The 70,118-nt window shown below is 35.8% G+C and overlaps 4 protein-coding genes and 1 long non-coding RNA gene across 8 annotated transcripts; 1 reads left to right on the top strand and 4 right to left on the bottom strand.

The window, feature by feature from the left end:
• The first annotated feature begins 721 nt into the window (after positions 1–721).
• LOC129003652 (uncharacterized) lies at positions 722–2,635 on the top strand. Its single transcript, XM_054431952.1, has one exon. The coding sequence runs from the start codon at positions 722–724 to the stop codon at positions 2,633–2,635; it is 1,914 nt and encodes a 637-aa protein (XP_054287927.1).
• Positions 2,636–9,919: 7,284 nt separating this feature from the next.
• On the bottom strand, positions 9,920–13,416 carry LOC128993198 (uncharacterized). The gene is made up of 4 exons (XR_008490738.1): positions 13,322–13,416; positions 11,899–12,097; positions 11,192–11,383; positions 9,920–10,087 (listed from the first exon to the last, which is right to left on the bottom strand). It is a non-coding gene; the product is annotated as an uncharacterized LOC128993198 (long non-coding RNA).
• A 7,708-nt stretch (positions 13,417–21,124) lies between these two features.
• LOC128993153 (3'-5' ssDNA/RNA exonuclease TatD-like) lies at positions 21,125–33,380 on the bottom strand. Of its 3 annotated transcripts, XM_054416920.1 has the most exons (8): positions 33,219–33,380; positions 28,906–29,037; positions 26,281–26,434; positions 24,180–24,278; positions 23,214–23,374; positions 22,711–22,894; positions 22,015–22,177; positions 21,125–21,384 (listed from the first exon to the last, which is right to left on the bottom strand). In XM_054416920.1, the coding sequence occupies exons 3-8, from the start codon at positions 26,417–26,419 to the stop codon at positions 21,225–21,227; spliced, it is 906 nt and encodes a 301-aa protein (XP_054272895.1). In that variant the 5' UTR covers positions 26,420–26,434; positions 28,906–29,037; positions 33,219–33,380; the 3' UTR covers positions 21,125–21,224. The 3 variants fall into 3 exon arrangements, with proteins under 3 accessions (XP_054272895.1, XP_054272889.1, XP_054272902.1); XM_054416914.1 differs by lacking the exon at positions 28,906–29,037 and having other exon boundaries at positions 33,219–33,379; XM_054416927.1 differs by lacking the exons at positions 28,906–29,037; positions 33,219–33,380 and adding an exon at positions 32,954–32,969.
• Positions 33,381–34,938: 1,558 nt separating this feature from the next.
• LOC128993179 (uncharacterized) lies at positions 34,939–47,593 on the bottom strand. Its single transcript, XM_054416943.1, has 5 exons — positions 47,510–47,593; positions 38,995–39,060; positions 36,356–36,535; positions 35,833–35,947; positions 34,939–35,458 (listed from the first exon to the last, which is right to left on the bottom strand). Exons 2-5 carry the CDS (start codon positions 39,056–39,058, stop codon positions 35,332–35,334), a joined length of 486 nt encoding a protein of 161 aa, XP_054272918.1. The 5' UTR covers positions 39,059–39,060; positions 47,510–47,593; the 3' UTR covers positions 34,939–35,331.
• A 3,108-nt stretch (positions 47,594–50,701) lies between these two features.
• On the bottom strand, positions 50,702–62,424 carry LOC128993137 (3'-5' exoribonuclease 1-like). Of its 2 annotated transcripts, XM_054416897.1 has the most exons (8): positions 62,276–62,424; positions 60,949–61,250; positions 59,854–59,992; positions 58,393–58,542; positions 57,760–57,843; positions 56,998–57,033; positions 51,540–51,746; positions 50,702–50,953 (listed from the first exon to the last, which is right to left on the bottom strand). In XM_054416897.1, exons 1-8 carry the CDS (start codon positions 62,285–62,287, stop codon positions 50,834–50,836), a joined length of 1,050 nt encoding a protein of 349 aa, XP_054272872.1. In that variant the 5' UTR covers positions 62,288–62,424; the 3' UTR covers positions 50,702–50,833. The 2 variants fall into 2 exon arrangements, with proteins under 2 accessions (XP_054272872.1, XP_054272880.1); XM_054416905.1 differs by lacking the exon at positions 56,998–57,033.
• Between the last annotated feature and the right edge of the window lie 7,694 nt (positions 62,425–70,118).

The raw sequence follows: 70,118 nt of genomic DNA, 5'->3' as shown, positions 1-70,118 counted from the left end.
AACAATGAATCAACTTGTAATCGACCATGGGAATCAATATCCTTTAGGGGCATCTGTTCTTTCAAAAGGAAGATATGTTGATGACATATTTGGGGGTGCTGACACTATTGACGAATGTCAAGAGGTCATAACACAAGTCGATAAACTTTGCATGGAAGGATGTTTTCCATTACAAAAGTGGATAAGCAACAACCTTTCAACACTAACTTCAATATCTCCCGAACGGTATGTAAAAGAAGCTTCAATTTCAATTAAAGAATCAACAGCTGTAAGAACCCTAGGATTAACTTGGAAACCAGTAAGTGACGATTTTCAGTTCCAGATTGATTTCCAAACTCCAGTTCCGATAACTAAGCGAAGTGTTCTATCTCATATTGCAAAACTATTTGATCCCTTAGGATTTATCGCTCCTGTAATAATTCAAGCTAAAATATTTTTGCAGCAACTATGGTTGATTAAGTTAAACTGGGATGATTTTCTTCCTCCCTACCTGTTGGCACACTGGAAAAATCTTGAAGCTCAACTAAAAGACTTGTCTATTATATCAATTCCAAGATTTTTAGGTCTCACCAAATCATCTTCCTGCTGTGTGGAACTTCACGGGTTTTCAGATGCATCCCAGTCTGCAATGGCTGCTGTTGTGTATATTAAAGTAAGGTCTGAGTCAGGTATTTTTGTAAACATTGTTTGTGCTAAAACCAGAGTTGCATCTCTTAAGAAAATGAGTATCCCCAGACTAGAGCTTACAGCAGCATTAATGTTGGTGCGTCTTGCAAAATATGTCAGAGAAATTCTAGATATCAAATCTGCTCCATTGTGGTTGTGGACAGATTCTCGTGTAACTCTTACTTGGATTCAGAACCACCCATCCAAGTGGAAAGACTTTGTTTGTAATCGAGTTAGCATTATACAGGAAACAGAGCCATTAGCTCGTTGGAGGTATGTTCCTGGCAAAGAGAATCCAGCCGATTGCGCTTCCCGTGGGTTATCTCCTAAAGCTCTCGTGGACCACAAGTTGTGGTCGTCAGGCCCCTCGTGGCTCGCGGAAGATTCTGTAAATTGGCCCATGAGTTCCGACGAACTTGCAGAGGAAGCTGTGTCTGAGCAGCGCAGTCAGAAATCAACGTATTTATCCCAATCTAAATCAGAACCTGACTTACTTTCTCGCTACTCTGATCTCAATAAGCTACTTCGGATCACAGCATGGTGTCAAAGATTTATCAATCGTCTCAAGAAAATCGACAGTATAGAACACACTCCCTATCTGACACCCAAAGAATTAAATGATTCTTTACTACTTTGGACAGGTATTGTTCAGCTAGAAGCCTTCAATGAAGATCTAAAACAACTCACTAATCAGAAACCAATCAATAAGTTGAGTAAACTCCGCAATTTCACTCCGTTTCTTGATCAAAATAAGCTTATCAGAGTTGGAGGTAGACTCAACCAATCCACTCTTGAGTATGACTCAAAACACCCACTTCTCCTCCCAAAAGATTCTAATCTTTCAAAATTAATAATATCTGATTCCCACCTTCGTACACTACATGGTAGTACAAGCATTACATTATCAACCATTAGACAACGTTTTTGGATTCTCGGTGGTCGCCCAGCTATTAAGAAAGAACTACTACGGTGTGTCACTTGTGCTCGATACAGAGCTGAACGAGCTCAGCAACTTATGGGACAGCTTCCTACATCTCGAGTCACCCCTTCACGACCATTTCTCCACTCTGGTGTGGACTACGCAGGTCCATTCGTTATCAAGACTTGGCGAGGTAAAGCAGCAAAAACATACAAGGGATATATTGTAGTATTCATCTGCTCGTCAACATCTGCACTCCACCTCGAATTAGTCACCGATTACTCTGCAGAAGCATTCATTGCAGCATATAAGAGATTCACAGCTCGCCGTGGAATTTCTTCCACTCTGTCCAGTGATTGTGGTACTACATTTATCGGTGCTGATGCAGAACTAAAACGTCTATTCACGGCTTCAACAACGACAAGTACCAAACTAAGAGATCTTCTAACTAAAGATGGAGCATTGTGGAAATTTAACCCTCCATCTGCTCCTCACTTCGGTGGTCACTGGGAAGCAGGAGTTAAGTCAGTGAAATATCACCTAAAACGAATTGTTGGTAATACTCAACTAACATACGAAGAATTCACTACCATTCTCACACAAATCGAAGCGGTTTTGAATTCGAGACCTCTCTGCAAATTGACTGATGATCCTGATGACCTATCTACATTGACTCCTGCACATTTTCTTGTTGGTTCATCACTATCTACAATACCAGAACCAGACCTCAAGGAAGTACCAACAAATAGACTTTCAAGATGGCAGTTGTTGCAGCAAATGTTACAAAGTTTCTGGAAAAGATGGTCAAGGGAATATCTTCAGCAACTGCAGACAATTTATAAATGGAGATTTCCAAACACACAACTTAAAGTAGGATCAGTAGTCCTTATTATTGACGAACAATATCCTCCATCAAAATGGCCTTTAGCAAAGGTCATAGAAGTTCATCCTGGGCTTGACAATCTCATTCGCGTGGTAACACTGAAGACAGCTACTGGAATACTCAAAAGACCAATAGCAAAATTGTGCTCTCTTCCTGTCACAGAATAAAATTGCCCAGTTCCCTGTTGCAATTTGGGGGGGAGTATGTTAGAAGTACCTACTCTATGTATACTATCAACTGCCTGCCATTTGAGGATAAAATCATATGTTATTAATTGTTATGATCTATTTACTTTTTTGTTTACTTTTATCAGTTTTGTTCTCAACCATGTTAATAAACCATCAATTGTTTTTCATCTCTTTTATTTTGTAAAAACTAATCACTCATACTATCTATCATTAACACTATTCTTTCTCTTTGGTTTTGTTTTTATATTCTTTCTTAGGTTTCTCTTTATCCAAAAATTGTACAATTTCACCATAGTTATTTATCGCCCAATCACAGCTTACTAAACATTACGTCGTCATCAGTCCTCAGTGAATGAAATCAGTTCTCGTTCTCAGTTGCAACATAGCGCGCGCAGCGACAGCAGACGGAGATGTGTAAAACGGAGCAGACGAATGTTAGCGCAAGCGATGACGTCACCTTTCCATTTCATTTGATAAAGAAACAGATTTTTCAAAAACAATAATGGGGTGGGGGATTTGTTATATCGAGGGAAAGACGTAGACAATTCGTTATGCAGAGGTTAAATTCGCAATGTAGAGGTTCTGATAATGATAAATTCGCTATATTGAGGTGTCTTATTTTAGCCGAAATCACGAAAAATTCGTTAAATCAAGGTCGTTGTTATGGTTTGTTCGTTATGTAGAGGTAAAATATACATTGTGTCTTATGGAGAGTTCTAGGGGATTTAAAAAAATTCGTTATATCAAGGAATTCGTTGTATCGAGGTTCGTTATATCAAGGTTAGACTGTATTATATTTAAACTAAAGCCACAACACAAATCTTATACTTTTATTAAGAAACAGCTTTGGTACGTTAACGAATATTTGGCTCAAAGAAAACGGGTTTTTAAGATGTTAAATTGTTACAGGAAATCAAACTGCCAAATAATCAAATTACAGTACTCTCATGAGCAAAAAGCGTTTAGATCCCTTTGTAGAGAAAAGAAACAGTTGTAGGCTACCAAAATAATTAAGTTATCAATTTAAGTCAAACATCAGATTCAAGGAGTTTTTGGCAAGCAGTCAGTGTAATAAAAAAAAAAGGAAGGGAAGAAGATTGGGAAAATTGCAACGTCAGAGTGGGTTAAACATTTTCACACCATACTCAACCTACCTTTACTAGTAGAGAAGATAAGTTACAGTGACGGTTCTAGGACCTTGTCAAGGGGGGGGGCTACCGGGGGGCTTGGGGGGTGTGGAGCACCCACCAATAAAACAGGGGAGTCTAGGGGTTCTCCCCCGGGAAAATTTGGAATTTTCTAAGCCATTTGGTGACTTTCTAAAGCCATTTTTAACACCTGAAACCGTGCCCAATTGTCCATAAACTCCCATTTCACCTGTTGTTTGTCATGAGCAAATAGACATTTAAAAAATTAAACTATGACGATTCGACGATTGCATTCATGAATTTTAAAACACACTGTAGACTACGGCCATATCCTCCTAAAAGCCGTTGGGTGACTTTCTAAAGCCATTTTTAACGTCTAGAACTGTGTGCAAAACCTCAAATTTACGAATTTATTTGTCATGAATAATCAGACATTTTTTAAACTAACTATGATGATTGCATTCATAAATCTCAAAACATATTGTAGGCAACGGCCATATCCTCCTAAAAGCTGTTTACTGACTTTCTAAAGCCATTATTAATGTCTATATCTGTGTCCAACTGTCCAAAAACCTCCCATTTCACCTGTTATTTGTCAATGTTATGAGTAAGTAAACATTTTAAAAAATCAAACCATGTTGAACTTGCATTCATGAATTTCAAAACATAGGCCTACTGTAGAATACGAAGCCCTCCTAAAAGCCGTTTGGTGACTTTACAAAGCCATTTCTAACGTCTAGAACTGTGCCCAATTGTCGTAAAACCTTCAATTTCACCTGTTATAGCCTATGTCATGCAAGCAAGTAGACAAGTTTTTTAACCTTACGTTTTTCTCCATTTCATAGATCTGTCATAATATGTATAGTATCGAATTCAGAAATAGTATCGACTATATAAACTTAACACTAGTGTTTATATAGTCAATGGTAATAGGCTACTGGTGCTACCGCTGATTGCTGATTGATGCCTGTGTAAAGTTAGCGGCTAGAAGACAATTTGAAAACTAACTATGGAACATCAGGAAATCAGCTGTTTCACCATCCTCGCCTTTAGCCCCTGTAGCCCCCCCCCCCCCTCCTGGAACCGCCACTGATAAGTTACGCAGAACCTTTTATCGTAAATGCATACCTTGATAGTGATTTCACTCTCGCTGAGTTAACAACCGTCTTGTCCAGTGCTAAACAAAACAAAGCACTGGGTCGCGATAGAATTCCGTATGAATTTTACAAAAATGCGCCTCAGGTTTTACTAATTAAACTACTTAAAATCTACAACAATTGTTATAAAACGGGAATAATACCAGAATCCTTTAAAAGTTCACTTGTGTTTCCATTGCATAAGAAGGGGGATATTAACTGCGTCTGCGTAGCAAATTACCAAGGTTTATTTTTTATTGATTGAATAGCAAAACTTTTTATTGGTTTAGTAAACAATAGACTCACTAATTGGGTCCATGAAAAAATATATTAACAGAGTTTTAGGCTAGGTTTAGGAGGTGGTATTAAACAATAGATAATATTTTTAACCTAACCTGTATGGGACACTTAAGATTAGAGGAAAACAAAGTAAAACTATTTAGTTTTTTTATTGATTTTTCATCAGCTTTTGATACAATAGACAGAGATGCTCTTATGTTCAAATTATCGTGTTTATTAACAAAATTACTAACTATATTGAAGAACTATTACTCGGAAACCACGGCGTCAATATGGGTTCCTGGAGGAATAACCAACAGCTTTAATACCTCCATGGGTTTAAGACAGGGATATCTAATCAGCCCTATTAATTTCACATTATTCATTAATGATCTGCCAGTGTTAGAAGGTGGGTGCAACTTTGGTGGTCAGAGGGTCAATATGCTGATGTATGCAGACGATATAGTGATTATATCTTGTCAGCTACAGGTCTGCAGCACATGATAAATAGGCTAGAAAACTACTGTGAAATATGGAACCTCAACCTCAATTTAAATAAATCAAAAGTCATGGTATTTAGGAAAGGAGGGAGGCTTGGAACAACTTGTCAATGGTGGTACAAAGGCAAAACAATAGAGTTAGTAAACAGTTATAAATATCTAGGGGTCGATTTTACTCCATCTTTGTCGTGGAACTTATATTTCCATCAAAAGAATATTATGACAAAACTAGCAATTAATTCAATATGGGCTGGTTTCAGAAGAGGCAGTAAGATTCCCCTAAGCTCTAACCTAGTTTGTAGGGATGGACGAGATTGGATTTTTAGTTCGAGACGAGACGAGACGAGATTTTTTATTTCTCATAAAATTTCGAGACAAGATCGAGACGGGATTTCCCTTCTCATACACAACGGGAAATACACGTTCAAAATTTTTACCTGATTTTGTAACATTGTTAGATGACTGTTTAAATACAAAAATAATGATAATAGGCAAGAATATTTACAATATTTTATTAAAAAACATCAGCATAACATTTTTTTATTAATCACGCCTAACTTATTAAAAATGCCTACGATTAGAAAACATAGTGATATCAGTTAGGATAGAGTTCAACTTATCCTAAAATGAAATAAATAATAAAATAAAAGCAATATTATTTTTTATAAAATAGTTACTTGTTTTGACTTTTTATAGTAATAAAACATTCATCACACTGCTTACACTTAACAAAACTTCTCAAATGTTATTAAAGTAATATTATTTAAATAATTAAAAAGTCATATTTACATTTAAAGAATTAATTAAATAAGAACGCCTTCGAAAAAGGAAACGCAACTACACCACGCTCCTGTATTGCGCGTATTGCATTGACTTTCTGCAGGCGTTTTTAAATTAAAATTTTTTTTTTTTTATTCTCGTCTCGATAAAAATCCCGGCCAAAAAGAAATCTCGTCTCGTGTAACGAGATTTAAAATTTCCCGAAAATTTCCCGAAATTTCGAGACTTGACCATCCCTACTAGTTTGTTATAACCCAGTTTTAAGATCGATTTTATGTTATGTGGTACAAGTGTGGGGCTTTTTGGAATCAAAAACAATAGAGAAGGCACAAAACTTTTTTCTTAAAAAATTATTTCGTCTACCTAGAAACACTCCCAATTATGTGTTATATTAAAACAGGTTTCGATAAATTGCATATTTATACATTAGCGCTACATATCAAGACAATATTAAAAGTTTTATTACTCCCAGAAAATAGACTCCCACATATTCTTGCCAAACAAATTATTTCAAAAAATATTTTCTGGTGCAAGCAATGAAAATTTATTGGGTGCAAAAGAGGAATGATGATAGATTTCAATATTGATGATTTAGACTCACTCAAGACACAGCCGTTTGGTCTGGTAGAGGTAGAGCGGCGCGCATGGAAGGGGGAGTGCGAGGGGAGAGCGATAACGTCTTTGTACCGCCAACAATATCTCTCTCTTGACCTTGAGCTCGGCGACAGACCCTTGCTCACTGATAACTTGGACATTTCCCTTATATCCTGGATTATTAAGGCCAGAGCAGGTCTACTGCCATTAAATTATCAACCTTAGATAGAGAATAAAAATTACATTTGCTCTCTATGCAATAATAGGCAAATTGAATTGGTGTTTCATTACGTAGCAGTATGCCCGATTCTAAAGAATATCAGATATTTTTGGCTAAAAGCACATTCTTTGAGTGAAGACGAATTCTTTGATTATTTAAATGGAAGGGATTGGCAGGCTTTGGGTGGTTTTTTAAGAGATGCTTGGAGTGTAAGATGGGATCTAATACAGGAGTTTAACTTTTAGACAACTGAAAAAAGCAAGTAGGCTAATCTCAAAAAGTATTGTTTTTCCTTGTTTGTGACTTTTGTTATCAATTATTTTTATAGATGGATCTTTTAATATAAAAAAATGTATTTTATGTTAAACATTATTTTATTTTCAGTCTTTTTGTCAGGGAGTTACTTTCTGTTATTATTTATTTAAAACATAAATTAATGTGTCAACCAAACAGACGGTTTATTAACCATTGTTTTTTGTGTGCACATAAGTATGTATCATTGTGTAATGTTTCCAAATTGTACAATAAAGCACATTTCATTTCAAGTTAAAGAATGACCAAAAATATTTAGAGAGATGATAATTTTACTAGCTTGAAAAATGAAATAGGCTAACAGTCCTAAACGCAAGACATTACACACAAAATTGTGTCGAAAAAAACAAATAAAAATTGTGAATTCAAGTTTAATTGAGTGATTAGGATGGTGGTTTGGGAAAGTCCAAGTTCTACAGCCTAACACCTGAAGGGGAGGAAGATTATTAGAGAGCAAACAGCAGTTTATGATGCAAAACAAACAAGAACACTTAACAATGTGTAAATAAAAAATTAGTAATGATTTACAACTACCGTTACTGTAATAGCTTCATCCATTTGGATACATTTATCTAATAGGTGATAACTTACAGTATTTAATTTTAAGTTCGCCACTTTTATAAACAGGAGAAAAGAATAATATACTGTATGTTTCCTGTTAGAAATATAGATAAATAAATTCTTGCTAAGACGGGATATAGTGTAGGCCTGTTATAAAATTAAAACTGTCCTAACCTAGCTTAGAACCTGACCCAAAAAAACTGAACTATTACTTTCAAAATCCCATTTGATAACAGAAAATGGCAGCAAGGAGGATAGGTCATGTCTTTACAGCTGTATCACTGCATTAAATCCTTTGAAGTTACCTAGGTTGAATAAGGGAAGGCAAAGTTTAGGTTGTAATTTGTAATGAACCTAGGCCTACAATATCTCATTTCCAATTATTGGTTCGAGCCGACCAGAATATCGCCTACAGGCTTGAATGCTTAGTCAGAAAATCAAGCTCGAGCCAAGCTTTTGACTATGGCAACGTAATCAAGATTACAGGACTTGTCTGCAAAGATGCCATTGTAAAAAAATTCATGTTTTCACCGCTATTGCAAATCGTTCAGGTTCATGCAAAAAGTCCTATGTAAAACAACCGTACTTTTCAAGAAGCAAAAAAAAACTAAAATCGCCTAAAAAGGCTAAGCTTTGTTTTGTTGACGTTCTAAAAAAGCAAAAGTCTTACTGTGACGCATAGCGACACGCTATATTTTACATAGTGTGTGCATTTCGCGAAGCCGGGCTGCATGTTCAAGTCGTTGCCTGCCGATTGCATCAGCGTTTCTCCCCACTTCCCCACCTACGTCGACTCCTCTCCTCCTTCTTGCTCTACCAATCGTCAGATGAAAAGAAAGCTGAAATTTGCCGACCCGGACTCTCATATTATGGATAAGTCTTTTACCATAGCTATTTAGGACTAAAAATACAAGTAATGTCTGGCTAAGTTCAGGAAACAAGCGGGGAGCCCTTCTGGCTCGCCCCGCTGGTGAAATGTAGGAAATAAAATCTTAGCCGGGTTTGCTTCCCCTTAAGGCAGCAAACCTTCTCAAACCTGTTAATTCAATCACGTCTCCAGAATGTAGCTTAGCAAATATCAATCAAATTCATACATATTAGGCCTAGCCATTCAGTATTCAATTTAGGCTACATATTATTTCCCTCACTCATCAATATTGGTAAGAAATTATCCAAGTTCAGTTCATAGTTGGAAGGATAGGTCAATATTTAAATAGTTAGTTCAATTAGTGCAAATCAAAGCTGGTTAGGCAGGTGTTCTGATCTGGGTAAAAGGTCTCCGTCCCTCTGGTCCCCAGCAATCTTCCCAATTTTATTGGTAGCAGATTCAGCACGCTTAAATTAAGTTTGGTCCAGACACACCTATTCCTAACCTATTAAAATTACCCTGTTTATTCCCTCCTGATTACCCGAATTCCCTCCTCCATACAATACCATTAAACCCCCTCATCACCCCCCAACCAACGGCCTTTTTAATAGGTAAGGTCAGGTATTATAATATGTTATTTTGAACTGCCACTAAACACCCGTTTTGCTTTTTTAGAACGCCAAAACAAAGCCTAGCCTGTAGGCGATTTTAGTTTTTGTTTTGTCTCCTAAAAAGTACAGTTTTTTACAAAAAAGTTTCAGTATCCTCTTCTTAATGAGCATAAAGTATATACATCGTCTAGTTACTTGTTTAAGACCATATGGCCAAATATCTAGATCAAATATTAACTCACCCAATACGGGCTGCTTGTTCTCTAACAGCTTGTAGTAGCTGCGCGCGAGTAGACTAGCAGGTTCAGTCGTGCTGAAACGCCCCGTGGACACAAGACGATCACATGTCCTCATCAGGAAACTAGAGAACTCTCCGGGGTCGATAATGTATCTCCTCCAACCACCAACACCAATTGTCACATCTGAAACATGCCACAAGTTAGTGTAGGCCTACTTTTTAAGAGGAAAAAACTAAAATTGTTTTCAAGCTAAGCTTTGTTTTTAAGTTCTAAAAATAGCCTACAAAAGTCCTACAGTAACTTTTGTTAGTGGTTGTAATTTTTCCAGGCCTCTCCACTGCACTGCAGTCAGTGCAGCGCTTAAAACAGTTCACGGGTTCGAATCCCGCCATGATTCTCCTAGGGAGTTGGTGTCAGTGAACAGGCATATGATATCGGCATCATCGGGATAGGCTATGGGCACTTAACACGTTCGCTGTGAGAATCCCTTTGGCAGTATACCGGTATGGTCGGAAATGCGACGCAGTCGCTGCGCGCCGTTGAATCAGCAAACGCAATAGCATTAAAATAATTCAGTCTTGACAGCAGCAAAACAGCGGTGGTTGGTGCTGTGTTACCCCGAGAGTGGACGTAAGTTCACTGAAAAACTTACAGATAGCAGCACTGCCTGGATACGTAGCCAATGTTTTTGTAATGGCTCGAAGAGAGAAAATCCCTGAAAACAAGACAAAAAGCGTTGCCAGACGGGATTTTACGGGAAATGTTAATACCAACTTAAACCCAAATTAAAGTAGGTATAGGACCAGCACAACATGCTGAAATAGTTTAGTTGATCCCCGATAAATGCGGAGGTCACAATAGATCAACTTGTTACACACTGCATTGTTACTCCGGCTGTGCCAGTACGGCATGACTCTGATCGGAGTCGTCAGCAGCTAATGTGTTAAGCTGCAAGAAAACCTTAAAAGGCTTAGGTGTGGCGATACTATGCCTTTATAATAGGGAAGATCTGATATGATATATTATTGTGAACTGCCACTAAACACTGGTTTATCTTTTTAGAATATCAAAACAAAGCTTAGCCTTTAGGTGATTTTAGTTATTTTTTTTCCTCCTGAAAAGTACAGTATGACTTTTTGCATGAACGTCATTACGTCAACATATCTATGTACGTTCTTCTCCTTTATGAATCTTCTTCATTCTTTATCGTCAAATGACTAATTTCAGATATAGTATGACCCAACCAAACAAGATCAATATTATTATTTAATCAATGCTGAAACTCACCAAATATGGGCAGCTTGTTCTCTAACAGCTCATAGTAGAATACACAAGAGTAGACTAGCAGGTTCTGTGGTGCTGAAACGCCCCGTGGACACAAGACGATCCACAAGTCCAGGAAACTAAAGAAAAAGTATCAGGAAACTAGAGAACTCTCCAGGGTGGATGCCGTATCTCCTCCAACCACCAACACCACACCTGAAACAGACTCCAAGTTGGTGTACTTTTCAGGAGCCGAAAAAAAGCTAAAATCGCCTATAGACTAAGCAGATTGCAGCAGCAAAGCGCAACACAGTTCACGGGTTCGAATCCCGCCTGAGGTCCTAGGGAGTTGGTGTTGGTGATCAGTCATCCTCGGAATAGGCTCTATGGGCACTTAAGCTGCCAAGAAACCCAAGAAAGGCTTAGGTGAGGCGACCCTATGCCTTTTTAATAGGTAAGGTCAGGTATTATAATATGTTGTATTGAACTGCCACTAAACACCCGTTTTGCTTTTTTAGAACGTCAAAACAAAGCCTAGCCTGTAGGCGATTTTAGTTTTTGTTTTGTCTCCTAAAAAGAACAGATTTTTTAGTACAACTTTTTGCATGAACGTCAACAAAACGACAACAAAGTTTCCAGTGTAGTATTCTTAATGAGCATAAAGTATATCCATTGTCTAATTACTAGTTTCAGAAAAAATAGCCAAATATCTAGATCAAATATTCACTCACCCAATATCGGGGCTGCTTGTTCTCTAAAGGCTCGTAGTAGGATACACAAGAGTAGACAAGCAGGTTCTGTGGTGCTGAAACAAAGCAGGTTCTGTGGTGCTGAAACGCTCTGTGGACTCTAGACAATCACGCGTCCTCATCAAGAAACTAGAGAACTTTCCAGGGTCGATGTCATATCTCCTCCAACCATCCACCACACCTGAAACATGACACAAAGTTGGTTAGTATCATCTTTGACTATTGATAGTACTAGACACAAATGTTAGGAAATGTTGTTAGTTTTTAAAAATAAAAATGATTGTTGTTTGGAACCAACGACAGTGTGTCAATAACTGATTTCTATGGTACCATTGGTACCTATACATTCACTATCCTCTTAACAGCCAATCTAATAAGATATCTTACAAAAATTTAGAGGAACTTTTATATCGCATTAATGATTAAAACATTAAAGGGAAATATCGTTTTGCCACTTGTGCACTGTGTAAAAGACTCATTCAACTAAGCTAAATTGTCATCCAATAAAATAACACTGTTAACTAACACAAGAGTTGTCTATTTATTTCATTTCAGTATTTAAAGCCAATTGTATCATGTAACATGTAAACGGTGATTTGATACATGTTACAGTATGTTAGTACCGTATGAACAGTCTAACCTATTTTAAATTAAGTTAAATACCGTACTCACTCAAATGCAAGAAGGGTAGCAACGTAAATTTTGGCTTTTGTCACTAGGCCTACAAAAAATACTTAGTTATTAGGCTACCGAAGAGGGTCAGCCATTTGTATAATCATCTGAACCATGACAGATAAAATAGAACTGTACAAAAATGAAGTTTGATCAATTTTCTAGGTTAATAGGGAACTTTAACTGGTTTTGTTTCCAGTACCTAGATACTAGGTATTATTATCGGATAAAAAAATTACAATAGGACATTTCTTCAAGCCCTCCTTATAAAAATAGGTACCCATCATAAGCACTGTTATTCTAGTTTTAGATAGGCCTAAATAAGTTAAGGAATGACCAAAAATATTTAGAGATGATAATTAAATATTTAAAACAGAGCCATACACCTACCAATATAAAATACAGGCCTATAGCCTAAACTTGAGAATAGGCTTATATAACCACAACAAAAACAAATTCAGTCCATCACAGTCTCTTTAATCTAATCAAATTGTCTATAGGATTTGGATACATACTAGGAAGGACAAAAAGGGGAAATAACTCCAGAGAAACTGAAAGTACTATGATTAATGTAACTTATTCAAATCAAATCATTTTATTGAGCTGAAATTGACAATACATATTGCATTAATTAAGTCATAGTACAAACGTACGGTGTGAAAATTGTAGTATTAAGTTAGTAATAACCTATAGTAATTAAGTAATTTGTATATCACCAGACACTAGATTTTACCTTAAAATAATGGTGCAAATGTTTCTCTTCAGAGAAAAATTCTAGATGATTGTCTGCTTATCTATCTACGTCGTCAGTCACCATCACCATCAAAATTCAAAACAATGATAATACAGAATTGAATGAATGGATGGTGTAGGAGAAGAAGAAGAAACCAGACAAACTCTTAATATGCAAAGACTACAAAGCGATAAAAGGATTTTCTCAACAGTCAACATAGCGTTGATTATTGTAAACTAATAAGCTATTTTTTAGCCATGCCAGGAAGTTTGGTCGGGTGTTATCACGGCCACCTGACACATACAGGTAACACATATTAGTCCAGCATCTATAGGGGGTTGAGTATGCACTCAAAGTGTAACTCTTTTTGACTTTTGATTGTTGTTTTAGACATCTTGGAGATGACAAAAACCGATGTTGTCGCCCTCCCAGCAGGTGCACAACTTGGGCGGGGGGGGGGAAGGTGCTCTGAGACGTGTTCTAGAAAATCGCTTATATCTCGTGAACTAGACACGATAGAAACAAGCTCTAAACGGCATTGTATTACCAACTTCATCTGCTTTAAAAAAGTACTCAGGAAAAGTCCAGTATCAATTATATTAGTTGAGTTATTGAACAATTTATTTAAAAACTTGAATAAAAACTCCTAAAAAACGTTAAATTATCCATTAAAACCCCTTTAAAAACAAAAAGTGCAGTTTTTCATCGTGCATAATATGTTTTACAAGCTAAAGTGACTTTATATGGTAATTATATCAAAATATTACAAGGTTATGCGAGGTTTTAATTAAAAGAATGTTGAAATGGACTTGGAAATGTTCTCTTATGTGCAGTTTGTATGGTAGTTAAGTTTTAAAATGAAGTACAGCATTTCCAAGTCTATTTTAATATTATTTTAATAAAAACCGTATATATTTCAAACTGAAGCATTTTCTTTGGTAGTTGTACCTAGATTTTGTTTAAATTTTATATTTAAAATCGCCTAGTGTTAAAAACAGTTTATAAATATTTTCTCGCTAACTCGAGAACTCCGTACTTATTATTTTAAGGAAAGTACAGTCCACTCAACTTTTTGTAATTCGTGTGTTGAACATAGAATGCACTCCATACACAGTACTATTCATTGTTTTATGAGAGTTATATAGGTAGATAAACAGTATTTTGACTTTAAATTTGTAATTTCAAATAAAATGTTAAATAACTCAATTATTATCATTGATATGGGATTTTTCATTGTACAATATTTAAAGCAGATGCGGTTTGTAATACAATGTCGTTTTTAACAGGTTTCTATCGTTTCTAGTTCACGAGATATGAGCGATGTTCTAGAACGCGCCTCAACGCTACTTCCCCCCCTCCCACCAAGTTGTGCACCTGCTGGAATGGCGACAACATAGGTTTTTGTCATCTCCAAGCTGCCCCCAACAACAATCAAAAGTCAAAATGCGTTACACTTTTGGTACATACCCAATTTTTACAAGTCAGTACTACACGTTGATTTCTGCCGCGCAGCGGCATCACCCGCGTCACCGTGCCGCTTTATCGGAAACCTCGCATAACTTTGCAATATTTTGATAAAATTTCCATATAAAGTCACTTTAGAGTGTAAAACATATTATGCACGATGAAAAACTGTACTTTTTGTTGTTCTAAAGGGGTTATGATGGATAATTTAACGTTTTTTAGGGGTTTTTATTGAAAATTTTAAATATGTTGTTAAATAACTCAACTAATATTATAGACTGGACTTTTCCTGGATACTTTTTTTAAAGCAGATGAAGTTGGTAATACAATGCCGTTTGGAGCCTGTTTCTTTCGTGTCTAGTTCACGAGATATAAGCGATTTTCTTGAACACGTCTCAGAGCACCTTCCCCCCCTCCCCCCCAAGTTGTGCACCTGCTGGGAGGGCGACAACATCGGTTTTTGTCATCTCCAAGATGCCCCCAACAACAATCAAAAGTAAATAAGAGTTACACTTTCAGTGCATACTCAACCCCCTATAGATGCTGGACTATATACAGGCCGCGGCCTGGTAGAATTGGCAACGTCGCAAGTGGTGTTGTTTAGTGACAGACATTCCATAAGATAACATGGCAGACAGGTGACATCAGCTCATTCATTCGCACTTTATTGATTTAAATTTAAATTTATGAACATAAATTTATTGAAATATTGAAAATAAAACATACAGAATTGAAAACCGAAACAATTTTAATTAAAAATCTATATCTGATCCGTACATTTTAAGCGGAGTCAATACAGTATTGTGATAGTCCAGTTACGAGGCGTAAAATAGGATCGATTGGAAAAATAAGAAATGTTGAGGAGAGAAGAGCTTTAGAAACATTTGTGGAATCATTGTCTGTATTGCCCTCTCATTATTGTCAGAAAAACAGCAGCAAATTATACCTAGAACCTGGATTTGGTAAAAATTGGGTTAATGTGTACAACGAGTACGAAAAATTTTGTTTTGGAGATGAAACTAATCCAGTTAAGCCTCTGTCACAAAGTGTTTTTGACAATTTTGTAAAAGAAAAAAATCTTGCTTTTCAGCAGCCTAAGAAAGACCGATGTGACAAGTGCATCATGCACGAGACTGAAAACTTAGACGAGGGGAGGAAAACTATCGAGATCATATTGAAAAGAAAGAGTAAGCAAGGATAGAAAAAGAAAATTACATAAAAGAAGCAAAGAAGGGTTCATCCACCGTTCTTACCATGGATGTACTGTCAGTAAAAGTATCACCAAGTTTAAATGCAAGTGCCTTGTATTACAAAACCCAATTGATCTGCCACAATTTTACCATTTATGATGTAGTTACTCATGACACTAAATGCTATTGGTATAATGAGAGCCAAGCAGATCTGTGTGCTAGTACATTCGCTATCTGTGTTATTGAGTATTTAGAGGAAATGTGTGACTGTTCCAAGCCAACCGAAACTTGACAATGTCCAATGCTTTGCTTTGTTTTAGTAAAGAGAAAAATGTTGAAATTAAACAAAAGTTCTTGACCAAAGGCCACACACAAATGGAAGTGGATTCAATTCACTCATTAATTGAAAGGAAAGTTAAAGATCAAAAAATACACTTACCATCTGACTACATCAGGCACACAGAAATGGCCAGAAAGACTCCCATAATCCGGACAAAAGAAGTAGGGTTTGACTTCCCTAAAGATTATGGTAAGAAGTCATTACTGGTGTACGACAGCATACGGCCTGGACGGAAACCAGGGGACCCTAAAGTAACCAACATCAAGGCCATCAAGTACTCTAAAGGAGAAATTGAGGTTAAGTCGAAATTTGATTATTTTGCCCTTCCCCAAAGGGTAAAGAGATCTTGCCCAAGTTTGTCGAGTTTTCCTTTAGTAAGAAATGCGCCGATACCAATAACAAAGAGAAAATGGCAACATTTACAGCAACTTAAGGAAGTTATTCCACGTAATTGTCACGCATTCTACGACCAGCTACCTTACGAGGGACAAGAATCATTCATAGTATCAACAACCGGGAACTAGGGACACTAACCACTATTGAGGCTGATTTTATAAGTAATTTTTTATACCTTTGTAGTTTTTTATATATTTTATACTTTTTTATAACTGCAAACGGCATCATATAATCTCAATGTTGATTTCTTAAGTATGTACAACTTTGTAATAATGTTTATACTTTAGTATTTTAGGGAAGTTAGAAATCTTAAAACTCATTGTAATGATTTTTCACTAAAAAGTCTTGAGGCAGATTTTATAAGTAATTTTTTATATCTTTGTAATTTTTTATAAATTTAATACTTTTTTATCACTGCAAACGGCATCCCAGTGTTGATTTCATAAGTAAATGATTTTTATACTTTAGTATTTTAGGGACTTTGAAATCTTAAGACTCGTAATTATTTTTTTAAGTTTGTATTAATAGTGTTGTATTTGAAATACCTATATTTTGTAACTTAAAAACCTTGCATGTCCTTTAGCCTAAGAAGTGATACCTCGTATGACCTTGTATGTACCAGACTGTAAGAAGTGATACCTTGTATGTAAACGATTTTTGTTATTGGAATAGGAAACACTCATTTAAGTATTTATTATAATGTAAAATATGAACATAATAGTTTGTCAACATTAAAAAGGCATCTAGAATTAATCTTGTACAAAAAAAACAGTTTTTTCTACCTCCTGAAAAGTAGTGATTTTGGACATACAAGTTGTCACAAAGCTAACGATATCTTATTTTACTATGCTAAAATTCTGCAATCAAAAATCTGAATCAATGATTTTTAAGAGATGTGTTTATTTTTGTCTTGGATTTCAGCTATAATTATGTTTTACTCCTTATAAATGCATTACTAACATTTCTACCATGTATTGTAAACTCGCCCTCATTTGAATAATTGTGTTAGGGATTTGTTAACAACTTAATCTGAAATATTTAAACTGAAGGAAGTATTAAGGCAAGTGTTAATGATTTTGTTGTATTTGAACTAAACAGAAGCCTTTATCGTCTATGATAAGTAGCTTTGATAACTATATTATAGTAGACGGTTTTACACTCTTAACCAGAAAATGGCTAGTGAGAATTAGTGGAAATGTTAATTTAATTTTAGAAATATAATATACAAAACATTTTCAATCAATGTTAGTTCTAGCATCTAGATCTTGTAGAATGTTTTATAAAGTTGTTGATTTACAAATAACTGAATAGGTTGGGATGAAAAACATTACATTTTTATTTTTGACTATGTGAAATTTCACACGCACAGATGCCTTTTAATCTGCGTTTTGGTCTGAAAATTGCATTTAATTGTAGGTATATTAGATTATGGATTCACAATGTAAATGTTCTTCAGAGTAGTTTTTTAGCGAATTTCCCTATAGGGAAGTAGCTATTACCATAGGTGGCACGGTAAGACCTAGACCCGGGACCGATTTACTTTTTCATTTTGATGTCCCCAGAGGCCAAAAACACCATTCGTTCAAATTTTTATATATATATATATAGACTTATATATATATATATATATATACGTCCGTGAACGCGATAACTTGAGTAATTTTTGTCCGATTTTGATGAAATTTGGTTTAAAGGTGTAAAGCGGGATAAACTTGAATGAGTTCGCGAACCAGCATGATCGGACCATGGGAACGGGGCTTTACGGGGGGTTTTATGGGGTAAAAATTGGTTTTTCTTCCTTTTGACCCTCAAAACACAAAATTTCCCGATTTCTCTTTAGACCTTTTTAAAGAGCTTAAAAAAACAAATATAATTTAGTATATAAAAGTATTTTTGTTCGATTATTAGTAACGGAGAAAATTAAAAAAATTGTAAATTTAAAATTCCCATGTTATTCTTATGGAGAATATTGTCAAATGTTGTAGTTTGCTTGTTTATGGATATATTTTGATCAAACTTGGCAAATTTATTTATTTTGTACTAAGCTATCAATATTTTACTCAAAAACACACTTTATTAGTTTCCTTGTAGCAGCAAACCTAGGTACTCGATAAACCTAATGTTATTAAAATATATTTAACTGAAAATCAATTCAGACAAATGGAAATTCGCTTAGTCGGCAGGTTTGCTGCGGCGGGGGTATTTGTTATAGCTAACTGTTTTAATGAGCAATAATTGACACCATTGGTTTTAACACGTTTGCTGCGTTGCTCATAATAGTTCAGTGGTGGATCTAGAACAGCTACAAGGGGGGCAACCAGGGGGTCTAGGGGTACCCCCCCGAAAAATTGGCGTAAACTAAGTCTCCAAAATGGCTGGCAGTTTTATACCATTTCTTTGTCCAAATTTAGTGTGACAAATTAAATTATTTTACACAATTTGTATGCACTACTGTATTTATTACATGCAGTAAAAAATATATCTATATGTATGCCCGGGAGGGCGGTCGCCCCCTTCGCCCCCCTCCCTCTGGATCCGCTACTGTAAAGTTGGTAATGATTATTATTTCCGACAAATCTTCAACTCTTTTTTAAGGAAACCGTGCATTATTATTCATAATTTATACTGCCTTAAGTTAATTTCTCATTGTTCGTATTTGAAGATCTCAAGTAGACTAAGATTCGTATTTTGTATTTTCAATCGCTTGTAAGATAGATATTACTTAGTGCTTAGAATGGTTGTATGGATAGACAATATTTATTTAGTTTTAACTCAATTGTGTAAATATCATACTATACTGTGATCTTGATCCCGTCCATTTACATTTTCTTACAAAAATTTTTATTTTGAAATAAAACTTTTTATGTGACTCATTTGAGAGCAATATTTTCTCAATCCTTTTTAGAAAATCTGTAGTGACGTAATAGAGATCTCAACCAGGAATATTTTTTGGGTAGGCTTGACAAGAACCGAGAAAGAGTTTGATTGGAGGACAGGAGGTTTGAAGGGCTTTCCCCGCAAAAATGGGGGAACTTACTTCGATAAAATTAAATTTCTTTATTTATTCATAATTTTGTTATATCTACCAACATTTTGGGTAAGCCTGGGGCCCCTGAGTCTCAAGATTGTTTTTAATTTGTTTCAGGCTTATCCAAAATATTTTTAGTTTTAAAATAGATCTATCTACACAAAAAAACACTTCTTTGGGTATTGTGGGTTCTTTTTTGGTAACTCTACATTTTGAACCTTTATTTTGAGTCTTTGATGTTTAACTTTTAACTACAGCAGAACAAGGCCACACTAAAAAACAGGTTGTAATGCTCGTTAAGCATAACGTCACAATAGAAGACGGCAATGACGTAATGTTTGCCGTTTGTGATCAGCTGCTTGTGTTAATCTTTCCTTGGAAAATAAATAAAACCTACACCATTGCCATCTTCTATCATGACGTCATGCTTGACGAGCATTACAGCCTGTTTTTTTTAGTGTGGCCTTGAGTAGAACTCCAATTATCCGAATCAATTGGGACCGGACTATACATGAGAAATAACATTACTTTACTATGTTTTATCTACGACAATAGTCAGGAACGTTTTGGCTTTTCTATAGAAACTAGCAAAATACTAGCAACTAGTAATAGTAGTAATCAAACTAAACATAAAAAAGCTGAAAATTTATGAACATAAAGAGATATAGAGAATTATTTACATCCTTCAAGATTGAAATGATATCAAATTACAAATAAAGCTGACTACAATGTGAATATGCTCATCTCCATTCATACTTGGCTTAAAATACCTACTTTGTATGGTCGCCATTTCATAAGAAAATATTAAGTATGTGTCTTTGGATTTCTACAGGGCACGTCAGTTTTGGTATTCTTCCACAATACTTTTCAATGAATACTTTAATACTTTCAATGAAATAGCGACCATACAAAGTAGGTATTTTAAGCCAAGCATGAATGGAGATGAGTGTAGGATGAGTGGCGCGATCTTATAGTCTTGTTAGTGACTAAGGCCGACATTCCTTAGACACAGCTTTAATTAGTAGCCTATGAAGCTAATGGCAACTAAGGACCTACAGTTTATAGTGGAATCCGAACAACATTTTTGCCTTGGTATTAACGAATTTGTCTAATATCAGGATGAGGATAGTACTACTGATAGTTCTAGTACTAACTAGTGCGGACGTTAATCCACACCAGGGAGTATCGTATCCACAGTACATGCCTATAAACAATTCATGACCTCTTAGTAGGTGGATTACAGAACGTCGCCACCGTCCCACTCAAATGGATTCCCACAAGAATAGATGTTGCCAAAGCTATTGATAAAGTGTTTTCTTATTTTCCTCAGGACTGAGCCCCTTGACTTTGAAATAATTGTCAGGTTTTTTTTAAGAAATTATCAATTTTAATACACAAATATATATTTCAATCGTAGCTATAACAATAACAATAAATCATATTGTCGATGAGTAAAGAGCACATATGAGGTATGACATAGGCACATTAGGATAGACCGAAGACTTTGAGAGCGTTGAAGGCAGTCTGTAGAGCGACATCTTCTGGTGACTTGTGTAGGAACGCAGCGATCATCTCGACTATCGCTGGAAGACAACACGGCTCATTCCGTTGGAATGTGCAATACCGTTGCAAAAACGAGAGAGACCTGATGAAACAGTTGTATTAGAGAAAAATTGTTGAAAGGTTGCTTACACAAATTCAAGATAGAAACACTACTTTTGAATGTGCCTCTCAACTAGTGGTTTAAAATTTTTTTTTAAGGTCATGGGTTGAACTTTGGTCTTTTAATATCTAGCGTCAACTTTTATGTCCAAAAGCATCATTAATTGGCAGCCCAATGAAAACTTGCACATGACTCAAGAAGAGTAATAAATTCTTTGAGATACACACTTGGGTAGGGGCCTACATATTTTAAGCAGAATACGAATGCAAGGTGAATAGATAATGGAAAGAGATTATCGTAGCTTTTGTTACTGACTAAGATTTACAGGTACTTTAATCAGAGTTTATTAGTTAAAAACCCAATAATCAAGGATAGCTAGGCCCAGTTTCAAACCATCAAAAAGCAATTAACTTTCCTCAGGATCGAACCAGCAAGCTTGAGATAGAGCTAAAAATGTTCAGATATGAATGCAAGTATTGAAAGCGTCTAAGTAAATAAAACACGAACATATCAATCGAAAGGTGAGCTGAATAAATTAGGCTGATTAAGTTTGGCTCCATACAAGTTTAGAAACTTATTTAATGCATATACAAAAAAAACATTTGGACGTACCTTTCAGTTAGGGCCTCTTTAATAGTCGCAGGCAGTTTGGATCCTCGTGCATTCGGGTACATGAACGGAGAATCACTTTCCACCAAGATATTTTCTAAAGGAAGGTGTCCAGCTACTAGCAACGACTGTACTCCGTCTTCAGAGTTATCTTTGCAGAGATAACCTATAAAAATAATTTCTGTTAAATTTGTAGGCTTTCGAGGCTCCCATGTATTCACAAGTCAAGAGAGAAAAGTTTGTTAAGGTTTCTCGAACACCAAAAACTCCTAAAAAACCTCATCTTTCAACCATGGTTTTCACCTAAAACCATTAAATGAGGGGCTAATTTTTTTGAAAATTTAATTCTGAGAAACAATCAGGTCTAAAGCTGTATCTCATCAACATGAAATTATATTTCTTAGACGACTATCCTAACCTGACCTGTGGGTATAATTGTTTGACAAAATTTGTTCATAATACCATAAATAATGAGAATTACAAAACTGAAAATAAATTTCATTCTTTTTTCGACATAGGGTAATCAAATAATTTATGGCTTAATCAAGATTTATTCAAGACAAACATAATACATGGTTTGTACAACGATTCAAGGTTTTTTTCATGGTCACTCTACCAATGAGTATTGATCTTTTTTACACCAATAACTGTATAATGGTAGTGAAAAGTAAAAACTCGGTAATGCAAATAGATTCTTACCTGTTATTCCTATATAAATGCCCATCTTGACGTAGGTTTGGACTTGAGCAAGAGTCCCAGTGAAAGAATGGATCACCACCATTGGAAGACTATCGATATGTTTGTTCAGAATTTTTATCAGATCGTCATGTGCATTTCGTTCATGCAGAAATAGTGGCTTTTTTAATTCGCAGGCCAGTTTTACCTGAAAATATTCAGTCAGATTATAGAATTGCTTGAAGTGCATAAAAAGATATGGTACATATAATTGTTTAATAGCAGATGGATTAAATTTTGAATAAGTGGTTAGAACAAATAGACCTATGCCATACAGAAACTGGTTTTAGGATCTATCTTTCTTGTAATCGTACCAGCGTCCAGCAGTCCTTAAAAATTTGCACTCAGCTATTACAAGAAGTAATTGTGACCTTATTTTTACATGTATGGGGGAATTTCCTAGAGAAATGGTTAATTTAAAACAGAAAAATAGGAGAAGAAGAAATTCACATTTCTACGATGAGCACCTGTTTCTCAAACACTTGCTGCTGCACATCAGGAGGTGAGAAGTCTTTGTTGTAGTCGAGTCCACACTCTCCAACGGCCACACACTCTGTACACGATGCCACCTCTCGTAACTCTGCCAGTGTCTCGTCAGTCCAGGACTTGGCATCGTGCGGATGTACACCTACGCACAAAATTATCAAATTGTTGGGGGTCAGCGTCTTGCTCAGATCGTGACAATGTCAACCACGCTGGCCTGTTTGTGTTTGTAATTTTTAATCGTAACGTAAATATTTATATGTATGATATGGGTTTTAACTTTCACAAAGCTTATTCAGCCGAGAGCTAGATATCTGATGATGGCATTGTGATGCCAAAACAGCCTAACAGTTGCAACTTTTCAGCTGGTTGATGAAGGTAAAGCCTACTTTTTTATTACTGAGGTATCCTTCCAATTTAAATAACGATCCTTATGATCCTTTAATCCATATGACCAAGCTTCCAAAGAGTAGGAGAGGTTTTGAGATACTCCTGAAGGTAACAACAAAACATCCGTACGGCATGGTTAATTGTAAAGGCAACAACATAATCAACTTCATATCAAAACTCCTAAATTCAGTGCATGTTATTGAGTTGGATGTGTTGCTAGCCTAGTGATTAGCGTCTCGGACCTCTGTGCGGGAGTCTGGCTGGGTTCAATCAATGCATAGCACATCCACAAAACTTTGATTAGTTTGGACTGCTTTCCCTTAAAAGTGTTTAATCTCTTGTTGACTTTAATCAAAATACCACTGGTATAGGAAAATAAAATCATAAAGACAGGAACAAGGGAACCCCAAACATTTAAGCCTGAAGTTGATCATTAAATGACAGAGAAAAATTTTACATAAAACTATGCTCTATGCAATTGAACTTCTCTAAGTAGCATATGTTTGTTTGGGCCCTAAGTAAATTAAAATTGGAGTGGAACCTTGAATAAAAGTACTTACCGGCGGTTGCATACAATGTTCCTGGATAGATGTGAGCCAATCGAAGGGCTTCTCGACTAGATTTCATAGAACTTCCACTAACTATCATTTTCTGGACTCCTGAAACATGTTATAAATTATTTTAGGTCCACCCAATTTCTTCTCAAGATCAACTTAAAACTGTTAGGCCTCAACAACTACTTTTTGAAGAGGTTCTGGAACATTGTTTCACCTTGATTTTTCCCTTAAAGGATGGTTGTAACACTACTAATTATAACTTTTCTTTTCACAAACTTTCCTTCATCTAAAGTTTTTTTTTTTTTATCTGAACAAAATTATATACTTTACCTACCTAATTCTTACTTAGTCCATCTCCAAGGGGATATCCGTGGCCAAGGGAATAGGATAGGCAAAATTATTGAAACTATACGACATAATTTAATTTGAGTACCAATGAGTAGGCTATAAAATTATAAATTTTACCAAAAAAAAACCCCCGTGGCAGCATGGAGTAAACATAATTGACCTCACTCCTTAACAGTCAATTATGTTTACGCCATGCTCCCACGGGAGGGGCCATGGCAACTCGAGTGCCTCGCGAGAGGAGTAGATGGGCCCCGGAAGTGAATTTAAAAAATCATATGCGTGGCCTATCCTATTCCCCGTGTCAAGGAAGTAAGTTCTCAAAAAACGGTAAAACATCTTTAAGGGCAAGATCAAAATGAAGTGATATTTATTTCTATGTTTACTGTTAAATTGTTCAAACATGAGTTTTTGGTTAAACAATAATGGCGATAACTTAAATCAGGCCAAGACTAAAATTTTATAATTTAACGCTTCTTTAAATTGATCTAAAGAATTCAGTTCCTGACACCTTCATTGCCCTTCCTGTCTAAAACTGTAGATTTTTCGGGACTTAAAACCCTTGCAGGACTATGGACGGATATATCCGTCAATCTTTGTTTACTTTCTAGGCTGAAAACAGATATAAGGCCTATCTGTTCCGAGAAATTTCTTTTCTGGGCTAAAGTCATATATATCCGTCCAAAAAACGAATTGATATACCAACTTTATAATACGGTAAACAACATTACATTGGATTTTAAATGGGTTGTTATGTTTTTGTGGTTAGCAATAATAATTGCCGCAGCTGTTTCAGCTATTTTGCATCATAGAGTGTGTACGTAAATATTGCTGTCACTTCACATGGTTGTTAGTGAGTGATGTTTACATTTTGTGTTTTGTACTTTATTTTTATGCTATTGAGCTAAAGTTACTAATGCAAACGATCTGAAATTTGAAGATGTTATTGAGATGCTTACTAAAAGAAGCTAAAAGTATGTCTGAGGGGGTTTTCAACTTGACAGTGAGAATAATAGTATGGTATGTGATGGATATGATGAACCTGAAGAACAGTCTTTACATAGTGAAGTCTTGGTGGGGAATGGGATAAAGAACATGGAAGAGGAACTGAGTGGTTTAGATTTACTTCAGAATTATAGATACATTTTTATGGATAAAAAACAAAATAAGAGGAGGAATAGCCTGAGGTTGACGGATATATCCTTTACAAAAGGAGTCTAAACTTTGAAATAATAACTGGGCCGAGGTGCTAATTTAGCGGTTTTGAGTCAAAACCAAGAACTAAGGTTAAGTAGTTTAGAATAGTTTTATTTCATAATCCAATATATAGGCTATTATTTTTGCCCAAACAAGATTGGTTCTTAATCCTATTCTCTAATACGGTCTATAACTCAATAACTCGGTTATTGAACTAAGTATTACTTAGACATATTTGCTATGTCTGTTTTTATGTCTGTCTGTAATTTAAATGCGTTTGAAGATATTAAAATAGATGGACTATGGATCGTAAAGGAAAACAAAAATATTGATACATCGAAAAGAAATCATCGATAATAATGAATGTTCCCCTTAACAGGAAAGTACCTCTACTCTGACCTGCTTAGACATTAGATGTCTATATCTACCAGTAGACTAAGGGCTGAAACGAATGTCGAAATCTGCTCTTGATTGGGACGCTTTAATTGGTAGCTATATTTAATATGCGTAAATTTAGCTAATCTTACGACGGTTGTTTAAAGCTGGGTTGTTTAAAACCTACCTGCATCAGTAGCTCTTTTGATGACAGACTCTAGATCTCTTCCAAATTTTTTATTTGTTAGATTCGTTCCAGTATCGATCAAAATATAGTTCTCGTAACACTCTTTCATAGAACTCGAATTATTTCCAGCTGCTGCCATCCTGGTTGTCACTTCCTAGAAAAAGTTAAAATAATTTAGTTTAATTAAAGTCAAGAATACAAATCCATTAAAACAACACTTTTAACATATCAAACAAAATGGGCCTGACTTAGGTTTTAATCCTACTAATATTATAAATGAGAAAGTTTGGATGTATGGGATGTATGTTTGTGACAAGTGAACGCGAAAAATACTGGTCGGATTGGGCTGAAATTTGGCATGATGATAGCTCACATTCCCGATTAACATATAGGCATATTCTTATTTCAAAAATCCTTTCGGGCTCCGCCCCAGTGGCTCTGGAGTTTCCCATGTTAACCTTATGAGAAATGGAATTATTGAATCTTAACAGCTGTTTCAATTAAACAAGTTGGTTCTGTTCTATGATGTTCAATAGCATTAAAGTTACAAGTATTACCAACAGGGTGCAGCACTATTATTTATTTTACATTTATGACAACAGCTAATTAGCAACCAAAAGGTGAGTGAGCGTAGCGAACGAACTTCAACCTGGAGGCGAGTTAGCGTAGCGAACGAGCTAACCTGAAGGCAAGTGAGCGCAGCGAACGAGCTCCAACCTAAAGGTGAGTGAGCGTAGCGAACGAGCTCCAACCTAAAGGTGAGTGAGCGTAGCGAACAAACTTCAACCAAGACGTGATTGAGCCATGCGAACAAGACAATCTTGAAAATTAAGAAGTTAAACGGGGCAAAGCCCGCGGGTTACAGCTAGTGTTAGATTATGTTTAAAAAATAGACTGGCTAACTTACGATGCACTTATGAATGAGTAGCAAAGGTTTTCTAGAATGCTGATGTTTCACTCCTACCACACCAGAGGAGCAAATTGTTGCAATTTCCATTAAATAAGCTTCGTCCTGACACAACATGCCTTGGCCAGACATCTACGCGCAGTTTACAAAATTCAAGCGGTCGTAGGGGAAGCAATCCCATCCCCCCAACTTACTCTCAGGGGCGGCTCCAGGGGGGGGGCCATGGGGCCATGGCCCCCCCCCGAGAGCCAAGGAAAAATTAAAAAAAAAACATAGGCTATATGAATAAATATGCATCACCGAAGTAGCCCATTGCAGTCATTCAACCCACAATCAGTTTGCGAAGAATTCACTTTTATTACATCTATAACCTCTTGCTTATTGAATTTAATATTCAAATAGAAATTTAACATTGTCATGTTGGCATTAGTGTGGTTCTTGGACAAGCTGCGCGCGCACCCGGACCGGGCTGTGTTGTTGTTGTAATGTTGGTAGGTGTCAAAGTGTCATGGAGATAGACTGTGAGAGAATTATGCCTAAAGTTACTTTTCTACTTCTTAGCTTATTATTGTACTTGTTTTGTTCCTTCGTACGTTCGTAGCATCACCATGAAAAAGGTAAGCCATCGTAAAATGTTTAATACAAACATTTATCTCTTTACTCAGAACAGACATGATCAGCAAGTGTATCTTAAATTCCTAACCTATTTTTAGATCATAATACCCGATACAATTTTGATTTTTAAAATACATAATAACTATCATTGTCCACGAATTTATACCAAGCATGCATATAATATACTAATACTGCTTATATAAAACAAACATGTTGAGTGCGGGGGCTACATCTATTGACTAGTTAGTTCAGTATGTGCTCAGGCATTGCCGGAGAACGAATCGTCGCCAGCCTGTAGTTTAGAATGCGAGCTTTATTTTGGTGAAGGTTGGTACTAAAATTTCCCATAAAATCCCGCCTGCCAATGCTTTTGTCCCGGTTTCGACCACTTTCTACGAGTGAAAAAATTACAAAGATACTGCCTACGGATCCAGGCAGTGCTGCTACCTGTGGGTGTTTCAGTGAACTACGTCCACTCAAGGGGTAACGCAGCACCATCACCACCGCTCGAAGCCAATTGCGTTCGCTGATTCACTGGCGCGCCGGGGCTCGCTGCCATTGGTTTTCAGCACTCAAAGTGATATTATGGACATTTTATAATGACCGAATGTATCGTATAAAATACTTAAAACGAAACGGTAATTTAAGTTTGATTTCGGTAGCACAACCCCTTCAAGGTCGTAACAAATCAGATTTTCGAAAATATTTGGTTTTGATTAAAATAAGTAAGGTATTGATATGGTCCTTATAATCCAAACAAAATAGGCTAGTCCAGCAGTGCAATCCCCCCCATTACTGTTTAAGTTGCGGTTCAAAAATTATTGCACCTTTTGTGATTTTTCTTGCAAAATATTTAAAATATTACCCCTACCGCTTACCCATGATAATGGTTGATGACAAGCTAGTGGGAGAAAGTATGTGCCAGATTGCTGATACCGTTTATTTTCCGACTTCCGTTTATTAGGCTTACAGATATTAAAAACTACATTGTTATCAAATCTAAACTTAACTTAAATATTTTTTTTATTCTTGCTGAAAAAATAGCAGGAATATTTTTATTACTTTCCAAATTCATTGAACACTCTGATGTTTTCAGAGTATACCTGGGAAATCCACAAAAAGAAAATTATCCAACCCAATTGAATCTTATTTTGGGAAATTGCCAAGAAAGAATCTTGAGATCAACTTATCAGAGCCACAGCCTGGCACGTCTTCAAGTCCTTCTGGTACACCACCTGAAAATAAAAAAAATCCAATACCACCAAGAAAGAATCTCGAGATCGACTTATCAGAACCACAGCCTAGTACGTCTTCAGGTCCTAATATACCCATACTCTCTGAAAATTCGGAAATACCATTACAACCCGCAAACAATGACTCGTCAAATTACTCTGAAGCTCCTGAAGTGGCTGACATGCTTCCAGAACTACCTTTGCCTTCTTCAGACGGTTCAGAGATTTCAACTATTGCCGCTTCGAATGAACCAATAAAAACATTTGATATTGGAAACTATATTGGGAAGCCAATAGATAAATTTACAAAGTTTGGCCTGTTACAGAATCATTGGCAACCACCAGAAGATTATGTATTTCCATTTTCGCTCCACCATAAAGCTGGGAAGGAAGTAAAGCGGTACTTAGGAAAGCAACATCTACAAAGTAAACACTGGTTAGTTTTATCAGATGCACAAAAAGGACTTTATTGCAAATATTGCGTCCTATTCTCTCAAGAATACAGTGGCCATAACAAAGGTGTCCACCTCCAATCCTTTGTGTCAAAACCTGTGACCAGCTTTGCAAAACTCTTGGGAAAAGACGGGTTTTTAGAAACTCATGAAAAAAATGTTTACCACCAACATAGCGTTGATGCTGGTAAAATTTTTTTTAAAGCGTATCTGTCACCTAAACATACAGTTATTAATAAAGTCAATACACAACGCCTGCAACAAGTGACGGAAAACCGAGAGAGACTGCGTCCAATTGTCGAAACTATTCTGTTTTTAGGTCGGCAAAACATACCGTTGCGTGGTCATCGCGACGACGGTCAACTGTTAGATGACAACAAATCCATAGTCGCAAACGAAGGTAACTTTAGAGAGCTCCTGAGATTCAAGGTGGCGTCAGGAGATTGCGTTTTGAAGAAGCATTTGGACAATGCAAGCTCCAGGGCAACGTATATAGGGAAAAACACCCAAAACCAACTTATTGAATGTTGTGGAGAGGAAATAAAGAATGTGTTGATAAACCGAGTAAAAGAAGCTAGATTCTACAGTATTATATTCGATGAAACCACCGATTTATCACACACATCGCAACTGTCCCTAACAATGAGATACCTTTTCAATGGACAAGTCAGAGAAGATTTTTTCTGTTTTATTGATGCACACGAAAAACTGATTGAACTCACGGAGGACAAAAGTGCTGAGCCCAAGCTTAGTGGTGAAATGTTAGGGAAGATAGTTGTAAGACTTGTAAAAGACCTAGACTTAGATATAAAGAATTGTGTTGGGGTTGGCACTGACAGTTGCAGCGTCATGTCTTCCGATGTAAAAGGCGCAGTCTCGGAAATTTTAAAGGAAGCAGTTTATGCGGTTAGATGTCCGTGTTTGAATCACGCTTTGAATAACTCCTTATCGAGATCTAATAATGTGCAATGCATACGAAATCTTATAGGCACAATAAAAACTGTTGTTGAGTTTTTTTCAGCTTCTGCAAAAAGAAGTACAGTTCTCCAGAGTGTACTTGAGGAAAGGAATGAGGAGTTAGGAGAAAACAAAGGGACTAAATTATCTAGTCTCTGTGAAACCCGATGGGTGGAAAGACATGATAGTGTGATAAAGTTCTGTGAAGCTCTACCATATACAGTTAAAGCTCTAGAATCTATTTCTGAGTGGACAGACATAAACAGTTCGTCAAAAGCTAATGCCCTAATGAAATCTCTATGTGATGTTCAGTTTATAACATCTTTACTTTCTCTGATAGACGTATTGAAACAAACGCTCCCCTTAAGTAGAATGCTTCAAGCACCATCATTAGATTTGAAAAAAGCATCTGATGTAATCCATGATACTATTTCAGTTTTGGAAACGAAGAGAAGAGAGTGTGACATTGTGTTCCCAAAGATTTTTAGTGGGGTAAAAGGGTTGTGCTCAGTTTTGGACATCGAGCTAAAATTGCCAAGAATAGCTGGCATTCAAAGAAATCGAACCAATTATATGACTACTGAGCCTGAGGACTATTTTAAGAAATCAATATTCATCCCTCTACTAGATAACATCATCATTGATCTTAAATCAAGATTTTCCAAAGACACTCTAGAATGTTTTGGTCTTAGTATACTCATTCCGTCAAAGATTGTAAAATACATTGAACTTGAGCCACAAACTAACTCTCCACCAACACAAGATAAGGCAAATTTACTCATACTAACTGAAAAACTATCACCAAGACTTGGGCAAAAACAAAAAAGTAATCTTATCGAAGGGGAGTTTGATTTATGGCACGCGAAATGGCTTAGAGAAAAAGCATCAGGAGTTGATCTACCGAAAACTGCTCTAGACGCTCTAGAAGCTTGCGACACAGACATTTTCCCTACCATTTATGATTTGCTAAAAATACTTTGTACTTTGCCGGTAAGTGTTGCGTCTGCAGAAAGATCATTTTCTACATTGCGACGGTTAAAGACATGGTTAAGATCAACGATGGGAGAAGAAAGATTAAGTGGCCTATGTTTGCTTCACACCCACAGGGATATTAAAGTGGATGTTAACAAAGTAATAGACAGATTTGCAAACTCAGGCATTCGAAGGTTGGATTTTGTTTTATAAGGTTACATGTTTGTATTTTGTTATGGAGTCTTCATCGCCCTCTGTTACAAAAAGGCGTTTCCTTGGTCGATTTCTATGTTACGTACGATACTGAATTTGAAGAAGCACCTAGGCGTCCTAGGCCGACTTGTATCATCATGTGTGATGTGAGAATGAAGTTCATTGTGTTGTCGTGTCGCGTATAATAACTTATGTTTGTTGTTAACCAGTTTATTAATTATGAATCTAATTTTATTGTATCTTTAAAACTCATACTCAAAAGTACTTAGGTTAGGCTTGGTTTGTTTTAGTGGTTAGCTGTAATTTATTTTCAATAACCACAGTTTATAGTAAACCATTTTATAACTTGTTAATTTAATTTTCTTGTGTCTTTAAAACTAAAATTTACTTAGGTTAGGGTTATTTTGTTTTAGTGGTTAACTGGTTTGAAGTTTCGTTTATATTATTACAGTTTGTTGTTTACCAGTTTATTATAATTTAATTTTCTTGTGTCATTAAAACTTAAATGTAAATAGGCTAAGGTTAGTTTTTTTGTGGTTAGTAACTGTACCTACAGTAGTCTCTTTTGAATGACAACAGTTTGTTGTACACCATTTCATATATTATGAATAAAATTTGCTTGTGTCTTAGAGATAGGCCTATCTATCTACCCATAAGCTTAGTACAATAATTAATAAGGGGTTTCTTTGTAACACTGCTTTTTCAGCTAAATGTCAGCACGAATTTATGTTTTATTGCCTCTTGCATCTTAGTAATATATTATTTAAAAGAAAACACATTTTAAGATGTTTTTGATTTTTAGTAATATAGTTTTTTTTTTTTATTTGTGGATAAAAAAACATTAAACATATACTATTTTAAAGGTGTGTACCGTACTTCATTTCCTGTGATCAAAAAATCATTTTCTGTACTTACAACTAAAAAAGTTGGAGTAAACTGAATTTTATGAAGTTACGGCCAGCACTTTTAGATGGCCCAAAACAGCAATATTGAACACATATTTTTCAAAATTTTCCCGGGGGACCCCCGGACCCCCCCTTTTACTGGGGGGTATTCCATACCCCCCAGGCCCCCCCGGAGAAGCCATAGCCACTGGATGGCCCCCCCGACAATCTATCCTGGAGCCGCCCCTGCTTACTCTACCTTTAAAACACCAGATGTTTGCTCAAACCATCAATCACCAGCTGTAGCTAGCATTAAGTTAAGTAAAAAAATATGGGGGGGCCCAGAAAAACTTCCCCTCAATTCAGGGAAGTTTTGTAAACGGACTGTACCAAGTCAGTCCTGGTAGGCCTAGCTTATTGTTGTAGATGACCATAGCCTACCTTTTGGCAGAAGTAGCTATAATGTTACTGAGACCCTGTAGCTTAACCTAATTATTATGAATAATCACTAACTGGGTAAGTTACAGGAGAGTTACAAGGGAATTGCAAGTATTTAAACCTAATGTAGACATGATAAAGTAAGAGATAATTTCATAACTGGCCGAACTTTGCTCCTCAGACATTGCAATCTCTTAGTTATTGTGATAATTGATAGTGAGACAGATGAATTTTTATTTACATTATTTCGTTCTACAGTATTACTCACCTTCTACCTAAAGATACACAGAACAATGTATTATAATATACTGTGGTATATAAAGTTACAGTTCACATCACTTAAATATCAACATTAATTTGAAAGAAGGTTAAACTAAAATTCCTTAGGTTTTTTAATAAATAAAATAATAAATTAGGCAATGAGGGCGACTTGAAAGAAGTGACAGCTGAGAGCTGACAGGACAGGAGAGCTATGACATTGGCTGGCACGGCCGTGTGTGTGGCAGCTGATGACTTACTTATTTTTCTTTTTTTCAGTCAAAGGCAGACTAAGAATCAAGAATCCATGCAGAGCCATAGCTCAATAGTTGTGATACCTTGCATAGAGCATTGATTAAAGTACTCCTGCTGGGTTTATCATGCTTATGGATCATCTGAAGACGATTTTAAGGTGTGCCCCATCCATTTTATTTAAATGACGTTTATTTATTTACTATTAGTTTATTTTTATTTAACGAGAATTTATTTTTTGCCAGTTAAACAAAATACTTTGTTGAATTAAGCCATACGATGTTAATGTCAATTACAATTTTTTATCGAATACCCAAATGTTTAACCAAGTCAAACTGATAGAATGACATTTATATTTGGCATCTTTTAAATCACATCACCTACCTCAGTAACGAAAACTAAAGCTTAAAATGTAATTGTATACTGTAGCCCCATCTGTGCGTGGCTCATTCAATTATGTTCATACGGAATATAAAATAGGCTAGCCTACTGCTGGTCCATATAGATGGGATGACTAATTTGATAGCCAAAGACAATGATGTTGTTTAAGACACTATTATTTTTTACATTATAGCAAACTATTCCGAGAGCTTTAAGCGTGTTTTCCAATGTAAGATTATTTAAATACAACCCATGTCTAAAAATCTAATGGTATGTAACTATATTTACTTTCATAATATCGTTCAAGTTTTCTTTAAAACCTTTTCTAAAAATATTTTTCTCGTTATCGTGCTTCTTACTATTGTTTGCTATAGTTTACAGTAATTACTACCTGAATCTGTAAATGGTATGTCTAGTTATAACCATTGTAAAATTGAGTAAAATGTATACTACCTAAGGGAGTATGTTTTATCTATGATACTACGCAGGTTTATCAAAGTACTGATATATTGATCAGCAAAGAAAAAGAAAAAGATACCAGTACCGGGGTACCATGTGTTCAAAGTTCAGATACTGCATGCTAGACTAAGGTTAATAATCAGATGACAGTTACAAAAAATAATTATCAATCAATCTTGATCAAGAGCTCTAGAGGCCACTTGAAACTGCTAGGCAATAGAAAGCTGTTTTGTCCAGTCCAGCCCTATTCCATCAGTATAGTATAGAACATTTTCAGAAGCTATACTATTATTATAAAAATCAGGTTTTTTAAATATCTGCAAATTATCATTGACATTCAATAACTTTTGTGAGCTCTAACGTTTTTTTCTGTTGTAAACACACTGCTTTTGTTGAAAAACTGTTGACAAAACTTGCGTTCTATGGATTATTCTAATCTTTAAAACTAACTTTTAAATGTAGGCATACTATAAACTCCTGTGTTTACAGGGCTTTTGTTGAATAAGCAAACAAAAAATATTGTATAAAGTTGCCATGGTGTAAAAAAGGAAACACACTTCCTTTCATATAAAAACAGACTTCAAAAGTTTATTTGTATAACATAACATATTCAGCATAACTATTCTTCTCTTCGGAGTCACTTATTTATAAGTTTTAATTTACTCCTACACGTCAGGTAATGTGCACAAACTTCTGTTTCAAAAGGCTATCTGGTTAAATACAAAATATTAAAGATACTATTCAAAGAGTACACTATAGCTAAGGTGAATTATTTTAATGTTTGAAGAAGTGAGTAGCAATAAATGGATAAATTGTTTATTTATACATCTTTGATTATCAAGCAGCAATCTCAATTTTAAACAGGTTTTCGAAAAAGGTGTTTTATTGCTTTCCTCGGCGTTGAGTGATTTTGCAGCTGTATTTTTGAAGGCATGCCGTGGTTGAGTTCAATAAAGAGTTCACTGTCATTGGTCCCAGTTGTTCAGTAATCGTATTTTCCACAACACAGGCTATGGGTAGAAAGTTGTTCACTAAGACAACACAGCAGTCCATCCCACGATGAGTGTGATCAGGACGGGGATCCTCAAGGCTCTCACTCCGGGCCCAGAGTTACAGGCGTCCCCATCGTCACAGCTTTGTAAACATCCGCGGACGTACCTGCGCAGTACAATCTTAATACAATAAAATATATACTGTATATAGGGCTAAACAGTATGACTAGACCAGTCGGTAGTCAAACCCCTTTATAATGTTCAACCCCTTCATATTCTGTTTCAGCTTACAGAGAAAATAAAATTCACTGGGGCCGCTACTAGTTCTCACAACAATAAATGTTAAATTTATTACGATACATCTGAGTTTTTTTAGTTTACATCATGGGCCAATCTTGGCGTGTAAGTTTATTTATTTGTTGTTTGGTATAAAACCTTAATCAACATTAGTTAAACTTAAATGTTTTTAATATCCACTCAGCCTAGAAGCTATAAACTCTTGACCAAGAATCTCTATATTTTGTACTATATAATACTTGCCTGTCATTAAAGTAAAAGCCACCGCAGTGAGACATGCGGATGATCTCTGTGTCAGTAGTGAGAGTGCCGCTGTCTAGAGCACATCCTCTCACCATGATGTGATCACCAGTGTCGTCTGTCATGAACACAACACTTAGTCAAGTCACAACACTCACAACTCCAGAAACATTGGTAACAATGCCAGAAACAGTGATATCAATGTCACAGGGTAAATTGGTTTTAGAATAGGTAGCCTACAATAAAATCTAAAACATGATGAATCTGTAATAAATTGCCCTTATCGAGAGTACTATATTCTCGATATCAAAAGATCAGCTGATCTTAGAAAACTATATTGTTCATTGGTTCATCATTGCCTCAGCTTTGCCTAAATTGGCACATGTACCCTACCAATTGTTGACAATTTTGAAGTTAACCAACCAAGAGAAAAGTAATGTATACAACTGTAAAACAACACAAATGTTCAATCAGTTTGCATAAACCCTGGTGTTTATTGCAAATAGTATTTTGCACACTAGTTTACCATAAGTCCCGGTGAGTTTGATGCACGCGGTGGCCGGGAACAGTCCGTTGCGTCCCTTACGGCCGCCCATGCACGGCGACTCCAGGATGTCGCGGGTGTAGTTGTTGTGGAAGGGGTCGTCACACGCGGGGTTGCCGTGGTTCAGCGACACGCATTTGAAACAGTCTATTGCCGCACTCACTGGAAACACAAGTACAATGTGTAAATCTTGAAAAAGGTACGTGCGTATTGAGATGAAAGTATTTACGCACCTAAGGCCGCGGCGAGACAAAAGTGGCAACGTCGCACTCCCGGCCCACCGAAAGAGCTGACGCACTTCATTCATTATGGAGCGTCTGCACAATGTTACTGTTGTTATTTTTTTTTCTTGGCAACAAGCTGGCCGGTGCGATGTTGCCACACATATAACGCCGTGGCCTTGTATAAGGCTATGATTTACAAGGACATAAACTGCTTACTCTCCCTTTGATAACTTCGCTAATGATTTTTACAGCGAAATTGTTCCTTTACAAATTATCATTGCTATTCAAACTTAAAACTTGTATTGCGTTGGTAGAGCAATATTTGATACACCGCATGTAACTTTCTCCAATATACCAAACATGCGAATTACAGTACCGGTATATAAATCGAATGATTTTTAACAACATTAACAGCTGTTTATTTGCATATCCAAACAAGATGGAAGCAATTTCGGGAACAAAAATACAAACTTAAAAAGCACAAAATAACGAAAAATGCGGTTGATCACGTGTCAAATGTGTCATTTCGACATTTCCCCTCATTTTCCAAAACCAAAATTAGATAGAAACTTCAGTAAATAGTAAAATAGTCACTTTCATTGATGGTCACTTTAGGCTCTAGTGAAGAAATGTCATCCCTCATCTTCATTGATGAATATTAAGGTTTATTTACTTGATCTTATTATAAATTTCAAGACACAAGTTCACACCACGAGGCAAGAGAAGGGTGTCTGGTCTCAACTAGTGTTTATTATTGATGTCGGACGATGGAATTGGTGATGAGTTCGAGACTCGCATTAGTTAGAACTCATGTGATTCATTAATACGTCACTGACATTAGGTCTCATCTCACCTGCCTCAAAACTCGTTAGTATCTGCAACCGATGGGAAATAACACATGGAGTAGTAAATAGTTAATTGATGCCTCCTACTTAATCAAAATACATAAAAATACATAACATGTGGAGGTGTTTTCTTTGTGACATGTTTTCTTATTTAAAACAGAGTATGTTTTATCTATGGTATAGATTTGCATTGCGTTAAATTTATAGTTTCAACGTTTTACGTACAGAACTTTAAATGCATGTAACAGGACTCGTTTTTTAATAACACCAATGTAGGCTTATTTTTATAATAAATAAGATGATCGCTTTTTAAAGATTTTTTTATTAAGTTATTGTTTAGGTCTTAACATTAAAAACATTACTTTAGTCTCATAGGCGGGAGTGAGCTGGTCTAGTGGTTTGCTACTTCGGTCCTTGAGGTCCCGGGTTCAAATCTCGCCAAATCACCAAAGGGTTTTATCTAAGTGACAATGCCGCAGCCCCTGGGTCTAGCCTGAAGTAATGTGAAAAACAATTTCGGGCTCATGCCAAGCGTCTTAAGACAGAAAATAAAATAAAAAGTCCCATAAACGTATTGAAAACAGCCGTTTTGCTGCATTACGGCAAAAATTAAGTTTGTGTAACAGTGAAATAAATTTAATGAGTATAATGATTAATTATACGACAGACACGAACGTAGAGCCCAATTAGAGTCGTGGATGTCACTACTAGGGAGGAGGGCCCTCGTCAGAAGAGGCGCCTTGGGGCGACTCCCAACCGGACAACTACTGGCTTGGTGCGGTAGTGATGTTTTCAACATTATTACAATACTACTTTCGGACGAAAAGGTAGAGAAAATCCCGTTCAAACCTCTATTTAAAAGTAACACAACTACTTATAAAATTGTAGAAGAGTGGTCTTCTTGTGAGGACCGTGTCGAAATCGACCAATCACAATTCTTCACCGACGTTTCGATAATCGGTCTTGATGTAGAGGGTCATCCTCAGAGTCACTTTATTTTCGCTTTATAAATCAAGAGTACACAAAGATTGTTTTTATTCTACGAGCTATAAGAAACTAATGTTAAATCAAATCAAAATATCTTACATTTCACAAATAATTTACATCTTGCATCATTTTATAATTCTGAACAAAAATATTTGCAGGTAGTTGAGTTGAAAATAATTTATAAGTCTTATATTAAAAGCTTTAAATTCAATTAAACTTCATCTCCCAAGAGGACATTTAATCTTGTGCGTAAAAGTCATTATATTTTTGAAGATTTTTTAAAATTTAAAGATGAAACAGAGATGAAACATTAAAAATTTACGCTGGAAGATACACAATTACTTAAGCTAGTTATTTAAACATTTTGAATAATGTCTATGTGTAAAAGAGCGATGGTCTTGGGAATCTCAAAACCACATGCTTTCAACGTTTGCACAATGTCAACCGTCAGAACTTCATCAAACTTGAACTCAACATAGACACCTATATATTCTGAATTAAATTGTATATTTCAGGACTTAAACTGGCCAATGCCACTGCTTATTGACAAGTTTCACCTACGTACCTAAACGGAAGGCCACTAAGATTACAAACACTGTGTAGATGAGAGTGGAGGTGAGGTCGGCCATACCTGTAAAAGAAAACCAACTTCAACAAACAGCTGATTACCGGTACTTAACATAACAGCTGACATTATTTAACGCTCTAATGATAAATTACACAACACAAAAATCACATCATAGCTATTATAATGTGTTAAACAATGGTTTAACTTAAAAGACAACTATAGTTCGGCCGCGTAGAAAGCGACCTCCTCCAGCATTGGTTTAGCATTAGCGCGCAGGTCGTTTTCTAAGCGGCCAAACTATAGTCGTTACTCGCACAGCTACCTAATGACATTTAAAGAAAACTAAAACCACCCCTGTCACAGAGAACCTGCAGACTAAGCGAATTTCCCTTTGCCTGATTGGATTTTCACTACAATATCAAAACAATTTAAGATTAACTCCCTATTTAAATAAATAACAGGATTAATGAGTACTTAGGTTTGCTACAGGGAAAATAATAAAGTGCGTTTTTATTAAAATATTAATAGCTTAGTGTGAAAATCAACAAATTTGCCAAATTTAATACAACTAAATCCATAGCAAACTATAACAGTTTTTTTGTTCTCTATCAGAATAACATGGGGATGTCAAATGTGCAGTTTGTTTAGCATTTTCTCTGTAGCATCTTCAATTCTACAATGATGTAATATTCATGCAATGTGGAAAGGGGTTTTTTTATTCCGCCTATTTGATTGGGGTTTCAAATTTTGACCTTTAAAAAATGGAAATACCCAATAAAAAAATGTATATTGAAGCATTTGTAGAGTTTAAGGTTATGGAGAACATTCTATAAAATTGTACATTTAAAATCCTTATGTTATTGCTATAAAGAAAAAATAAATCTGTTGTAGTTTGCTTGCTTATGAATATGTATTTTAGTATAGGAAATTGATTAAATTAGGCAAGTTTATTTATTTCATCCAATACTATTGACACTAGACCACTGTTTTCCTTCCCTGCAGCACCAAATCTAAGCACTCGTTAAATCTAAGCTTATTTAAATAGGGAATAAAAATGACTTTTTTACATGGAAACATTTTAGTAGAATTTCAATCAGACACATGGAAATTCGTTTAGTCTGCAGGTTTGTTGCGACAGGAGTATTTTTTTCTCAGAATTATCTCACTTTTAGTGGCTGTCTAGACCGCGGCTGTATCAACTATCGTCAGATATTAGTAAAAAGCTGACCAAAGGCTGCGGACGGCGGACGCCAATATCGAGCTATTTACGGGCTGAGCAGCGCAGGCTGTAAACAATTACCAAGGCAAATTTCACGAGGTTAAAATGTTTGAAGAATCTCAAAAAAAAAGATGGTTTGGTTTTTGTACTGGTGAAATATTGGTAAGAAAAAAGAGCAAAGTTTTTTCTAGATATTACCATTGTGAATATTCATAATCATAATTATGAGACACAATTCATTTGCAATAAATTGATTGACTTTTAATCTAGACGTATAAAGATAAAAAAACGTATCCAGTTACACTTTATAGACTTTATAAAAACACGGCAAACATGTGTACAAGATGTGAAAGAGGAGTCGATTTAAATCATCGTTAAACCCACATACAATTTACAATTGTTTATTATCGGTTGTAAGCATAATTTTAAGGAAATGTTAGTTTGATGTTTTAACCATGCTGTAGCATTATCATAGCAGCATCTTGAACAACATTATTATCAGTCTAATAAACTGTTTCAGAAGAACACATACTTACTTCCGTTAGCTTGTCAACAACCATTATCATGGGTAAGCGGTGGGAGTAAAACTATTATATTTTATGGGGAGAATCACCAAAGTTGCAATAACTTTTTAGCCGTAGTTTTTACAACAATAGGAGTTGTATCTTTTTTTAGTTACAAGAACTATTAGCTAAGGAGGGGGGGGGGTTAAAATAATATTTTTCAGTTATTGTATGGTGGTTTATGGTAAAGTAAACATTACAAATCAAAATTTCAAAAAAAATTAAAAATAGCATGGCGAAAACTATGTACTGTATTACCAACATACGAAAATTCATAAAAATATGACCACAGGTGTGGTCTGCAGATCTGAACACACCCACACACAGACATCACGTTGATTTGACCCAAAACTTGATAAACCCACCCATAACTCGCGAAAATTTTAACGATTACAATACTTTCTCCATTATGTGTAGGGGGAGAAAGTAGAATAGTTGTACACTGCCACAACAATCAACAAAAGACAAGGAGTTTAAACATTGAAGGGGCGGAAGCAACAATGGTACACTAACACACATTCGGTTCACTATATGGGCTACACTGCAAGTTTGATGAGACCTGTGCCATTGGCTGTCCCTACAATATTGACATCTGTATGTTATAAGAAATCTCAGAATTCGCCACCTCGACTCGGACTTTGCACTTTGCACTCGAGTTGCACATTATATTTTCCCTACAGTTACCATAAAACAAATAAATTGGTAAAGAAACGTGCCTTCACGTTGCAAATCTGGAGTGAGGCAAAGTAATTAGAGTGAGACAATGTTAACATTGTCTCACTGATTAGCGAATTGGCCACTTTGCTTTCTCAAATCAGTGAGAGAACATGTACATTGTTAGGTAACTGTAGGGAAAAACATATCAGCACCAATATCATTAAATAGTCCTACTGATGCATAGTTTTTGACTATTTTAGTTCTTGGAGGTTTTTGTGTTGCAGTGAGAACGTAATGGTGTAAATATTCTCATAATATTATTTTTTTATTGTGTGAATATTTTATTTGTGATCAAAATAAGTGTATGTTAAAAAAGAGTTAAGACTTGAAACCTGCGTCACTTTGTGACTTAAAAATCTGTGATAGATTTGATACATATATGATAAGGGCGAAAAAGATTATTTCTCATCATATCCCTATTATTTTCATTTCGTGCGCAATCTCTTCGAGGTATCTTAGAAAAAATACAAATTCTAATAAAACATAATATGAAACACTAAATCCAACGTAAGTCACTTTCTTTTTACATTTTAAACACATAACATTACAGATTATTACTTGAATTCCATAAAACATCAATAAAAACAAAACACAAAATCCTGCCACAACACAAAATCTAACGTAAGTCATTTTCTTCTTTACATTTTATACAAATAAGATTACAGAATGTTACTTGGATTCACTGAAACATCACCAACTACAGGTAACCCCATTTTCGTATGGATGTAAACAAAATTGTATCTTGGCCATATTTTTTGATGTAAACAAATGTAAGTTTGAAAAAGATTATTTAGAATTCAGCACACACATAGACTAAACAACACAAGGGAGTTTAGTTTAGTAGGGGGGGGGGGATGTTATCTATGGCACAAAGTATGAAATTTCAAAGCCTATAGGACGAAGGGCTTTCACGGAATATCACCCAAACCCGCAAAATACACATCTGGATATAAGCTTTAAATTGATGGCCTACAAAAATAAATATAGTAGATTTGCTGCACACAAAAATCCAACAAATTATTAATATCTAGATTGACATTAGGCCTACATGAAACACTATCACCATCTAGTAAAAACTGCTTTTAACACAGTATTAAATAAGTAGTTGCGATTGGACACACCATTCATAATTTTACCCACTACCAATGTTTTCTATGTACGTTTTTAATGTAAACTTTAAGCTCAGGCGTGTTTTTACAGAACACAACTATATGTGTATGGGTTCAAAATGCTTCTTCTTTTCGCCGCATTAAAACCACATTAGTCTTTATCTAAACAGGTATCGGATCTTTGGGCGAATGTTTACCTCTTTTTAACGTTGCCGTAAGTTTTACATTGGTTTGCTCATCCTCCGGTATCAGTATTACCACATACATTTAACACGAGATTTAATTATACAATACAGATTTTGAACGGTAAAATTATTGTATGTAATTTCGTTGCTGTTACTTAATCAACTTCAAAACGGCGGCTGTTTAAAAGTGAATGTCAAATTCCATAAAAACAGGCTAGCTGCTGGCTATTAAGTTAGGTAAAAATTCATAGTTATAAGAACTAAATCAAACGTCACCTTGTTTACTGAAATAAAATCATGAATAACCAAGTAGTAACAATTAATGAAATAATTAATGTAATTCCCATAGTACCGAAATACATACTTAAAACATTGTTTTACAGCATATGAGATGCTGCCCGTCGTTAATCAGCTGTTTTCTGTCCTCTTTAAACATCAATCAGCTGTTTATTATTATGAAACACATTGTTGATCGTAGAAAAACTATAAAACTATAATAATAAGGCAACCAATTATTACTGTATCACAAAACTAGCCACTATTTCGTTTAAAATGAGATAACCAGATTCTGTTTTCGCCAAATGTACCTTTGAAACGATGTTTAGTTTTTGTTTTTTTTTTCTTTTAGATTTTTGTGATTTAACACTCATGCGAACCACAAATTGTATGCAAAACGTTCCGTGCTCGAATCCTAATCAGAACCTTGGCGATAGATTAGATTATCCATAATATATAAACGTGATTTGGTTAGAAATGTGTTAACTTCGTAGCTTTAGCTTGCTTCGTCGTTTAAACTCTTGATAATTTGGACACCTAACACATTCCTTGTACTAATAAATAACCTCACAAATTGAAATACAGATGTATTTTAAGTTAAGTGATAGGCGTGCATGTTTACACCCAAGAAATATGTTTACAAAGTAAAAGGTTATTTAGGGTAATCAATCATTTGTGAGTTTCTGTGCCATGCTTCATCAGTGTAAAAGTATTCAGTTGATAGGACCACGCCCTCACAGCCTGTTATGGTAAAGACATAAGACCTCTACTGAACAACATAATCTTCTAGTTGACACGTTTTCGTTCATCATTACACTCAAATTTGCATTGATGTCGAATTTAAACTTGAAAGCTAATAATTGTTAAAGCTAACGAAAGAAAATATGTAGAGGGCCATATCACATGTTGTCCATCATTAGGAAAATTTATACACACATTGAGTGATAAAACAACAAGTAAAAAAAAAACTGACTTTTAATATTTACTTATTACTTATCTAATGAGTAAACGATAAATCAAATTCTAGAAGTAAACGATTTCAACTTCGTCCAGTAGTTTATAGATTATATACAAACACACGGTTGAATTTAACCTATCAAGGGATTTTCCAATAGGAAACCTGGAAAGTGAACCTAAGCCTCGTCCACTTCATATCAACCCGGATACTTGTTATCGCCAAGTAATGAAGTTGCCGGTTCGATCCTGCGAAGAGGCTAGACTTTTTAATATTTTGACAATGGCTCCAGCTGCCTTTTTTTGATTACTAGATTTTTATCGAAATGGTCCTGGCTAAATAAAATCAGTTATTTAATTCATTCCACACTCGCCCGTTGTCTTGTACACATACCAGAAAATACACAAACTTGTCGGCATCGTTAAAATCTAACATGACTGGTGTCGGAGTCTGCTTGTTGATTACCTAAGACATTCACGCAGATTATTGGCTGTATGCTGAAAAGGCTGTAATATTCTAATGCTTAACACGACCGGGTGTTGGGTAGAGAAGGTCGTACACAACACGCGACATCGACCTGTTCTGCCTCGACCTCGCGATCGATATCTCGATCCGTCGGACCGGGCCAGGCAGTGAGAGATTCACATAGAAACTCATGGATGTGGGATAGCTTCACATAGAAATTCATTGTAGTGAGTGCTTCACATTCACATAGAAATAAATGGTAGTGAGAGCTTCACATCGAAACTCTTGTTAGTGAGAGCTTCACACATATATACTCTTGGTGGTGCAGAGCTTCACATAGAAACCCGTAGTAGTGAGAGCTTCACATATAAACTCTTGGTAAAGGGAGCTTCACATAGAAACTAAGGATAGTGATAGTGAGAGCTTTACATATAAACGCATGGTAGTGAGAGTGTCGCATAGAAACTCGTGGTGGCGAGAGTTACACAAAGAAATTCATTGTAGTGAGCGCGTCACATAGAAACTCGTAAGCTTCGTATAGAAACTCATGGTAGGAAGAGCTTCACACAGACACCTTTGGTACCCAAATGTAAAAAAAAGTCATTGTAAAGTGCAATCTATGCTCAGTTATTCTAATCCAACGCATGTTAAGCAGTTCTAATTTATAACAACCACACACACAAAACCAAAACACAAAACCACCGAATGTATACTAAACAGTGTATATCTAGGCCTACATTGTAATTTCCATTCTTATTGTTTCCATGAAAAGATATCAATAACATTATTTTCTTAACTTAGACACTTAAAAACCCGAAAGCAAAGCCTGGGTTGGTACAGCTACGGTTGGATTTTTTTTATAATCGTTGACATAGATTTAGAATAAAATAATAAATGATAAAGTTTTAGATTAAATAATCCTACCACAGAGTTGTAAAATATATTTAATTTATTTGAATGAGCTGTCTGAAATTTTGAAATAATCATTTGACAGCTTTTCTTATTTACATTGAAATTTCAAAGCAAAGATAAACATAATGAATTTTCTCACTCTGCCATGGAGACCAATCAATATTTACTTTTTAAAATCTCACCTTAACACTTTGGACATCCACTGGGCGAAGCCCTAGGAGAACTCAAGGAAGTGAATAAGCGTATGACGTTCCTAGATATATGGACCATCTTTGTGGTTAATTTTGGCTATATTGGCTTAATATTTAGTCGTGACAGCCACCCAGACAGACATACAGGCACCCCCTCAATATTATAATAGTCTAGATAGATAGATATAACTATGCTAACTAATTTAAAACCAAAATATTATTTCCAGAATTACCTGTAACCTTTTAAAAACAATGAAAGAAAAAGAGAAATAACTTTTTTATAACGTGATTCTACTGAACAATAAAGAAGTTCTTGACTCCTATATGCCTAGAGGGCCGTCCACAAACGATTTTATGAACATTTTTAATCATTCCTTTTTATTGGCCAGAGCAAAACATGAATCATCGTCAAACCAAAGGTGAAAATCATATAAATAAAAATTGAATTTAAATCCACCTCTGTATATGGTGCATAGTTAGTGTATGCATAATAACAATTAATTATGCAACTTTTACGCCAGAAAAAGCATTATTTACAATGTCAATTTATTGAAAAAAATATAATAAATTAACCAATCTTGGTTCTTCTGCAATTTATATTGTGACATCGACCAGTTTTTATAAACTAGAACAGCAGAAAAACTAAACTAGCACAATTGTATTTTGCAGTAGCCTAAAGTAATTTAATCAAATCAGGTATATTTGTATGACCTTTCGGTTTTTTGCGGCGACCTACTTTTGACGGGACGACATTCAACACAAGATTTTATATATTTCTTTTTTTTTAAACGACTTTGGTGTCTTTATACAATAAAACTTTTATGAGTTGTACTTTAATAATCAGTCCTGTTTTCATTACCTGCATTTCATTTGTATTGTAGCTATTGTAAAACTATTTTTACAACAATTAGTAAATATTAGTTTCATGACAGTTCAGTATTAATTAACATGCATTCTCTCTTTAGTGCATAAAATTGGAGTACCGAAAGTATGTAATTAACTGTTAATACTGACTGGCAAACCCGTGCGAAATTAAAAGTAAGGCCATGCCGTAAATAAAGATATACCTATAAAAACTAAAGAATGCCATGCCGTACTTACTTTTGACTTTTTCTTGTTTAGACTTATTTAAAGTGAATAATCTGTTTTCATCTACGGAGTTATTTATCGTAGAAATCGCAGAGATTGTCACCATCGATGAAGTAAAAACAAAACACTCCGATTTATTTGAGAAATAAAATATTAATTTGTTTTGATTAATTTAACTCACATGTTTCAGCTAATCGAGTTGTCATGTTTAAATTACTTGCAGAATGATAATATAGATAGTTTTTACGAAAAACTACTGAACAATTAGTGATTTGTTTATTTTCTCCGGGTAAGTAAAAAAAGCTTTAAAATGACACCTCATTTATGAAAATTGGCGAAAAAATAAGGAGGTTATGGTCTACCGAGAAAAACGTACTTTAGAAATTAATTACAATATATATATAAATATATAGATTGGGTTAATTGACTGTTATTAATACAACTCATGATACAGATTGTTAAATATTACATAACAAACAATATTTTTTATTCAAAGGTAAACTGGATACATTTTCAAGAATAGTAAAATAAGAATTATCTTCGTAGCTTTCAAGATATTTAAGCATAGAACTACACAATCTAGTCTACACAAACGTTTAATTTTATATTGTCAGTGCCAAAATAATATTTGGATACTTTATGTAGCACTATGTATTGAGCAAACTAAGCCAACCCAAATTTGACATATTCAAACGAACACACAATTCTTTCTTATTTGTTCCAAACAAGTAAAGTTGCTCGGCGGCGCAACTGTTTGGTTTATGTTGGCATGGCGACGCTATCTGTTCTATAAATAACCTATCGATCATTTCCACTGTTGGCAACACTTACCGACGCTATAGGCTAGACCATGGTCGGGAAGGCACTCTGGTTTTGGTCCTCTACAACCCGCCGTGCAGCTGCTACAAAGGTAGACCACGGTAGACTGAGTGTGGAGTTGAGCCGTGCCATGCGCTTCACGGCCTCCGCACTCCGCAGTCGACCCCACTTGTGTAACAATTCCCTACTTTTTCCCCAAAGTTTGATGTTTCAATTCCCTTCCCACAGTGTTATCGTAGAATAATTGTGTTTTCAAAAGTACAAGTAGACTTTATTCTATTATAAAATATAAACTTTAATGTTGATTGGATGTTTTATTTTGTTTATGTGTTTAGTGTATCGATGTTCATCCTTTTATATATTGTATTTTCGTGATTTGTAGTTTACTCTTTGTTGACAAAAAACAATTTGTTTGGTTCGAAACTAAACCAATACGCTTTCTTTGATAGTTGAGTTTAATTGACTGTCATGGCTAGAAAACATCGCAAATTGCACTAACCGTGCATTACAATTCAGCTTAAAATGCGCAGCTACCCAAGTATCTAAATATGAGTTTTCTTCTTAAAATGATTTAGTGATTGCCTTCTGTTAAACAAAGCAATTATAAGGGCTTACTTAAAGCAATAACAAAATTGGAAATTTGTCATACAAATCAATGAACACAATTTGCCATGAAATGCATTATTTGTTGTTTTATACAGTGTGAGTTTCTACTGACCGTGTTAACTTCGCCAGTGGGTACTACTCACTAAAAGGAACAAAAAAGTTCCTATAAACCCATGTCCGATTTTCGACCGTTTGGCTGTTTTGGGGGATTTTGTGTTTTTCTTATTTTATTAGACTTTGCTCCACAATTTATGTAATAAAAACTTAACCAATTACTTTAGAGAGTTTGTAGTTAAAATCATTGGAAAGAACATTAAATTTGCTATAAATCAAAGGTTTCATTCAACAATTATACCATTACATAGTCCACGTTATAACCAAAATAAAGTAAAAATGTCATTAAATTAATTAATTACGATAATTTTCATCGGCCTCCTTTGATACATAAACCTGCATTTATGCAATGTTGAAATGCATAAAAAACTTGGCATTTTAATAATCTTTCAAATGATATGCTATTCAATACTATTATTAATATAAACCAGTGAGAAATTACTAATAAATTACAATAAAACACGGTTTACAGATTTTGTTTTTGCAGTTTTACTGTTAATAATAATTACTGTATACTCCATGATGTATTTTATTGAAATATCTGATAAAATTTGTACATTATTTTAACTTTTAAATATTTATTAAAATTATCTGAATTAATAAAATGTATAAACTTAAGGTTTTTCACATTTTCAAAGATGTAGTGTGTTTGATTCTTAAATGCTGTGTAATTAGTTTTACCTTGTGCTTGATTAAGTCAGCTTTTATTGATTTGTCATCTATAGCTAGATAACTCAGCTGCTTGAACATACCTTGTTGAGTAATTTGCTGTTTTAACTTTATATTTCCAAGTCAATTAAGAGTTTTTCAACATTTATTAAAATATGGAGCCTTTTACCAATCAAGATTATGCCAACATGATGAATACAGTAATTATTATTAACAGTAAAACTGTGCAAAAACAAAATCTGTAAACCGTGTTTTATTGTAGTTTATTAGTAATTTCTCACTGGTTTATATCAATAATAGTATTGAATAGCATATCATTTGAAAGATTATTAAAATGCCAAGTTTTTTATGCATTTCAACATTGCATAAATGCAGGTTTATGTATCAAAGGAGGCCGATGAAAATTATCGTAATTAATTAATTTAATGACATTTTTACTTTATTTTGGTTATAACGTGGACTATGTAATGGTATAATAATTGTTGAATGAAACCTTTGATTTATAGCAAATTTAATGTTCTTTCCAATGATTTTAACTATAACTCTCTAAAGTAATTGGTTAAGTTTTTATTACATAAATTGTGGAGCAAAGTCTAATAAAATAAGAAAAACACAAAATCCCCCAAAACAGCCAAAAGGTCGAAAATCGGACATGGGTTTATAGGAACTTTTTTGATCCTTTTAGTGAGTAGAACCCACTGGCGAAGTTAACACGGTCAGTAGAAACTCACCCTGTATAGATCTAGTTTTGACACATATACATATACAATTACACATATACAATTTTAAAAAATAGATTGCCAAAATATTTTGAAGGGGACTTTAGCTTTGTAGCCGAAGGTAGCTTGAGGAGTTCACGCACTGCATCTTTCACGTTACGCATACCTCATCATAGGAGTACAGCATATGATAGGGCCTTTGTTGTAACTGCCTGCCGTCTTTGGAACAACTTACCTTTATCCATCAAAATGCTTGATAGTCGTCCTCGGTTCGTGGCGGCACTGAAAAAAATGTACTTTGAGCGTATGGCCTCGGCTGGTGCGTCCTAGGACTGTTTTGGCACTTGCGTAATTGCTGACTGAGTGTGTGAGACTTTTTTTGTTGTTGTTAGGCATTTTGTTTTCGTTTTATCAAAAAAGTATTGTTTTTGTGTAAATAATGTGTTAAATTGTATTTTCTATTTTCTATTTATAATTATGTATGCAGGTTAAGTGTAAGAAAGGGCCATGTGGCCCTAACTTTGCCTGTTGAAATAAAGGATTTTCATTTCATTCATTTCATTTCATTTCATACATTGTTATTTTTGGAATTCAAAAGTATCGGAAAACGTTCGTAGAAGACTTGCAATGTTTCCAAACAGGGATGATCTTATAGAAGCCACATCAAATGAATAAAGTTGTAAATTAACTATATCTCTTGCGAATTAAGAAAGTATCTAGATCACCTTTTCTCAGCATTGAGAATAAAAATTTCCTGTTAGGATCGAGTAACTAATTTGAACTGTCGTCATCAGAATGTGGTACATGGTCACTCCATACCTTCATTGATGTCATAAGAGTGAGAAGATAAAATCAATACATTTTCTTAACAATTAATACAAAAGTGAACGTTTTAAGTATCGCTTCACATTCTAGTACACTAGACTCTAGCCTACCTAGAGGGTTGTAACACATTACGTCATAGCTACAAGATATTGGTGAATGGCAGGATTTGAACCTCAGATCTTGGGAACTGAGACCCTATACTCTAGCACTAGACTAGCAATCAAATCCACAAAGGTACAATAACAAAATGGACACTTCAAGTTTATATTTTTTTTTAATTTTTAAGTTAAATATATATTTTTTTACTTAAGATCTTTCTTAACATTTTTAAAATTATTTTCAATGTAGTTTAAAACAGTAAAAAAGCATGCTTTGTTTATGAAGGTGACAATAACAGGATACACTAATGATGGTGATTTGTCGGTTGTTTCTCTTTCTCTGCTGCAGCCTGTTTGTCTTTAAGAGCTTGTGAGTATGTCCTGGAGTAGGCGTTGTTATGTAGAGGTTTCACTGGCCAGGCAGGCTAGAAAACAAGATATATTAGTCAAACAGTTAAAACAAGGATTTACATTTTTCTCAGAAAAGGTTTGTATGACATCATATTATTTATGACAACAATGTGTTAGTTACATTTGAAGTAAAATACTCAAAATCAAAATGGCCACTGTATATGATGTTAAAAAATAAAGTGTACTCAAGGAAAAATGATAGCAATATTTTTATTTTATAGTAAGCTATTAAAATGTTTATAAGAACATTTAGGCTACTGCTTCAGCAAACCTTAGTGAGCATTAACCTTAATGCTATTTAAATAGGGAATAAATTTAACAATTTTAAGGAAATTTGAATGAAAACCCAACTAGACAGATGGAAATTTGCTTAGACTGCAGGATTGCTGCAGCGGGGATATTTTTTAACTCATAAAGAGTGTTTAGAAAATTAAATGTTAAATGTTACAGTATAGCCGTGTATACACGAAGCCAGTTGGCAGACAGATTACCTGCTGCAGGTAACTTAAAATACATAAGTCAGGTAACCTAACCTGTAACCTCCCGGCTCTACTGGTCTCGTGTAAACGCAGCCTATCTAATGGTTTCAAAGGTTTTCACCTTATTGGAAGAATTGGCTTGATTCTCTACATTACTCTTCGGAGTGAGTTTGTGCCTCAGCTGTATCCTCTCATTGATGTCGATGGACGCTCCGTCCTGTATCATACGTATGAGGAGGTGTGCGATGTTGGTTGCATCGTCCAGACCACAGTGCGGATGACCTTCAAACTCCATACCTAGCTTCTCCAGCATCAGCTGTAGTCTTAGCTGCAACACAAACAGAGAAATCAAGTATGCATTTAAAAGAGTGTGAACTAAATTGTAATCGTTAAGTGTAATTCAAAACAATTAAGTGATGCTAAATATAACAATAATATTATACCATAGACAAAAGAATTAAATAATAGTGTACATGTTGCTCGAATTCGAGCAATTGCAAAGTATTACAGGAGTTATTTTAAAATGAATAACAGTCATATTTACGATGACTTTAAAAGAGTCAACTCAAAGATTACCGGTGTGTAACTCAGACCATGTTTATCTTCGTTATTGATAAACCTAAAGCATTCCGACCGGTTTTCTCCTTCTCAAAATGCCTCGCTGTACAGGCAACACAGGTCATTGATAGAGGGCCAATTAAAAACGTCGTTTTGGGGTAGTGTTAGGGCGCATTTGTAACCTAATGGTTGAGATTGTCCAGGGTCAGTTGCTGACTGTGATGAATTAAGCCTACTACGCGCCACTGTTCTGTAGCTGCGGTCGTTATCACGATTACACCTCCTGTCTATATCTGTTGTCGTCGCGTCGGAGGCATTTAAAAGAATAAAACAACAAATAAACAAATTATAGCTACACAAAACAACGATAAATGCACAAATTTAAGTTACGATCATGCTAACACGATCTGTCATAGCGACACAAAACAATGATAAATACACAAATTTAAGATACAACCATACTAACACAATCCGTCTTGGGGGTTATGTTTACACAAACTCAAATAGTAAATACATGTACTCAAGGCGTTTCATTGAATTGAAAAATAAATAACAGCAATTAAACTATACAGCTGATCAAAATGTACACAATTATGTTCTTCATAAGGATAACATGGGAACTTTCAAAGCCACTGGGGACAGAGCCCAAGGGACTTTTTCAAAAATGTAAGGCCAGTTTGCAAATATACGCGACACACTCTTTCCAATGAGACGTCAATGGATAAAATCGGTTAAGAAATGGCAGAGGAGTTCAACCGACAAAGTTTCATGTAGCGTATTAATTATATAGATAGACCAACAGCAGTGCTGCGGTTAGCATGAATTCTGGTGTCCACCGCTAGGAGTGCCGTGTAGTTTTGGCGCACACTGCTGCAGCGTCAAGCGCTAGCGCATTCAAATATTTCAGTCCGACGAATAACAAATAATAGTGGTGACTGCACTGTGTTACCCCGAGAGTGGACGTAGTTCACTGAAACACCCAAAGGTAGCAGCACTGCCTGGATTTGTAGCCAGTGTCTTTGTAAATGAAATGAAATGAAATGAAATGAAAAATTCTTTATTTTACCAGGCAAAGTTAGGGCCACATGGCCCTCTCTTACACTTAACCTGACAAACTTAAATATAAATAAATAAAAATACAATGACATTTCTTAATCTAATATAAAAACACATATTTAACACATCAAGTACAAGTTAACAAAAATTCAATCTATTTAACTAATTAACTAATTAAAAAAAATAGTAATTATTATAAATTAATAGAATATACAACAGAAAAAACTTTCACACTCTCACACGCATACGCACCAGTAATCGCGCAAAGACGCAGAAGCCCTAGGACACGCCAGCCGAGACCATTTGCTCAAAGTAGAGATTTTTTAGTGCCGCCACAAACTGGGGACGTTTATCAAGGGATTAAATGTGTAGGGGTAGGTTGTTCCAAAGACGGCAAACGGTAACAACAAAAGCCCTGTCATAAGCGGTGGTCACATGATGAGGTATACGCAATGTGATCGAAGAAGAACGAGAAATTCGTGAACTACCCTGAGACACAAATTTAAAATCTGATGTAAAATATTTCGGGGAGCCTGATTTCAAAATTAAAAAGACTAATGACAAAATTTTGATGGATCTTTGATAATTTAGTTTCAAGATGTTTGCCTCAAGGTAGTATGGCGTGATATGCTCCATACGTCGCAGACCATAGACAAATCTCAAAGCGTAATTCTGAGACCGCTGGAGCATATCCGCCTGAATCACAGTCATGTCATTGATCAATGAGTTGCAGTAACTGAAGTGGGGCAGTACAAGTGATTTGATCAAATGAAGTTTTGTGTGTTGGGGCAAAAAGTTCTGCAATCTTTTCAGTGAATGTATGGAGGCAAAAACCTTTTTTCGTGTGTCCGTAACTGCTGTGTCCCAAGTAAGTGAAGAGTTGAAAGATATGCCAAGATTCTTTACATTGTCAAAGTAGGGCAGTGCTTTGCCACCGACTGTGATTGGGTTTATTGAGTCTAAGTCAATTGAAGGGCGAAGTCGAGGGTGGCAGATTACAATCGGTTTTGTCTTTTTGTGATTTAGTCTCAGTCCATGATTCTCAGTCCAAGTAACTATTCGGTTAACGTCTTCATTGATCCTTCTGACACAGTCATTTTCGTTGTTTGCAGTAAAATAGTCATAGATTTGTAAGTCGTCAGCGTACATGTGGTGTTTACAGTTGGTCAAGGTCGAGTTTATGTCGTTGACGTACAGTACAAAGAGCAGTGGTCCAAGGACTGATCCTTGGGGCACACCGCATGTAACAGTCATCCAGTCTGATCTTGTGTCACCAACCTCCACACATTGCTGCCTATCTGACAGATAAGATCTCAGCCATTTAAGAGAATTCTGGGAAAACCCTATTGCCCTTAATTTCTGCACCAGCAAGTCATGATTAACACAGTCAAATGCTTTGGAAAAATCAAACAGAGTTAGAATCGTTCCCTGTCGACGCTCCATAGCAAGTCTAATGTCTTCAGTCACTCGAAGGAGTGCTGTTTCTGTACTGTGCGCTGATCTGAAACCAGATTGATAGTCAGATAGAATGTTATTTTCAGTGATGAATTCAGTGATTTGACAGTGAACAATCCTTTCTAGGCCTTTAGATAGAGCGGGCAAAATACTTATCGGCCTGAAATCCCCAACCAGAGTTGGTGCTGAGATCTTTTTTAGGGGACGGACAATGGCAGACTTCCAAAATGAAGGGAAAGAACAGTGCCTCAAAGATGCATTAAAAATGAACGTGATAGTAGGAAGGATTGCGTAGAGGATGTCTTTGATAAAGCGGATAGGTATCCCATCAGAACCGACAGCATTGCTTCGGATTCTGCGAATAGCCATCAAAACATCAGACTGAATAACTGGTTTGAAATTAAACTCGGGATATCCCAGGTGCGGGGTTGGAGAGTTGACTAATTCATTCAAGTAACTATTGACTTTGTGCTGATTGGTATTTTGACTGCTAGAAGAAAAGTAAACGTTTAACTCATTTAGAGGGATGTGTACTGGTTGAGAATCAAATTGTTTCCCAAGCCCGAAGCCCAAGACTTTTAACTTTACGCCATAAAACTCTCGATGGCTGTTTTTGATTTTCAAAAAGTGCATGAATGTATCTGAGTTTGGAATTTCGCAAAAGCTGTTTAACTCGATTACGAAGATTACAATATTGTTGTTTTAGTTCGATATTGTTGGAGTGCCTAGCTCTTCTACCTAAGCTATCACGTTTAGCCATCAAACCTTTGATTTCAGGGGTCATCCATGGAACAGGTCTTCTTTTTGTCACGCGCTTTGTTAAGATGGGAGCATGTTTGTCAAAGAGATTTAATATGGAAGAATTTAACTCATGAACCATTTCATCGACGGAATTTAAATTTTGAATGAAGTGCCACGGAGTTTGTTGAACGTCTAACATGAATTGTGCAACATTCATATTTTTAAAATCCCGATATTTAATAAGCTTTGCTTTGGGCTTAGGAGATTTGATTGAGTACACACAGAAAATAAGGTCATGTTTGGATATTGAAGGGACTGGAAGCTGCCCATGGTGAATGATATCTTGATGATTGGACACTACGATTAGATCCAAGAGGGTATCAGAATTGGCAACATGATGTGTGGGATCGAGTGGAAGTACAGTTAGGTTACATGATTCAAACAAAGTAGTCAGCTGTCTGTGTTCAAAGTTATGAGTCGATGATAGTAAGTCAGTGTTGAAATCACCCATGATCAAAACATGACTGTATCTGAACATTTCATTAAGCAAGGCATTTTCAAAATTGAGCAGATGCCCTGATCTTGGTGGGCGGTAGCACACTCCTAGTAACAGCGCATCTGCTCCAGATAAACTAATCTCAATTAATAGGAATTCTGGCCCAGCCGAGTACTCCGATGGTGAAGAAAAAATAGTTTTGAACTTTAAATCCACAAAACCTGTAACCTCTTGTAATGTGGCTCGAAGAGAGAAAATCCCCGAAACTGGGACAAAAGCGTTGCCAGATGGGATTTTAAGGGAAATTTTAGTACTAACCTACACCAAAATAAAGCTCGCAATCTAAGCTACAGGCTGGCAACGATTATAACGTTACCCACAGCAACGGCTGAGCTCATACTGAACTAATGTAGTGGGAGTGGTGCACCAATAGATGTACTCCGCACTGATCGTGTTAAATGGTCCAGCTGTAGTCAATTTGTTTACCAAAATAAACATAGTTGAAGAAGCCACAGAGTGTGCTACAATCTTAAGATTTTAATTCTGGATTTTTTTTTGTACTAGTATTCATATGATATAAAGGATGCTCTCGCTTACAACAAGCCGTCGTCCCAGTTTGACTGTTTTGACACATTGGCGTAATTGACATAAACCAGTAATTTACTTCAGCAAATTCTTGTCGGTGATTCCATTCAACTCTGTCTATTTTAATTCTAAAACTGGTGAGCATATGATATCAAAGGTCACAGATAACACACATTGTTTAACAAAACATTGAGGTTTCAAACTCAAACTTATCTCGGTTAAAAATTTTGTTAGTGTCAGTCAAATACTTCAATCTAATCAAATACTACTACAATAATATTTGTACAGTGTAAAGTCATTGTGTTTCTTGTGTATGGATTCATACCCATTCAGATAAACCTGCTGAAAAAATCCTTATTCGGAAATAAGTTTTACAAGAAACTGTTGTTTTCGTAGAAAAAGAAATTAAATGTGTATTTGTACTATAATCCGTTCAAAAAATGTAGGCAGCTTAAAGGAAGTTCCCCTGCCGCTATTTTTAACAAAATGTATTATATTGCAGCTGATTAACGTTTTGATAAGCCTCAGCTATTGAGTTATTGTTTTAAAGGTCTAGAAAAAAGTGGAGGGGATAGATTTCTTCCTCTAAAAACCACCTTAAGTTTGTGAACGGAGTATAGTAATAGTTTCAGTAAATTAAATAACAATCCCGTAAAAGTTAAAGCTAAAACTTCATACAAATCCTCACCTTAAACTTCTTTTGTTTAATTTTATGCTGAAGTACCTGGAATATACAATATTGCTTTAACGTAAGTACCATCAATATATACAAACCAAATTTAGAAAGTCAAATATCGTTAACAAAAAACCATTGAAAGAGCCAATAGGTTGTAGCTTTAAATTATTGAGATAAATGTGAAAAACTAGGTTGACAAATTAAACCACAACTTACTTTCAATGTTTAGGGAAGTGATTTCTATTGAAAACTTGAAAATTGTCCAGAGAGCAGGAAAATACTAAATGTGCTTAGTCTATCTTTAGCCACAGATGTGTACAGAGGAAACACATAAGAGACGACCATGTGCTTTCAGATATAGTATTTTGTGCCGGAAATATACTTGTGACAAGCGAGTAAGAGCCCAAGCAGTGAGCACTGTGCAGGAAATTACCATAGCATAGGGTCTTCCTCCACTGTGAGCGTAGTAACGCATGAGGTTGAGGGGATTGGTGTTGTACTTTGCCCTAGACACCAGCGAAGGTACTAGACACTACCTAAAAGCCATGCTACATTGAGCTCGCTCCCATGGTGGACGCACAATTTTAAAAAAATCGCTCACCATGTAAAAAAAATGGGACAAGTTACACAGCACTACCACAGGCACGTACGACCACTTGGTGAGCAATTTTTTCAGACCACCGCGGCGACAGTTTTTGAAAATTATTAAATTCAAATAAATAGTTTTTGAGAGACTCAAAATATTTAATATCGTCACTAAACTATTTTACTCACTCTGTCGCATTTGTAGAATTGTGAAAAACATTTTCTTAGATTGATCCACTTCTTCCCAAAGTTTGGATAGTCAATATTAGATATCTGAAAACATAAAAATGTATCGTTAGAAAAATATTAGGTTGTGTTGTGAAAAAAGGGAGGTAGTATTTAAAATGCAACAAGTTAAGACTAAAACAAAAAACTGGACACACATTACATCCAAGTGCACAAAATACATGTGCTAACCCCAAAATACACAACTTAACTTGACACTACAATATTTCCGTTTACAATATTTAGGCGGTTTAAAAGGAAGGTTTCCTGGGTTCCCCCCACTATTTTTAGCTTCATGTATACATCAACTTATCAACTGCCAGCTGTTGTTTCAAAGTATCTAGTAGACTATTAGTATTAGTATAGATTGTATCGCTAAAGATGGTGAAAGAGGAAAAGGTTCCTGACAACACTGAGAGTGACACCACTTGACACTGGTATTAAATTAATCTAAAACTAATCTACGGCAATTCGTTATTGAGATGACTGAACAAACTAATATAAGCGACGGTTGTGGGTTCTTATCATGCACATCCACTTTAACACTTTGATTCACACAACCTACATACAATATTTAATGGCGGTAACTATACTCACATCACATTGTCCAAACAAGAAGCGGCCCATGTCCCACGGCCCGTCTGTCACCATTGCAAATTTGTTTTTTGTGCCAAGTTTATGCTTGCTGAGCCACTGTTCAAACTGCGCCAACACTTCCGGAAACTCCGCTGCAATGTCCACTTGCTCCTGCATAAAAATATGTCAATAAAATTTTCTGTGATGAAAACTACTCATCACAACACGATAAATTTTGTGTACGAACTTTTTGCTGAATAAATTCAGAGTAGTCTAAATGTAGGATTAAGTTAATGGGTTGTTTAGCCTATCACTTTAGCCAGGATGAATTTGATAATGAAATAATAGGATCAAGTTTGGTGATTAAGGACAATTAGGTTAAGTTTTGAACTATCTAAAAGCTACTGACTATTCACAGGATCAAATAACTTTTTATTGTCAGGCAATCTTTGGCCAACTAGGGATGAGGTCAACCATTGATGGTAACAATTACATCGTCGTGAAAATAACAATGATCAATGTTTGCAGGACATAAATGGCGATAGGCCTAATAGATTTTTTATTTTGTGTTTTTCGTCTTCTTTCTAACTCATCTAATTAACATATATTAGTACCAACGATATAAACAACTCATGGATCGCTGGCTCAGTGTTGGCCGCGCGGTCGAGCTTCCCCCACCACCTACTGGCAGAAGCCGACGCAGCCCATACATTCACCATTATAAAACACACTTTTTATTTGCTGCACTGTTGAAATTTATAGGGATAAAATATTGCTAACGCTTGTCAAACTCTTTTTACTAGTTAAACCTTTTATGTCTGTTTTGTTTCTTGCAGAAAATAACCCATTTGAATTCTTTAAAACTACAAATTCACTAAACCCGTTTTGTAGAGTTTTTTAGACAACTGATATTGCTAGTTCCAAATTGTACATGGTAAAATAATAAGTGATTACAAAGGAGAAATATAAAGTATAATATTTGTGTTTGAAATTCTATTTTATTAATCGAAAAACTAGTAGTACATAAACATTTAGAATAATTTTGCTAAGTTTTTGCCGCAGTGGTAACGTAAATGTTTGACGTAAACGCGATATTTTTTTCTTTCAATGTTTAATGACATTGTATCTTACAAAATAGGTCATAAAAAAGTATGCCTATCACGTTAATGTCAAGCATAAATTTGCGGTAAAAACTGGACAAATGTAGTAGGGTTTTTAAGAGTTCAAATGTGTTATTTTTTGCACGAAAAGAAGAAGACATAAAGTTTAGAATAGTAAAAGTTTTTGGCATGTATTAGCAATATTTTATATCTATATATTTAAACAGAGCAGCAACTTAAAAAGGCGCGTTTTACAATGGTGAGTGTATGGGCTGCGTCGGCTACTGCCAGTAGATGGTGGGGGGAGCTAGACCGAAAACAGCGCCCGCAGTGCTACTGAGAGCGCAATCCAGTAGTTTTTACATCGTTGATTAGTACTAACCTGTTCAATTCCTGTGAGTGTTTTGCAGAAGGGAGTTAGTATTGGATTTAAAACAGGCTTGACAAAAGCTTGAAAACGGTCGACGATGGCAAGTTTCTCAGTGTTTACCAATACAGCTGGAAACTCTATGATCTCGTGTCTGAAACAATGGAGAATTAACAATGTACACTAATGTCTGATTTTTATATCGCCACACTACGTAGGCTAGTTGGCTTCTGTACTCTTTGTATACCAGAAAATCATTGTTTAGAGAAAGGTTTTAGTAAAATTCAGCTGGAGTAGTGTGGTAAATTTAATGTATACACTCTTTCAAAAAGTCATTATACAAGTTTCTTCAGTTATAGGCTCTAATACCTGATCGAAACTACAATACATTTTACACATTTCAGACACATATTATTGCACACAAAATAACTGGAAAGATTTTAAAATGTTACCTTTAAAAGAAAGTTGAAAATCATACTAAAATGTTGTTTTTAAATAGCCTAGTGTACAAGTGATGTAACTGTACCTAGATGGGTTGTGTCTAACTTAAATCTTGATTATTTGTGACGTACATAAAGTACCGTACGTACATCTTTTGAAAATGTTTTTACGGTACTCACATTCCGTGTGAGGCTTGCCGAGCTACTATCATGCACAAACTATAAACGGTACTTTGGTATTATATGGAGGCCACTTATTTTACAGTGCACTGCGGCAGTTATGTTATCATACGTTTGTATGACTTTCCAAGATTTCTTATGAATCGAATGATACCAGACGATAATAACTTTTTATTTATGATAACCCAACCTAACATAACCGCCGCAGCATGCTGTATAGGCCCATAAGGGCGGCCTCCGCATATTACCGGTACCAAAGTAAGAAAATACCCTATAAACTTCCCATGCCTTGTGGCATTACCTTAAATACTATTAGACTACCCAATTCAGTTTTCGAATGTTATCAATTTATGTTTATATTGACTAAGTTATTTATCATGAGTGAAAGCCTAAACTCAGTAAAATAACAGTAATTAATTAATCTTAACGTAACTTAACTACAGGAAAAGTTAATTTAAAACCAAACGTAAGTAGTCAAAAAAATACTTACTCAAAATCAGGTGGGTTTACTTCATTACATGTTGCTTCAAAATCCAAAACGACATAGTACGGGAACAAAGTTTTTACATTGTTGTAGGAATTGTCAAATGATGCTAATTTTCTTTTTTCCATGAAACTCTTTAAGCGTGACTTTAGGCATTCAACAGATCCATTGGTAGGGAGATTATTTCTGCTTAACTGTCTGAGCAGCGCTTGCCTGTCTAATGAATCAATCCAGCCAAATAAGCACTTAATTTCACGATTTATTTCATCCTTCGCTTCTTGGCCTTCCTTATTGTGACTTTTGTTGGACTGAAACAATACAAATTATTAACATAAATTTAATGGAAGGTTGCTTCCAATATGTTTTTAAAGACACAGGTGCTCTTGATGGTCAAGTTAAATGTAAGATATCTGATGCAATATGAAAATAGCCTTTTTTCATAACTTAGATGTTAATAGGCCCACTAAGGTACCAACCAGAATAGTTTCAACCAGTAGATGTTAAGTAAAATAGGGTCAGACAAAATGTAATAAATTCCTTGAAATAAGTACAGTATACCGAGAAAAATGAACATAGGAATATGTAGTCATCAGGCCTATAGGCTATCACTGCCGTTTTGAAGCCTAGACTGGTGATTATTACGGTTAAATCGGACTTTAAGTAAAGTTATTATTGGCTCACATCAAATATAATTAGGCTACTAGAAAACTCCAAAAGCAGGACTCAGGTTTATACATTAACACGATTGAGTGTGGGCCGGTCAAAAAGGACCGGCCACCAAGCGTGTACCCAGGCCGGCCAAGTTATCTGTGCATACCAAGGGAAAACATACCATAAAGAGTGTACGTTTCAGAGTGTTGCCTGGACAAGTTTATGTTACCTTACCAGAATTCATGCCAATTAGGTAGGTCTAAATCTGGCCCCTAATCATATTAAATCATGACCACACAAGATAATGACCTATCTACAAGAAAGGTAAGTTATCTAGAGGACATCCAACAAAGATATTTACTCAAATAATCAAGTAGAGTGTGACTCAAACTGCATTTTATTGTGTGATACCTAGGTTATAATAAACCCGATTCAAGTAATTCTCAATAGTACCTACCAATTTCCAAATAGGACCTAGAAATTCTTTTCTATGACTCTTAGAAAGTGTCAAAGCAATGAATATATCGTTACTTAAACTAATTCTGTTAAATACATATTTCAAACAAGTAGGCTAACTGCACCATATAGGCTATAATACAATTATGAAAATTTAGTAAACTTAGCCAAGGCCTATATTCCACGGGTTCATTGTGAATTTAACACACCACATTCAATTACTTACATTGTCTCCCATATTGCAGAACTTGCTACCCTAAAATTTACCGAGCAATTTAACAATTTTAACATTCAAAATGCCAAATACAATACTAAGCGGAAAACAATAACAAATTATTAGTACAAAGTTTCGTTACAGTTACAGCTCGAGTTTAACATGACATATGACAATGACAATGACGTAAACGTAAAGTCCAAGTCAAAGTGTACAAAACAAATCATAGGCTTAGGAATGAAAATACAGTTAGTTGGAAAAGAACGACAACTCCATAGATTAAATATACTCCCTTCTGTTGGTTAATCTATGACAAAGCGTAAAAACTATTCCAGACCTTATTGTGACTCGCGTGAAGTTGGCCCCACCATAATTAGCACAAATTATAAAAACATATCCATAATTTAGTGCTGAATTTGTGCTTCTCAAAGGTATATATAAAAAAATTTGTGCTCAACAATAACACACCAAAAAACTATAAAAACTGTTGGCGGGGCTAACTTCACGTTCAGCCCGCCACCAAAGGATTTAACAATGTATTATACATAGAAATTTAGTGCTCATTTTTGGCTACAACAATATATGGTTTTTATAATTTGTGCTCAAAAAACAACCGAGTAAATGAGGAAAAACTGCGGCCGGTGATGACGTCATCCGCCCCACCACATTGAGCAATTCGGTTGAAAATGGTGTCACGATTTAGCCCCTCCAACAGTTTTTATAAATTTTTGGTGTGTTATTGTTAAGCACAAATTTTTTATATATACCTCTGAGAAGCACAAATTCAGCACTAAATTATGTATATGTTTTTATAATTTTGTGCTAATTATGGTGGGGCCAACTTCACGCGAGTCATATTATTTACACTGTTTATAAAACGAATTTTGTTAGGGAAATTAAATAGACGAATACAGCAGAATTTGATTTCTTTCTTGTAACAGTAACAAATAAGTAAGTGGTCCAATATCAAAAATAAATATATGAACTACAGTGTGTAGTGGTAGTAGTAAGAAAGTAAGATGACTAAATAAACGTAACAGAAATAATACACGGATGATCGGCAATAAAAATAACACCTTCTTTTGAGATACCTACCAAAGTCTGACACACGAAGCACACTTTAATTGGATCGGGAATTCCTTTTCTGTCTTTTCAGTGTCAAAGGTTTAGTGTTCAATATTCAAAATTCAATATTTATTTCGGCCATTAAGTTGTTTACAATAGGCTTTGTCAAACATAACATATTGAACTAAAATTAATATTTCAGTCTTTTCCTGAAAAAAATAAAACATATAAAATAATCCACTGCAAACCAAACCAACAGCTCTTCTGTCAAAACCTCACACAGCAAATCATGCAAAATATAATTGTCAAACTTACATATACCTTTCAGTAGACATACATTCGACATATTAAGTATTTAAGTTTTGTGCAGCCTTTATGGCATCAAAAAACTCATCAAATTTGTAATATGGGCTTAACTCAAGCCAATTTTTCACAATGGATACAAATTTTGATCTCCTCTGGAAACGGACAATACCAAAGGGAGGTCATTGAAAAACCTAATACCTGTAACAGGAAAACAGTTTTGTGATTCACTTAATCTATTACTACTTATATGTACATTTGAGTGAGTTCTGGTCATAAGAGTGGACGTCCTTATTATATACAATATCAGCCTCCATATCCTTAATTGCTGTCAAACATTGATATATGTACACATTAACTACAGTCATGATTCGAAGTTCGCTAAATACAGGTTTGTGGTGCTCTATAAAATGAGCCTGACACATGACTCGAATTGCTCTTTTCTGAAGTAACAACAATTTCATAGCATGTGGGGAGTGACCCCAGAGCCGCGTACCATAGACAACATGTGCCCGAAAGAATGAGAAAAAAGCAAGCCTCAAGAAATGAAAACACAATTCCTAGGATAAGTTTCTTCAAAGGAAAATCACTCGATTGAGCTTAGCACAGAGGGTGTCAATGTGGTCACTCGATCCTCACAAGCTCAGAATCCAGGGTGAAACCCAGAAGCTTTACATGATCACCGGTGGAAACATTTTTAGTAAGACTAAACATGACTTCCTGAGTCTTATCTTTGTTTAAGGCTAATTTATTTCCGAAAAACCATTCAGATGCTGTATTAACCAAAAGTGTATAGGTACACAATTTCTAGCTGTGATAGGGTCAGTGTTCTTAGAGAACAAAGTTGTATCAACCTCGTACAGCAAAACATAATTAGAAACATTGCGATAAAGGTAATTCATAGTAACTATAAATAAAAAAGGCCCAAGCACCGAGCCCTGTGAGACCCCATGCTGAACTGTCAGATCTTTTGAGTTCACGCCTGCCCATGACACTACTTGGGTCCTATTATTAAGATAGGACTCGATCATTCCAAGCGCACGGGGACCAACTTTGGTCAAATTTAGGGCCGTACAACGGTACGACAACAGTTTTTGGAAACGTTATTTATATGGGCAGGGGTGGAATTCGTACTTTTATTGTTGATTAAAATTTCGAAGACGCAGATTCTACACGTCACGTAGAGCCCTGGCTTATCTCCAGATACCGTCGTGTTGGACTCAGCTTGGCTTTCTAGGAATTTGTACTACTTCTCCCGAGCAGAGAGAAGTCGTGAGCACTTCCTGGGGTGATCAAAGGCATGACCTTGGCACGTGGGTACCGGAATTGTTGGCACTTCCTTCGCAGACGGTGGGTGCTACCTCAGAAGAATCTCTTCCTGCAGCTCACGGAGAAGCTCCCATGTCCAAAATAGAGCTTGATGCTGCCACGCTTTTTTTCTGTTTCTCGATAGGTTTGTCAGGCCGAGAACCTTTAAGACGGTGACACACTATCGATCTTTTCCCCGATCAAGACCCCGCGCCGAGAAGGGAGAAGGGAGGTCGAAGGGAGCATGTTCGATAGAGTGCCAGGGTTAAAATGTACCGATCCATACGGCGAACCAGACACAGGCCAAAAAGATTGGTCCGATGTACGGAGTGATGTACGATAGTGTGTCAAGGTATATTTTGCCCCGTACGGCCCCGTACGCCGTCGCGAGCGGCCGCCTGCGCTAGCGTTGACAGTTCTAGTTTAATATGGCAATTAAACTCTTTAATTGGCAAAATAAACAAATGTTGGGTAATGTTTTGCCATTATATATTATCGGCATACATGTTGAAATTTTGTGGTTTGTTTGGTCAAGGTTGAAAATGTATTTTACAAGTTGAAACCGTTAAATCAATTATATCAATGTTAAACTTGAATTAAGTAAATTGATGTTATGCTTAAATTCTTCCAAAATTAAAATTAACATCAATATTATTAAGACCATTAAAATTATAGTTTTGTAACATGTTTTTTCATGTTTTATTACTGTTTTATTAGTACTGCTTACGCGCTCTTACACACGCTCCGTTTTGCCGCGCTCGGTAGTACTCATCTGGTCTTAGTCATGTTCAGATTGAAATTTTGCTGATATTTACCTCCCTTCTCCTTTCTCCCTGCTCGGTTCGTGGTCTTGATCGGGGGAAAGATCGATAGTGTGCCACCCTTTTAGCCGGCTCAGCAGCAGTCTTTGCTGGAGGAGATTGTCATTGGATATTTGCCATCAGGTTTGAGTAGCATCCCGGTGATCGTGCGGGCTGGGCGTAGTCCTATACTCTATCTCACCCCAACAAAAACAAAGAAAGTTATTTGACTTCAAAACCTTTCGGATTTTCAAATGGTATATTTTGAGAGGGCATTATTTGCATTACTAGTTTAATTGAATTTAATGTCTTTTTATCTAAAACTACTACGTAAACTAAGAAAATGCAATTTCCTCTGACTGGCCTTGCAGAGTACTAAGCTGAGTCCAACCAACTGTTGATAAAATGTTCGCATTAATGAAACTTGCATGGGATCTTTCTACATTCAGTAATATGCTATGTAATGCTATGTGTGCTATGTATGTGCTCATGATATGTAAGCACTTCACATTTTAAACTGAAACTAGGAATTTCAGTTAATGAATAATTTATTGTTATGTTTTTAATATCTCTCTTCATTATATGATTTTTTTTAGTATATAAAGGTATACATGGACTTTCAAAAGCCAAATCCATACCACACAGCAGAAGCGCATTGGGACATCCATCATCGACTCATAATAAAAGTCTAGATGACAATCTTATATGCTGCGTCTCACTGACGTGTATCTCAAGGCTATACTAACTAGCTTACATATAAATCATACAGACTAAATTCAATTTCGCCGTTCCGCTCCGTAAAATCTGAACGCATTGTAGTCATAATTGCCTGTGTAGAGGCAGCCGTGGTAGTCGCTCTGGTTGGCCGCATTTTCAATCACTGCATTTATAACATTTATAGCCTATTATGTTCTCAGGCTCGTTGGCTGTTAACGCATTTATTGATCATTGGTTGACGATCGCTCGTTCGTTCCGTCGTGGCTGTCGTCATGCTCGTCGGAGCGTAGCACGCCGTAACAGGCACAACTCCTTCGACAGATAGACATTTTATAACAGCAACCCGTCAGACAATAGTCCAGGGCTAATGTCTGGGTAGCCAAGTGGATATGTTGTTTAGAAGATTATTGAGGATATGTTCAATCACAATCAGTAATACCCCCCCCCACAGCAAACCTGCAGGCTACGTGAATTTCCTTTCCATTGTGTCTGATTGGATTTTCATACCGTATTTCCCAAGATGGACAAATAACACTAGGTCTGATAAGGTTTGCTGAAACAAGGAAAGTAATGAGGTGATTTAGTAAAACATTAATTTATTGGTATAAAATAAATGTATTGGACAAATTTGTTCAAAGTTCATCCAAGCACTACAACAGGTTACTAATTTTCCATAAGAATAATATGGGGATTTTAAATTTAAATTCTTTTGGAAATTTTATCCATACACGGTTAGCACACAGCAACGCTTCAATATACTACTAAATCATTTTTTAAATCTTTAAATATTAATTATCTATTAATTAAATATTAATTATTATCTTTAAATATTAATCAGGAAACAGTCTTTTGGCAAACTTATATGGAAATATCTATTGAAGGATTTTCTTTACGTCAAATAGACCCTGCCTAATCCTGTGACGGTGGACTGTGGCCATGTCATCATTTCAAAAGTCAATTTTGCCCACGAATTGATTTCGTCAAGTAATTGTTGAAGGGATATGAAGTCTTTTTGCAGTAACCCTCGTTTTTCCAAGGGGTCCAAAACCAAAGCTTGACAACATCTTCAACAGGTGCATGTAGTCAAAAGATAGTTTCAATTTTTTTCACTCCTGTCAAGACAATGATAAGGCTTATAAGGTGACCAAATCGAACTGGCATATTTAAGAATTGGTCTGACCAAGGAGGTGTAAAATATGATTCAATGCTCAATTCGCATCTTGATCCTCTAATGAAACCCACTACTCTTTATTTACTGCATATGCTGTCAATGTGGGCTTGTGGGTGGGCGGATTCAGATTATTTGAAATGAGGACTCTAGGTCGTTGAAACGGCTTTCCTCTTGATAACTGTACTACTAGCAAGCTCGTAGTCATAATTAAGTGGGTTGTCGACTGTCGACCAATCTTGTAAATGAAACAGCAATTTGATTTTACCTTTCAACGGTCAAGAACCAATATACAATTAATATACAGATAACTATAATTCAAACTTCAAAATATATTTCCCCTGAGACCGACATGCAATAGTTATATAAACATTGCACAAAATAATGTGTTTTCAAATTAACTAAACTCAACTGAACAACAACATAAACCATAAAACAGTTGCAAATGCATATTAAACTAAACCGAACAATAACCTTAACTTCTTGTCAATTTCAATACAGTTTGGTTTGACGTTTGATGTCCCACGCCAGTTTATGACCAGACTGCACTGCAGAAGGACGAAGGTGACAATCTTCCAGAGAAGATACAGCAATAATTTAGACCTTCTCAAATCATCCACAAACAACAAACCACAAGAACCAGCACTCAGCAGCATGATAGCTCATTGATGAAGAGTTTGAAGAGCAGAGGCCCCAAATGAGACCCCTGTGGGACCCCAGATGTGCTTATTCTATTGGCAAATCCACTCTTCTCTGTTGAACTTAGCATTCTTTGCCATCCCCAAGAACAAAGTTTTTGGAATCTTTGGGGTTGTTAGTTTGTGCATAACTTTCTTTTTGTTTTTTCTTTCACTCTCCGTTATTACTTTTTCTGCTGGTATAACTTTTTGACTGCCAGCCCCAGCCTGTTTGTATTTTAACTTACTTCTTGCTTGTATTTATTGGACTAAGAATATTTTTTGCATTGCATGGAGTAAAGACTTTGTACTTTGACAGGCTAGTTGGGTTAGTTAGTTGGTTTAAGATTTTATGTTGAGTCATTCCACACTAACCATTCACAAAATTTGGGTGGCTCAATAGGGGGGGGGGGGGGGTTTCTGCTTAATCTATACAGTATATCAGCAGACCAGCGGTTGTTTCAAAGTTAGGCTGAAGTTGAGGGGATGGAATCACTTCCCCTCAAACCGCCTAAATTTTGTTAAGGGAGTAATGGTCGATGCCTCACCTAAGCCAGATGGGTAACAGAGAGCAAGATGATTGTCGTTTTGTCAACACCCATAAATTGGTCTCAAAAGCTCAACTGAAAAACATAGTCCTAGACCCTAAGGTATAAGAATTCGCGTCTATCGACCAGATAACTGTGAAGCTCGTTAGCATAATCGTTGATCGAGTCGGACGACCAAATGACCCACGACTGTAGCAGCGAGCACTGAGCAGGTATTAATGGGCTGGTGAGAGGCCGCCGGGAACGACCCGAGACGAAATTAATTAGGCCGAAAATATTCACCAGCACCGGGCGATTTAGAGGATTGTGAGGCGGTGTAATAGGGTGGGGTGGTTCCACCATGATGCGGACGACTGGCTAGTGGCTATTGGCTGCGACGAGGCGTGCCGCGATTGGCACGGGCGCCATGTTGGGGGCGGGGCCACGGCCACGGCTGGCTTGGTAGCTTCAGTCAATTAGCTGCAGCACGCCTGGCCACACCTCGTCGCCACAACTTACCTGCAGTCAGTGTTCGGATACCTCATCTATGGACGCCGGCGGTGAGTCAGTTAACGCTAATTGGCGTCTTGTTAAAGTCGTTCTCTAATCGAACTAATCTGCAAAACACATGGTTGTCTCCGAAGGTATATTTACCAATGGAAATCGTTCACTAACCACTAGTAGGTGTAGATTTTCTCTACTTTCATGCATACTGGTAACTCAGGCCGACGACTAACAAATAATGTTAGGTAAGCATGTTTTACTTCAGATAATATTCCATGTAATTGCCCCAAATTGTAATAATGCAGCTCAAATAACAGAACCAGCATCTTAATAAACTTTTTTGAAAGAGGTTCATTCTATAAGTAAAACTTTTTTAGATTTTGCAGTTATGATGCATACAGTCATTGACTATATATATAACTACAGGTACTACAATACCTGTAGGTATAACTACAGGTATACCTACAGGAATACCTATAGGTATATACAAGTTAGTCAATGATACAGTATACAGTACCCCTTGCGGCTGGACGAAAAATGAACCACTCCGACCACAGGTTTTTGAAAAAAAAAATCGATGAAGTTAAACAGTTACTTTTATAAATGACAAACATAAATGGGGGAAAGTCTTACAATGTTAGACTATCAAGTGAATTCCCTGTTTGAGGTTTATTATTATTTTTCAACTTACTTCTAATACTTCAATGGTTAATAGTTTTAATTATTTATTAACATTGCCGTTTTGTTGAAAGGCATGGAGAAATAGTAGACCAGTGTAGGTAGCGA

Source organism: Macrosteles quadrilineatus, unplaced genomic scaffold, assembly GCF_028750875.1.
Source record: "Macrosteles quadrilineatus isolate MER2022 unplaced genomic scaffold, UCM_ALF_1.0 Scaffold_1__1_contigs__length_201487025, whole genome shotgun sequence".
Taxonomy (NCBI): Eukaryota; Metazoa; Arthropoda; class Insecta; order Hemiptera; family Cicadellidae; genus Macrosteles; species Macrosteles quadrilineatus.
The sequence above is the reverse complement of the archived record's forward strand: the minus strand, read 5'-3'. Positions and strand labels throughout refer to the sequence as shown.

Excerpts from the sequence above, each read along its gene's own strand:
- LOC128993153 (XM_054416920.1), bottom strand. The coding sequence starts at position 26,419 with ATGGCAGCAGCTGGAAATAATTCGAGTTCTATGAAAGAGTGTTACGAG. Across the intron at positions 22,178-22,710 it reads CATTTATATAGGAATAACAG|GTTATCTCTGCAAAGATAAC; the intron begins GTAAGAATCTAT and ends TTATTTTTATAG. Across the intron at positions 21,385-22,014 it reads AAAGAGGCCCTAACTGAAAG|GTCTCTCTCGTTTTTGCAAC; the intron begins GTACGTCCAAAT and ends CTGTTTCATCAG.
- LOC128993179 (XM_054416943.1), bottom strand. The coding sequence starts at position 39,058 with ATGGCCGACCTCACCTCCACTCTCATCTACACAGTGTTTGTAATCTTA. Across the intron at positions 35,948-36,355 it reads CAAACTCACCGGGACTTATG|ACGACACTGGTGATCACATC; the intron begins GTAAACTAGTGT and ends TGTTCATGACAG. Across the intron at positions 35,459-35,832 it reads GGCTTTTACTTTAATGACAG|GTACGTCCGCGGATGTTTAC; the intron begins GCAAGTATTATA and ends TGTACTGCGCAG.
- LOC129003652 (XM_054431952.1), top strand. The coding sequence starts at position 722 with ATGAGTATCCCCAGACTAGAGCTTACAGCAGCATTAATGTTGGTGCGT.
- LOC128993137 (XM_054416897.1), bottom strand. Across the intron at positions 58,543-59,853 it reads CACTCACAGGAATTGAACAG|GAGCAAGTGGACATTGCAGC; the intron begins GTTAGTACTAAT and ends ATTTTTATGCAG. Across the intron at positions 51,747-56,997 it reads TTAAACAAAAGAAGTTTAAG|CTAAGACTACAGCTGATGCT; the intron begins GTGAGGATTTGT and ends TTTGTGTTGCAG.